Source organism: Chlorocebus sabaeus, chromosome 8 (genome assembly GCF_047675955.1).
Source record: "Chlorocebus sabaeus isolate Y175 chromosome 8, mChlSab1.0.hap1, whole genome shotgun sequence".
Lineage (NCBI taxonomy): Eukaryota > Metazoa > Chordata > Mammalia > Primates > Cercopithecidae > Chlorocebus > Chlorocebus sabaeus.
In genome coordinates this window covers 89,535,638-89,596,585 of record NC_132911.1, presented here as the reverse complement: position 1 = coordinate 89,596,585, position 60,948 = coordinate 89,535,638, and the positions used below count along the sequence as shown (strand labels likewise).

Genomic DNA, 60,948 nt, shown 5'->3' with positions numbered 1-60,948 from the left:
TGTGCACAACTAAAATGAACTGGTCATTTGAATCATTCAATTACCATCAAGCTGGTAATTTGCATGATTAATTTACCTTTAAACTGGTTGCTTAGGTGATTGAATGGTTAATTTATCCTTTGGAATCTTAGTTCAGCTTTTTACATGTAAAATATTTGTGTGTGTTTGTTTTCATTTTTTTGAGATGAAGTCTCATGCTGTCACTCAGGCTGGAGTGCAACGGTGCGATCTTGGGTGATCCACTCGCCTCTGCCTCCCAAAGTGCTAGGATCACAGGCCTCAGCCACTGTGCCCAGCTGTAAAATAATTTTAAAGTTATTCAGATGTTTAAACAACTACTATGGACAGCATCCCTTAGCCTAAAATGTGTTCTGTAAAGGTTTGTTACAAGTTTAGATTGAAGAAATAACTGCAGACTCATATTAGAAAGACTTTTATGACTGACCTTCTGAAGCCTACTTCTGTCAGCTCGTCATTCTCCATCCAGCTTTGTTCTGTTGCTGGCAAGGAACTGTGATCCTTTGGAGGAGAAGAGGCACTCTGGATTTTAGAATTTTCAGTTTTTCTGCTCTGGTTTCTCTCTATCTTTGTGGTTTTATCTATGTTTGGTATTTGATGTTGGTGACCTACAGCTGGGGTTTTGGTGTAGATGTCTTTTTCTTAATGTTGATGCTATTCCTTTTCCTGTTTTTGAGTTTACCTTCTAACAGTCAGGTCCCTCAGCTGTAGATCTTTTTAGTTTGCTGGAGGTCTACTCCAGACCCTATTTGCCTGGGTTGGTGAGAGTGTAAACTAGTTCAACCATTTTGGAAGACAGTCTGGCAATTCCTCAAGGATCTAGAGTCAGAAATACCAATTGATCCAGAGATCCCAATACTGGGTATATACCCAAAAGATTAGAAATCATGTTACTGTAAAGACACATGCATACGTATGTTTATTGTGGCACTATTCTCAATAGCAAATACTTGGAACCAACCCAAATGTCCATCAAAGATAAACTGGATTGAGAAAATGTGGCATATATACACCGTGGAATACTATGCAGCCATAAAAAAGGATAAGTTCAAGTCCTTTGCAGGGGCATGGATGCAGCTGGAAACCATCATTCTGAGCAAACTGTCACAAGGACAGAAAACCAGACACGCCATGTTCTCACTCATAGGTGGGAACCGAACAATGAGAACTCTTGGATACAAGGTGGGGAACATCACACACCGGGTCCTGTCATGGGGTGGAGGGCGGGGGAAGGGATAGCATTGGGAGAAATCCCTAACATAAATGATGAGATGATGGATGCAGCAGGCCAGCATGGCACATGTATACCTATGTAACAAGCCTGCACAATATGCACACGTGCCCTAGAACTTCAAGTATAATAAAAAATAAAAAATAATAATGGAGTAGTAATGTTTTTTGTACATTTGATTCAGGTTCCTTTGGACAATTTCCTCAGACAGATTATATAAATTTGAGATTCATCAATCAAAGCTTCATGGAACATTGGAAGTTCCATGACTGATTCAGACGTTGTAATCGGTTGGTCTGTGTGGAAGAATCCACTTTGACTCTCAGCATACATACTCCTGGGAAGTCAGGTAGTGCAGCCCACAGAGCAGGGGCTCTGCAGCCAGGCTGCCTGCACCTGACTTGTAGCTAGGATAGGTGGGGTAAACTGCTTAACACTTGTGCTTCAGATTCCTCATCTGTACAATGGGGATAAGAACGCTATCTCTCTCACAACGATTATGAGGACTAACTGGGTTAATAGGTGCAAAGTACCAGGTACATAATAAACGAACCACCAGTGCTCCTTACAATCACGAGTATTTGGTGCAGGCGAAGACGCGTGGTTTCTAGAGGTATAAAATTAAGCTTTATTTACCCACCCCTTGGGTTGTTCCAAGGGTTAATGATACAGTGTTCACGAATTCCCATTATAAGCTATTAAAAGAAGGAAACAGAGTTAACATGAATGGAGTACCTACTATGTGCGATTGTTTCAAGGCTTGCCATGGGTTGCTTCATTGATTCCTCACCGTGACAGTTATGATCACACTTTAAAAATAAAAACGTAGACGCACAAAGACGTCCTTTGTCCAAGATGCCAAAGCCAGTAAGTGGCGGAAGTTGAATTTGAACCCAGATGTGTAATTCCAGAGCCCAAGTGCTTCACCCACCTCAGCGTGGTGCCTCTACAGAAAAACAGGTAAGCGCACATGGAGGAGCAAATGCCTTTCCGTTGTTTTAAAATTCTTTTATTTTTACGATTGAAATTCCTAGAGACATTGATTCTGTGCCTGACCCCGGGGGTGGGGGAAAACTCGGGTGGGGGAGGGGAGGTTCAGAAAGCCCCAGAGAAGAGGAAGACGCCCAGGAGGGAAGACTGGCAGGAGGCTGGGGGGCCAGGGGGCTGGCTTTGTTCTCAGAGACCATGGAAGTCCAGGTGGGCTGAGGGAGGCTAGCGGTGGAAGGACAGAGGTCTGGGAGGGGCAGAGGGATGGGGCCAGGCGCGAGGGACCGCGGCAGGGACTCGGGGGCCTGGGAGTGGGGGCTCGGGGCTCCGGGAGGCGATTGGTGGAAGGATAGAGGTCTGGGAGGGGCAGAGGGATGGGGACAGTCGCGAGGGGCCGCGGCAGGGACTCCGGGGGACTGGGAGTCGGGGGTCGGGGTTGGTCTTGGCTTCTGCCCTCTGCTGCAAAACCGGCTGCTCCGGTTTCTGTGGGTTTGCGGCCAGGTGGACGGGGTTAGCTCTCGGGAGCGATCGCAGTTGTGGAAGAGGCCTGGGGCTGAGGACAGGCCAGGGCGGCGGGAGAGGCGGACGGGTGGCTTCGCTGGATCCCGGCGCGCTCTCGGACCTTCCACATCACCAGCTGCAGGCAGGCGTTTGCGTCCTGGCAGGAGTCGTGCCCGTCCTGGCTGTCCTGGATGATCTGTCCTAGGAAGTCGGCCGCGAGATTCCTTAGGGAGCGCTTGTAGGGGAAACCCCGGTAGTGCGGGAAGAGCACCGCCGTGTCCACCACGGTGCTGTGGATCAGCTTCAGGGCCAGCAGGTCGCTCTCCAGGCTGTGCCCGATGAGGATGGTTTGGGCGCTGAAAAAGCTCAGCAGGATGGCTTGGACTTTCGGCAACGTGATGCTGGTCTGGGCGACGTCGGCCTCGGTCACGCCGGAAAACCTGGTGTTGTAGTCCACGATCTCGTTGTCGGGCTTGACGAAGGTGTCGTACACCACCCGCATGTCGGCGTCCACCACGGTGACACGGGTCAGCTCTAGGCCGTGCGTGGTGTAGCACATCTCACAGTCCAAGGCGTAGATTCCGGGATAAGCGTCTCTGGAAAACTCTTTCTTGAAGGTCTTCACGAAGCCATCCAGGCTCTCCTTGCGGCCGTCCCGCACGTGCTGCTTTGCCACCTGGCAGCCCACGGAGCCAGGAGCGGCTGCACAGCAGGTGTACTGGGTAAGCCGGCCTCCGGCCACTTGGCTGGAGCGGACCCGCCCCCAGTGGTAGTAACACACCTGGTCGCGTACACAGCGGCCCGAAGGGGACACCAGGTACTCGGTGCCACAGCGGCAGCAGACCCTGCGGGAGGAGTCGCCGGGCCCCTCCCCCTGGGCAGTGAAGAGGACGGCGCCTCCGGGCCGCTCGGGGTGCGGGAAGGGGTAGCCGTTCTCCTTGAGCTGCTCCCGAGTGAGCAGGAAGTCCTGGAGGCGGCTGTACAGGGCGGCCCTGCTGAGGCCGGGCATGGAGCTGGGGGTCAGGCCCTTCAGTCTCTTGAGGGCGTTCAGGACCACATTCAGGTAGACGTTCTTGTTGGGGCTGCGGTCGTGGGCCACCTTCTCCTCCTTCCGCGCCTTCTCCTTCGCCTCCTGCTCGGAGGCGCAGAACTGGAGACACTCTTTGGTGAGCAGTTGGAGATAGCCTCGGCGGATGACGGTGGGGACTCGGCACCCAGACTTTCGGAGGAGGATGGGTTTCTTCAAACTCCGTAAGGATGGACGATGGACGATTGGCTTAGAGCTGTCGGTGGTGGAGGTCTTGTATGCCATCCCTGACCTGTTGTGCGTCTTCCATGGCTGTGTGCCGACCTTGGAGCCATTGGAGCGTTGGTGGCTGCTGGCCACCAGGGTTCTCTTGGCATCTGTGGGACCTGGGTCCAAGCAAGGGCTGGGAAAGTGGGCGATCCTCTTCCTCTCCCTGGGGGCTGAGATGCGGACTGCGGGGGGCCTCTCTGTCAGCCTTGGGGCGGCTGGCAGCCGGCAGGCCGATCCCCTCTGCGCAGGGAAGTACCACGCCTCCGTCACCATCTTGGGCCACTCTGGGGCCACCGCCGGACCGCTATTCTGAGGCTCCGCCTGGATCCCCACAAGCGCTGAGGCCTGGTTGTACATCTGGGGCACCCAGAGCCCGAAGTTCCGGGCAGGCTGACGAGAGGGCAGTAGGAGCTCTGGAGCCTCGAGGGCCAGCTCCTCGGCCACCTTCTTAGCTTCTGGATACCCGGGTGGGAACCAGCAGGGAGCTGTGGCTCTCAACATCTTGCCGCCTTCTGGAGCACCGGCCTGGCTCTGCTGCTCTCTGGACTCGCGGCTTCAATGAGTGCCGCGGCCGCCGCGCCTCGCCTTTATATAGGCACAGGGCAGAGTGGGTGGGACTTCCCCTTGGTTAGATTGGCACTTCAATCCAATGACACTAAACCTCAATAACGTTCCCCCACACCGCAGCTTGGGAACGCCTCAGAGGGTCTGCTGATGGAATCAACTGGAATTCCTGGTTGCTACCCTTGGGGCGAGGTTGCTTTTCCTGAGTTAGTTAACTGTCCCTGCCAAGTAGTCCCATCACGGCTACTGGTTCTGGGCTACAAAGGTGTAAACTGAGCTTCAGGGAGGTGGGTCAACTTGCTCTGGCACAGGTCAGAGTGGGTGGGACTTCTCCTTGATTAGATTGGCACTTCAATCCGATGACACTAAACCTCAATAACGTTCCCCCACACCGCAGCTTGGGAACGCCTCAGAGGGTCTGCTGATGGAATCAACTGGAATTCCTAGTTGCTACCCTTGGGGCGAGGTTGCTTTTCCTGAGTTAGTTAACTGTCCCTGCCAAGTAGTCCCATCACGGCTACTGGTTCTGGGCTACAAAGGTGTAAACTGAGCTTCAGGGAGGTGGGTCAACTTGCTCTGGCACAGGTCAGAGTGGGTGGGACTTCTCCTTGATCAGATTGGCACTTCAATCCAATGACACTAAACCTCAATAACGTTCCCCCACACCGCAGCTTGGGAACGCCTCAGAGGGTCTGCTGATGGAATCAACTGGAATTCCTGGTTGCTACCCTTGGGGCGGGGTTGCTTTTCCTGAGTTAGTTAACTGTCCCTGCCAAGTAGTCCCATCATGGCTACTGGTTCTTGGCTACATAGGAGTCAACTGAGCTTCAGGGAGGTGGGTCAACTTGCTCTGGCCCACACGGCACACCAGGGAGTCAGGATTGGGCCAGCAGTCTGCTGCACGCTGGAGGGCAGGACCTCTCTGGGCTGGCCTTTTCCTGCTCTGTGCACTCCTGCACTGTGGGCAATTTGAGGACAGGAAGTGGACGGCATCCGCTTCTCTCCAAGGACGTGGACAACGTTCAACACAGGGGGTCTTCAAAAGGTTCACAGAAAATGGACATTGTGAAAAAACTCTGCATGGATTTCAGTTGTTTTGCACTAAAACAAACTTATACTAACTTGTTATAACCTTTCTGAAGCAGATCCACTCTGAGGCACTAAGAAGGATGAGACACCCACTGAAAAGGACTCCTATCAGAGCAACACGAACTCCGCTAAAATGGCAGCAAAAACAAACATCAAATTTATGGTGAAGCTTGGGTGGAGGAATGAAGAATTCATTGATGTATTATGTAAAGCTTATAAGGACAGTCCCCCGAAGAAATCAGGTGTTTACGAAGGTACAGCTTGTTTTCAGAAGAGATGAGAAGATGTTGAAGATGAATCCTGCAGTGGCTATGAACACCATTGTGCCCAGATCAGCTTGCACCTGGGAGGCAGAGGATGTAGTGAGCCAACATCATGCCACTGCACTCCGGCCCGGGCGACGTGAGGGAAACTCTGTCCAAAAAAAAAAAAAAAAAGACATACATACCCAATACCCAAGAGAATGCTATTTAAAAAAAAAAAAAAAAAAAAAAGGGAAATGTGTCATTCGTAACACGAATGAGCCTAGACGATGTTATACTGAGTGAGATAAAGCAGAGGCCGGGCACGGTGGCTCATGCCTCTAATCCTAGTTCTTTGGGATGCCAAGACAGGTGGAGCACTTGAGCCCAGGAGTTGGCGATCAACCTGGGCAACATGGAGAAACCCCATCTCTAGAAAAAATACAACAATTAGCCGGGTGTGGTGTTGGACGCCTGTGGTATTAACTACTCAGGAGACTGAAGTGGGAGAATCTCTTTACCGTGGGAGGTGGAGGCCATGGTGAGCCATGTTTGTGTCACTGTACTCCAGCCTGGGTGACAGAGTGAGACCCCGTCTGAAAAGATGAATAAATACGTAATAAAGTTGTAAAGAGCAAGCACAGAAAGACAAATGCTGCATGATCTCACTTCTACGTGGAATCTAACAAAATTGAACTCTTGCTTGTAGAGAGCAGAATGGTGGTTACCCGAGGCAGGGGCCGGGGAGGGACTGGGGAGATGTTAGTCGAACAATACAAAATTGCAGATAGGAACAGTTCTAGAGATCTACTGAACAGCATGACAACTACAGTTAATAATTAAGCATTGCGTACTTGAAAACAGCTGTAAGTGTAGATTGTAAACATGTTCTCACCACAATAAAATATGTATGTGAGGAAATGAGTATGCTAATTAGCTCGATTTTGTCATTCCACAACGTACACATATATGAAACCTCATGTTGAAGGCCATAAACATATATAATCTTTATTTTCAACTTAAAATTAAAATTTAAATAAATTATGAAAATTAAAAGAAATAACGCACAATAAAAAAAAAAAAGGTTTTATTTATGAAATATCCGCAGAAGGAGTCTATGTTATAAAGGAAAAGAGAATCCCAGCAACGGTAAAATCAATCAGAAATGCCCTACTTCAGTGCTTTCGTCAATTTGTCTGACAGAGTGGAAATCCAGTTCTTCACTAAGTCATTGTTCTGGAACAGGGTGTGTTCGTATATAGGTGTGTGGGGGCTCACATATACAAATTAAATTGATGGTAATGTAGGCATTCAAATTATCAGTTTACTTTAGTTAGCTGCACATACACACACACACCACACACACACACACACACACACACACACACACACACACACAAACACACGTATAAAATCAGCCACTCCACCAAAACTAGCTACTTGGTGTCTCATCTCTCCTTGGAGATTCAAAATGGGAACATGGATTTAGACAGGCGTGATGGTTCCTTCTCTCCTGGAGCCCAGTTGGAAGTCGCTTGACTGATTCAGACGTTGTAATCGGTTGGTCTGTGTGGAAGAATCCACTTTGACTCTCAGCATACATACTCCTGGGAAGTCAGGTAGTGCAGCCCACAGAGCAGGGGCTCTGCAGCCAGGCTGCCTGCACCTGACTTGTAGCTAGGATAGGTGGGGTAAACTGCTTAACACTTGTGCTTCAGATTCCTCATCTGTACAATGGGGATAAGAACGCTATCTCTCTCACAACGATTATGAGGACTAACTGGGTTAATAGGTGCAAAGTACCAGGTACATAATAAACGAACCACCAGTGCTCCTTACAATCACGAGTATTTGGTGCAGGCGAAGACGCGTGGTTTCTAGAGGTATAAAATTAAGCTTTATTTACCCACCCCTTGGGTTGTTCCAAGGGTTAATGATACAGTGTTCACGAATTCCCATTATAAGCTATTAAAAGAAGGAAACAGAGTTAACATGAATGGAGTACCTACTATGTGCGATTGTTTCAAGGCTTGCCATGGGTTGCTTCATTGATTCCTCACCGTGACAGTTATGATCACACTTTAAAAATAAAAACGTAGACGCACAAAGACGTCCTTTGTCCAAGATGCCAAAGCCAGTAAGTGGCGGAAGTTGAATTTGAACCCAGATGTGTAATTCCAGAGCCCAAGTGCTTCACCCACCTCAGCGTGGTGCCTCTACAGAAAAACAGGTAAGCGCACATGGAGGAGCAAATGCCTTTCCGTTGTTTTAAAATTCTTTTATTTTTACGATTGAAATTCCTAGAGACATTGATTCTGTGCCTGACCCCGGGGGTGGGGGAAAACTCGGGTGGGGGAGGGGAGGTTCAGAAAGCCCCAGAGAAGAGGAAGACGCCCAGGAGGGAAGACTGGCAGGAGGCTGGGGGGCCCGGGGGCTGGCTTTGTTCTCAGAGACCATGGAAGTCCAGGTGGGCTGAGGGAGGCTAGCGGTGGAAGGACAGAGGTCTGGGAGGGGCAGAGGGATGGGGACAGTCGCGAGGGGCCGCGGCAGGGACTCCGGGGGACTGGGAGTCGGGGGTCGGGGTTGGTCTTGGCTTCTGCCCTCTGCTGCAAAACCGGCTGCTCCGGTTTCTGTGGGTTTGCGGCCAGGTGGACGGGGTTAGCTCTCGGGAGCGATCGCAGTTGTGGAAGAGGCCTGGGGCTGAGGACAGGCCAGGGCGGCGGGAGAGGCGGACGGGTGGCTTCGCTGGATCCCGGCGCGCTCTCGGACCTTCCACATCACCAGCTGCAGGCAGGCGTTTGCGTCCTGGCAGGAGTCGTGCCCGTCCTGGCTGTCCTGGATGATCTGTGCTAGGAAGTCGGCCGCGAGATTCCTTAGGGAGCGCTTGTAGGGGAAACCCCGGTAGTGCGGGAAGAGCACCGCCGTGTCCACCACGGTGCTGTGGATCAGCTTCAGGGCCAGCAGGTCGCTCTCCAGGCTGTGCCCGATGAGGATGGTTTGGGCGCTGAAAAAGCTCAGCAGGATGGCTTGGACTTTCGGCAACGTGATGCTGGTCTGGGCGACGTCGGCCTCGGTCACGCCGGAAAACCTGGTGTTGTAGTCCACGATCTCGTTGTCGGGCTTGACGAAGGTGTCGTACACCACCCGCATGTCGGCGTCCACCACGGTGACACGGGTCAGCTCTAGGCCGTGCGTGGTGTAGCACATCTCACAGTCCAAGGCGTAGATTCCGGGATAAGCGTCTCTGGAAAACTCTTTCTTGAAGGTCTTCACGAAGCCATCCAGGCTCTCCTTGCGGCCGTCCCGCACGTGCTGCTTTGCCACCTGGCAGCCCACGGAGCCAGGAGCGGCTGCACAGCAGGTGTACTGGGTAAGCCGGCCTCCGGCCACTTGGCTGGAGCGGACCCGCCCCCAGTGGTAGTAACACACCTGGTCGCGTACACAGCGGCCCGAAGGGGACACCAGGTACTCGGTGCCACAGCGGCAGCAGACCCTGCGGGAGGAGTCGCCGGGCCCCTCCCCCTGGGCAGTGAAGAGGACGGCGCCTCCGGGCCGCTCGGGGTGCGGGAAGGGGTAGCCGTTCTCCTTGAGCTGCTCCCGAGTGAGCAGGAAGTCCTGGAGGCGGCTGTACAGGGCGGCCCTGCTGAGGCCGGGCATGGAGCTGGGGGTCAGGCCCTTCAGTCTCTTGAGGGCGTTCAGGACCACATTCAGGTAGACGTTCTTGTTGGGGCTGCGGTCGTGGGCCACCTTCTCCTCCTTCCGCGCCTTCTCCTTCGCCTCCTGCTCGGAGGCGCAGAACTGGAGACACTCCTTGGTGAGCAGTTGGAGATAGCCTCGGCGGATGACGGTGGGGACTCGGCACCCAGACTTTCGGAGGAGGATGGGTTTCTTCAAACTCCGTAAGGATGGACGATGGACGATTGGCTTAGAGCTGTCGGTGGTGGAGGTCTTGTATGCCATCCCTGACCTGTTGTGCGTCTTCCATGGCTGTGTGCCGACCTTGGAGCCATTGGAGCGTTGGTGGCTGCTGGCCACCAGGGTTCTCTTGGCATCTGTGGGACCTGGGTCCAAGCAAGGGCTGGGAAAGTGGGCGATCCTCTTCCTCTCCCTGGGGGCTGAGATGCGGACTGCGGGGGGCCTCTCTGTCAGCCTTGGGGCGGCTGGCAGCCGGCAGGCCGATCCCCTCTGCGCAGGGAAGTACCACGCCTCCGTCACCATCTTGGGCCACTCTGGGGCCACCGCCGGACCGCTATTCTGAGGCTCCGCCTGGATCCCCACAAGCGCTGAGGCCTGGTTGTACATCTGGGGCACCCAGAGCCCGAAGTTCCGGGCAGGCTGACGAGAGGGCAGTAGGAGCTCTGGAGCCTCGAGGGCCAGCTCCTCGGCCACCTTCTTAGCTTCTGGATACCCGGGTGGGAACCAGCAGGGAGCTGTGGCTCTCAACATCTTGCCGCCTTCTGGAGCACCGGCCTGGCTCTGCTGCTCTCTGGACTCGCGGCTTCAATGAGTGCCGCGGCCGCCGCGCCTCGCCTTTATATAGGCACAGGGCAGAGTGGGTGGGACTTCCCCTTGGTTAGATTGGCACTTCAATCCAATGACACTAAACCTCAATAACGTTCCCCCACACCGCAGCTTGGGAACGCCTCAGAGGGTCTGCTGATGGAATCAACTGGAATTCCTGGTTGCTACCCTTGGGGCGAGGTTGCTTTTCCTGAGTTAGTTAACTGTCCCTGCCAAGTAGTCCCATCACGGCTACTGGTTCTGGGCTACAAAGGTGTAAACTGAGCTTCAGGGAGGTGGGTCAACTTGCTCTGGCACAGGTCAGAGTGGGTGGGACTTCTCCTTGATTAGATTGGCACTTCAATCCGATGACACTAAACCTCAATAACGTTCCCCCACACCGCAGCTTGGGAACGCCTCAGAGGGTCTGCTGATGGAATCAACTGGAATTCCTGGTTGCTACCCTTGGGGCGGGGTTGCTTTTCCTGAGTTAGTTAACTGTCCCTGCCAAGTAGTCCCATCACGGCTACTGGTTCTGGGCTACAAAGGTGTAAACTGAGCTTCAGGGAGGTGGGTCAACTTGCTCTGGCCCACATGGCACACCAGGGAGTCAGGATTGGGCCAGCAGTCTGCTGCACGCTGGAGGGCAGGACCTCTCTGGGCTGGCCTTTTCCTGCTCTGTGCACTCCTGCACTGTGGGCAATTTGAGGACAGGAAGTGGACGGCATCCGCTTCTCTCCAAGGACGTGGACAATGTTCAACACAGGGGGTCTTCAAAAGGTTCACAGAAAATGGACATTGTGAAAAAACTCTGCATGGATTTCAGTTGTTTTGCACTAAAACAAACTTATACTAACTTGTTATAACCTTTCTGAAGCAGATCCACTCTGAGGCACTAAGAAGGATGAGACACCCACTGAAAAGGACTCCTATCAGAGCAACACGAACTCCGCTAAAATGGCAGCAAAAACAAACATCAAATTTATGGTGAAGCTTGGGTGGAGGAATGAAGAATTCATTGATGTATTATGTAAAGCTTATAAGGACAGTCCCCCGAAGAAATCAGGTGTTTACGAAGGTACAGCTTGTTTTCAGAAGAGATGAGAAGATGTTGAAGATGAATCCTGCAGTTCCTATGAACACCATTGTGCCCAGATCAGCTTGCACCTGGGAGGCAGAGGATGTAGTGAGCCAACATCATGCCACTGCACTCCGGCCCGGGCGACGTGAGGGAAACTCTGTCCAAAAAAAAAAAAAAAGACATACATACCCAATACCCAAGAGAATGCTATTTAAAAAAAAAAAAAAAAAAAAAAGGGAAATGTGTCATTCGTAACACGAATGAGCCTAGACGATGTTATACTGAGTGAGATAAAGCAGAGGCCGGGCACGGTGGCTCATGCCTCTAATCCTAGTTCTTTGGGATGCCAAGACAGGTGGAGCACTTGAGCCCAGGAGTTGGCGATCAACCTGGGCAACATGGAGAAACCCCATCTCTAGAAAAAATACAACAATTAGCCGGGTGTGGTGTTGGACGCCTGTGGTATTAACTACTCAGGAGACTGAAGTGGGAGAATCTCTTTACCGTGGGAGGTGGAGGCCATGGTGAGCCATGTTTGTGTCACTGTACTCCAGCCTGGGTGACAGAGTGAGACCCCGTCTGAAAAGATGAATAAATACGTAATAAAGTTGTAAAGAGCAAGCACAGAAAGACAAATGCTGCATGATCTCACTTCTACGTGGAATCTAACAAAATTGAACTCTTGCTTGTAGAGAGCAGAATGGTGGTTACCCGAGGCAGGGGCCGGGGAGGGACTGGGGAGATGTTAGTCGAACAATACAAAATTGCAGATAGGAACAGTTCTAGAGATCTACTGAACAGCATGACAACTACAGTTAATAATTAAGCATTGCGTACTTGAAAACAGCTGTAAGTGTAGATTGTAAACATGTTCTCACCACAATAAAATATGTATGTGAGGAAATGAGTATGCTAATTAGCTCGATTTTGTCATTCCACAACGTACACATATATGAAACCTCATGTTGAAGGCCATAAACATATATAATCTTTATTTTCAACTTAAAATTAAAATTTAAATAAATTATGAAAATTAAAAGAAATAACGCACAATAAAAAAAAAAAAGGTTTTATTTATGAAATATCCGCAGAAGGAGTCTATGTTATAAAGGAAAAGAGAATCCCAGCAACGGTAAAATCAATCAGAAATGCCCTACTTCAGTGCTTTCGTCAATTTGTCTGACAGAGTGGAAATCCAGTTCTTCACTAAGTCATTGTTCTGGAACAGGGTGTGTTCGTATATAGGTGTGTGGGGGCTCACATATACAAATTAAATTGATGGTAATGTAGGCATTCAAATTATCAGTTTACTTTAGTTAGCTGCACATACACACACACACACCACACACACACACACACACACACACACACACACACAAACACACGTATAAAATCAGCCACTCCACCAAAACTAGCTACTTGGTGTCTCATCTCTCCTTGGAGATTCAAAATGGGAACATGGATTTAGACAGGCGTGATGGTTCCTTCTCTCCTGGAGCCCAGTTGGAAGTCGCTTGACTGATTCAGACGTTGTAATCGGTTGGTCTGTGTGGAAGAATCCACTTTGACTCTCAGCATACATACTCCTGGGAAGTCAGGTAGTGCAGCCCACAGAGCAGGGGCTCTGCAGCCAGGCTGCCTGCACCTGACTTGTAGCTAGGATAGGTGGGGTAAACTGCTTAACACTTGTGCTTCAGATTCCTCATCTGTACAATGGGGATAAGAACGCTATCTCTCTCACAACGATTATGAGGACTAACTGGGTTAATAGGTGCAAAGTACCAGGTACATAATAAACGAACCACCAGTGCTCCTTACAATCACGAGTATTTGGTGCAGGCGAAGACGCGTGGTTTCTAGAGGTATAAAATTAAGCTTTATTTACCCACCCCTTGGGTTGTTCCAAGGGTTAATGATACAGTGTTCACGAATTCCCATTATAAGCTATTAAAAGAAGGAAACAGAGTTAACATGAATGGAGTACCTACTATGTGCGATTGTTTCAAGGCTTGCCATGGGTTGCTTCATTGATTCCTCACCGTGACAGTTATGATCACACTTTAAAAATAAAAACGTAGACGCACAAAGACGTCCTTTGTCCAAGATGCCAAAGCCAGTAAGTGGCGGAAGTTGAATTTGAACCCAGATGTGTAATTCCAGAGCCCAAGTGCTTCACCCACCTCAGCGTGGTGCCTCTACAGAAAAACAGGTAAGCGCACATGGAGGAGCAAATGCCTTTCCGTTGTTTTAAAATTCTTTTATTTTTACGATTGAAATTCCTAGAGACATTGATTCTGTGCCTGACCCCGGGGGTGGGGGAAAACTCGGGTGGGGGAGGGGAGGTTCAGAAAGCCCCAGAGAAGAGGAAGACGCCCAGGAGGGAAGACTGGCAGGAGGCTGGGGGGCCAGGGGGCTGGCTTTGTTCTCAGAGACCATGGAAGTCCAGGTGGGCTGAGGGAGGCTAGCGGTGGAAGGACAGAGGTCTGGGAGGGGCAGAGGGATGGGGCCAGGCGCGAGGGACCGCGGCAGGGACTCGGGGGCCTGGGAGTGGGGGCTCGGGGCTCCGGGAGGCGATTGGTGGAAGGATAGAGGTCTGGGAGGGGCAGAGGGATGGGGACAGTCGCGAGGGGCCGCGGCAGGGACTCCGGGGGACTGGGAGTCGGGGGTCGGGGTTGGTCTTGGCTTCTGCCCTCTGCTGCAAAACCGGCTGCTCCGGTTTCTGTGGGTTTGCGGCCAGGTGGACGGGGTTAGCTCTCGGGAGCGATCGCAGTTGTGGAAGAGGCCTGGGGCTGAGGACAGGCCAGGGCGGCGGGAGAGGCGGACGGGTGGCTTCGCTGGATCCCGGCGCGCTCTCGGACCTTCCACATCACCAGCTGCAGGCAGGCGTTTGCGTCCTGGCAGGAGTCGTGCCCGTCCTGGCTGTCCTGGATGATCTGTCCTAGGAAGTCGGCCGCGAGATTCCTTAGGGAGCGCTTGTAGGGGAAACCCCGGTAGTGCGGGAAGAGCACCGCCGTGTCCACCACGGTGCTGTGGATCAGCTTCAGGGCCAGCAGGTCGCTCTCCAGGCTGTGCCCGATGAGGATGGTTTGGGCGCTGAAAAAGCTCAGCAGGATGGCTTGGACTTTCGGCAACGTGATGCTGGTCTGGGCGACGTCGGCCTCGGTCACGCCGGAAAACCTGGTGTTGTAGTCCACGATCTCGTTGTCGGGCTTGACGAAGGTGTCGTACACCACCCGCATGTCGGCGTCCACCACGGTGACACGGGTCAGCTCTAGGCCGTGCGTGGTGTAGCACATCTCACAGTCCAAGGCGTAGATTCCGGGATAAGCGTCTCTGGAAAACTCTTTCTTGAAGGTCTTCACGAAGCCATCCAGGCTCTCCTTGCGGCCGTCCCGCACGTGCTGCTTTGCCACCTGGCAGCCCACGGAGCCAGGAGCGGCTGCACAGCAGGTGTACTGGGTAAGCCGGCCTCCGGCCACTTGGCTGGAGCGGACCCGCCCCCAGTGGTAGTAACACACCTGGTCGCGTACACAGCGGCCCGAAGGGGACACCAGGTACTCGGTGCCACAGCGGCAGCAGACCCTGCGGGAGGAGTCGCCGGGCCCCTCCCCCTGGGCAGTGAAGAGGACGGCGCCTCCGGGCCGCTCGGGGTGCGGGAAGGGGTAGCCGTTCTCCTTGAGCTGCTCCCGAGTGAGCAGGAAGTCCTGGAGGCGGCTGTACAGGGCGGCCCTGCTGAGGCCGGGCATGGAGCTGGGGGTCAGGCCCTTCAGTCTCTTGAGGGCGTTCAGGACCACATTCAGGTAGACGTTCTTGTTGGGGCTGCGGTCGTGGGCCACCTTCTCCTCCTTCCGCGCCTTCTCCTTCGCCTCCTGCTCGGAGGCGCAGAACTGGAGACACTCTTTGGTGAGCAGTTGGAGATAGCCTCGGCGGATGACGGTGGGGACTCGGCACCCAGACTTTCGGAGGAGGATGGGTTTCTTCAAACTCCGTAAGGATGGACGATGGACGATTGGCTTAGAGCTGTCGGTGGTGGAGGTCTTGTATGCCATCCCTGACCTGTTGTGCGTCTTCCATGGCTGTGTGCCGACCTTGGAGCCATTGGAGCGTTGGTGGCTGCTGGCCACCAGGGTTCTCTTGGCATCTGTGGGACCTGGGTCCAAGCAAGGGCTGGGAAAGTGGGCGATCCTCTTCCTCTCCCTGGGGGCTGAGATGCGGACTGCGGGGGGCCTCTCTGTCAGCCTTGGGGCGGCTGGCAGCCGGCAGGCCGATCCCCTCTGCGCAGGGAAGTACCACGCCTCCGTCACCATCTTGGGCCACTCTGGGGCCACCGCCGGACCGCTATTCTGAGGCTCCGCCTGGATCCCCACAAGCGCTGAGGCCTGGTTGTACATCTGGGGCACCCAGAGCCCGAAGTTCCGGGCAGGCTGACGAGAGGGCAGTAGGAGCTCTGGAGCCTCGAGGGCCAGCTCCTCGGCCACCTTCTTAGCTTCTGGATACCCGGGTGGGAACCAGCAGGGAGCTGTGGCTCTCAACATCTTGCCGCCTTCTGGAGCACCGGCCTGGCTCTGCTGCTCTCTGGACTCGCGGCTTCAATGAGTGCCGCGGCCGCCGCGCCTCGCCTTTATATAGGCACAGGGCAGAGTGGGTGGGACTTCCCCTTGGTTAGATTGGCACTTCAATCCAATGACACTAAACCTCAATAACGTTCCCCCACACCGCAGCTTGGGAACGCCTCAGAGGGTCTGCTGGTGGAATCAACTGGAATTCCTGGTTGCTACCCTTGGGGCGAGGTTGCTTTTCCTGAGTTAGTTAACTGTCCCTGCCAAGTAGTCCCATCACGGCTACTGGTTCTGGGCTACAAAGGTGTAAACTGAGCTTCAGGGAGGTGGGTCAACTTGCTCTGGCACAGGTCAGAGTGGGTGGGACTTCTCCTTGATTAGATTGGCACTTCAATCCGATGACACTAAACCTCAATAACGTTCCCCCACACCGCAGCTTGGGAACGCCTCAGAGGGTCTGCTGATGGAATCAACTGGAATTCCTAGTTGCTACCCTTGGGGCGAGGTTGCTTTTCCTGAGTTAGTTAACTGTCCCTGCCAAGTAGTCCCATCACGGCTACTGGTTCTGGGCTACAAAGGTGTAAACTGAGCTTCAGGGAGGTGGGTCAACTTGCTCTGGCACAGGTCAGAGTGGGTGGGACTTCTCCTTGATCAGATTGGCACTTCAATCCAATGACACTAAACCTCAATAACGTTCCCCCACACCGCAGCTTGGGAACGCCTCAGAGGGTCTGCTGATGGAATCAACTGGAATTCCTGGTTGCTACCCTTGGGGCGGGGTTGCTTTTCCTGAGTTAGTTAACTGTCCCTGCCAAGTAGTCCCATCATGGCTACTGGTTCTTGGCTACATAGGAGTCAACTGAGCTTCAGGGAGGTGGGTCAACTTGCTCTGGCCCACACGGCACACCAGGGAGTCAGGATTGGGCCAGCAGTCTGCTGCACGCTGGAGGGCAGGACCTCTCTGGGCTGGCCTTTTCCTGCTCTGTGCACTCCTGCACTGTGGGCAATTTGAGGACAGGAAGTGGACGGCATCCGCTTCTCTCCAAGGACGTGGACAACGTTCAACACAGGGGGTCTTCAAAAGGTTCACAGAAAATGGACATTGTGAAAAAACTCTGCATGGATTTCAGTTGTTTTGCACTAAAACAAACTTATACTAACTTGTTATAACCTTTCTGAAGCAGATCCACTCTGAGGCACTAAGAAGGATGAGACACCCACTGAAAAGGACTCCTATCAGAGCAACACGAACTCCGCTAAAATGGCAGCAAAAACAAACATCAAATTTATGGTGAAGCTTGGGTGGAGGAATGAAGAATTCATTGATGTATTATGTAAAGCTTATAAGGACAGTCCCCCGAAGAAATCAGGTGTTTACGAAGGTACAGCTTGTTTTCAGAAGAGATGAGAAGATGTTGAAGATGAATCCTGCAGTTCCTATGAACACCATTGTGCCCAGATCAGCTTGCACCTGGGAGGCAGAGGATGTAGTGAGCCAACATCATGCCACTGCACTCCGGCCCGGGCGACGTGAGGGAAACTCTGTCCAAAAAAAAAAAAAAAGACATACATACCCAATACCCAAGAGAATGCTATTTAAAAAAAAAAAAAAAAAAAAAAAGGGAAATGTGTCATTCGTAACACGAATGAGCCTAGACGATGTTATACTGAGTGAGATAAAGCAGAGGCCGGGCACGGTGGCTCATGCCTCTAATCCTAGTTCTTTGGGATGCCAAGACAGGTGGAGCACTTGAGCCCAGGAGTTGGCGATCAACCTGGGCAACATGGAGAAACCCCATCTCTAGAAAAAATACAACAATTAGCCGGGTGTGGTGTTGGACGCCTGTGGTATTAACTACTCAGGAGACTGAAGTGGGAGAATCTCTTTACCGTGGGAGGTGGAGGCCATGGTGAGCCATGTTTGTGTCACTGTACTCCAGCCTGGGTGACAGAGTGAGACCCCGTCTGAAAAGATGAATAAATACGTAATAAAGTTGTAAAGAGCAAGCACAGAAAGACAAATGCTGCATGATCTCACTTCTACGTGGAATCTAACAAAATTGAACTCTTGCTTGTAGAGAGCAGAATGGTGGTTACCCGAGGCAGGGGCCGGGGAGGGACTGGGGAGATGTTAGTCGAACAATACAAAATTGCAGATAGGAACAGTTCTAGAGATCTACTGAACAGCATGACAACTACAGTTAATAATTAAGCATTGCGTACTTGAAAACAGCTGTAAGTGTAGATTGTAAACATGTTCTCACCACAATAAAATATGTATGTGAGGAAATGAGTATGCTAATTAGCTCGATTTTGTCATTCCACAACGTACACATATATGAAACCTCATGTTGAAGGCCATAAACATATATAATCTTTATTTTCAACTTAAAATTAAAATTTAAATAAATTATGAAAATTAAAAGAAATAACGCACAATAAAAAAAAAAAAGGTTTTATTTATGAAATATCCGCAGAAGGAGTCTATGTTATAAAGGAAAAGAGAATCCCAGCAACGGTAAAATCAATCAGAAATGCCCTACTTCAGTGCTTTCGTCAATTTGTCTGACAGAGTGGAAATCCAGTTCTTCACTAAGTCATTGTTCTGGAACAGGGTGTGTTCGTATATAGGTGTGTGGGGGCTCACATATACAAATTAAATTGATGGTAATGTAGGCATTCAAATTATCAGTTTACTTTAGTTAGCTGCACATACACACACACACACCACACACACACACACACACACACACACACACACACACAAACACACGTATAAAATCAGCCACTCCACCAAAACTAGCTACTTGGTGTCTCATCTCTCCTTGGAGATTCAAAATGGGAACATGGATTTAGACAGGCGTGATGGTTCCTTCTCTCCTGGAGCCCAGTTGGAAGTCGCTTGACTGATTCAGACGTTGTAATCGGTTGGTCTGTGTGGAAGAATCCACTTTGACTCTCAGCATACATACTCCTGGGAAGTCAGGTAGTGCAGCCCACAGAGCAGGGGCTCTGCAGCCAGGCTGCCTGCACCTGACTTGTAGCTAGGATAGGTGGGGTAAACTGCTTAACACTTGTGCTTCAGATTCCTCATCTGTACAATGGGGATAAGAACGCTATCTCTCTCACAACGATTATGAGGACTAACTGGGTTAATAGGTGCAAAGTACCAGGTACATAATAAACGAACCACCAGTGCTCCTTACAATCACGAGTATTTGGTGCAGGCGAAGACGCGTGGTTTCTAGAGGTATAAAATTAAGCTTTATTTACCCACCCCTTGGGTTGTTCCAAGGGTTAATGATACAGTGTTCACGAATTCCCATTATAAGCTATTAAAAGAAGGAAACAGAGTTAACATGAATGGAGTACCTACTATGTGCGATTGTTTCAAGGCTTGCCATGGGTTGCTTCATTGATTCCTCACCGTGACAGTTATGATCACACTTTAAAAATAAAAACGTAGACGCACAAAGACGTCCTTTGTCCAAGATGCCAAAGCCAGTAAGTGGCGGAAGTTGAATTTGAACCCAGATGTGTAATTCCAGAGCCCAAGTGCTTCACCCACCTCAGCGTGGTGCCTCTACAGAAAAACAGGTAAGCGCACATGGAGGAGCAAATGCCTTTCCGTTGTTTTAAAATTCTTTTATTTTTACGATTGAAATTCCTAGAGACATTGATTCTGTGCCTGACCCCGGGGGTGGGGGAAAACTCGGGTGGGGGAGGGGAGGTTCAGAAAGCCCCAGAGAAGAGGAAGACGCCCAGGAGGGAAGACTGGCAGGAGGCTGGGGGGCCAGGGGGCTGGCTTTGTTCTCAGAGACCATGGAAGTCCAGGTGGGCTGAGGGAGGCTAGCGGTGGAAGGACAGAGGTCTGGGAGGGGCAGAGGGATGGGGCCAGGCGCGAGGGACCGCGGCAGGGACTCGGGGGCCTGGGAGTGGGGGCTCGGGGCTCCGGGAGGCGATTGGTGGAAGGATAGAGGTCTGGGAGGGGCAGAGGGATGGGGACAGTCGCGAGGGGCCGCGGCAGGGACTCCGGGGGACTGGGAGTCGGGGGTCGGGGTTGGTCTTGGCTTCTGCCCTCTGCTGCAAAACCGGCTGCTCCGGTTTCTGTGGGTTTGCGGCCAGGTGGACGGGGTTAGCTCTCGGGAGCGATCGCAGTTGTGGAAGAGGCCTGGGGCTGAGGACAGGCCAGGGCGGCGGGAGAGGCGGACGGGTGGCTTCGCTGGATCCCGGCGCGCTCTCGGACCTTCCACATCACCAGCTGCAGGCAGGCGTTTGCGTCCTGGCAGGAGTCGTGCCCGTCCTGGCTGTCCTGGATGATCTGTCCTAGGAAGTCGGCCGCGAGATTCCTTAGGGAGCGCTTGTAGGGGAAACCCCGGTAGTGCGGGAAGAGCACCGCCGTGTCCACCACGGTGCTGTGGATCAGCTTCAGGGCCAGCAGGTCGCTCTCCAGGCTGTGCCCGATGAGGATGGTTTGGGCGCTGAAAAAGCTCAGCAGGATGGCTTGGACTTTCGGCAACGTGATGCTGGTCTGGGCGACGTCGGCCTCGGTCACGCCGGAAAACCTGGTGTTGTAGTCCACGATCTCGTTGTCGGGCTTGACGAAGGTGTCGTACACCACCCGCATGTCGGCGTCCACCACGGTGACACGGGTCAGCTCTAGGCCGTGCGTGGTGTAGCACATCTCACAGTCCAAGGCGTAGATTCCGGGATAAGCGTCTCTGGAAAACTCTTTCTTGAAGGTCTTCACGAAGCCATCCAGGCTCTCCTTGCGGCCGTCCCGCACGTGCTGCTTTGCCACCTGGCAGCCCACGGAGCCAGGAGCGGCTGCACAGCAGGTGTACTGGGTAAGCCGGCCTCCGGCCACTTGGCTGGAGCGGACCCGCCCCCAGTGGTAGTAACACACCTGGTCGCGTACACAGCGGCCCGAAGGGGACACCAGGTACTCGGTGCCACAGCGGCAGCAGACCCTGCGGGAGGAGTCGCCGGGCCCCTCCCCCTGGGCAGTGAAGAGGACGGCGCCTCCGGGCCGCTCGGGGTGCGGGAAGGGGTAGCCGTTCTCCTTGAGCTGCTCCCGAGTGAGCAGGAAGTCCTGGAGGCGGCTGTACAGGGCGGCCCTGCTGAGGCCGGGCATGGAGCTGGGGGTCAGGCCCTTCAGTCTCTTGAGGGCGTTCAGGACCACATTCAGGTAGACGTTCTTGTTGGGGCTGCGGTCGTGGGCCACCTTCTCCTCCTTCCGCGCCTTCTCCTTCGCCTCCTGCTCGGAGGCGCAGAACTGGAGACACTCTTTGGTGAGCAGTTGGAGATAGCCTCGGCGGATGACGGTGGGGACTCGGCACCCAGACTTTCGGAGGAGGATGGGTTTCTTCAAACTCCGTAAGGATGGACGATGGACGATTGGCTTAGAGCTGTCGGTGGTGGAGGTCTTGTATGCCATCCCTGACCTGTTGTGCGTCTTCCATGGCTGTGTGCCGACCTTGGAGCCATTGGAGCGTTGGTGGCTGCTGGCCACCAGGGTTCTCTTGGCATCTGTGGGACCTGGGTCCAAGCAAGGGCTGGGAAAGTGGGCGATCCTCTTCCTCTCCCTGGGGGCTGAGATGCGGACTGCGGGGGGCCTCTCTGTCAGCCTTGGGGCGGCTGGCAGCCGGCAGGCCGATCCCCTCTGCGCAGGGAAGTACCACGCCTCCGTCACCATCTTGGGCCACTCTGGGGCCACCGCCGGACCGCTATTCTGAGGCTCCGCCTGGATCCCCACAAGCGCTGAGGCCTGGTTGTACATCTGGGGCACCCAGAGCCCGAAGTTCCGGGCAGGCTGACGAGAGGGCAGTAGGAGCTCTGGAGCCTCGAGGGCCAGCTCCTCGGCCACCTTCTTAGCTTCTGGATACCCGGGTGGGAACCAGCAGGGAGCTGTGGCTCTCAACATCTTGCCGCCTTCTGGAGCACCGGCCTGGCTCTGCTGCTCTCTGGACTCGCGGCTTCAATGAGTGCCGCGGCCGCCGCGCCTCGCCTTTATATAGGCACAGGGCAGAGTGGGTGGGACTTCCCCTTGGTTAGATTGGCACTTCAATCCAATGACACTAAACCTCAATAACGTTCCCCCACACCGCAGCTTGGGAACGCCTCAGAGGGTCTGCTGATGGAATCAACTGGAATTCCTGGTTGCTACCCTTGGGGCGAGGTTGCTTTTCCTGAGTTAGTTAACTGTCCCTGCCAAGTAGTCCCATCACGGCTACTGGTTCTGGGCTACAAAGGTGTAAACTGAGCTTCAGGGAGGTGGGTCAACTTGCTCTGGCACAGGTCAGAGTGGGTGGGACTTCTCCTTGATTAGATTGGCACTTCAATCCGATGACACTAAACCTCAATAACGTTCCCCCACACCGCAGCTTGGGAACGCCTCAGAGGGTCTGCTGATGGAATCAACTGGAATTCCTAGTTGCTACCCTTGGGGCGAGGTTGCTTTTCCTGAGTTAGTTAACTGTCCCTGCCAAGTAGTCCCATCACGGCTACTGGTTCTGGGCTACAAAGGTGTAAACTGAGCTTCAGGGAGGTGGGTCAACTTGCTCTGGCACAGGTCAGAGTGGGTGGGACTTCTCCTTGATCAGATTGGCACTTCAATCCAATGACACTAAACCTCAATAACGTTCCCCCACACCGCAGCTTGGGAACGCCTCAGAGGGTCTGCTGATGGAATCAACTGGAATTCCTGGTTGCTACCCTTGGGGCGGGGTTGCTTTTCCTGAGTTAGTTAACTGTCCCTGCCAAGTAGTCCCATCATGGCTACTGGTTCTTGGCTACATAGGAGTCAACTGAGCTTCAGGGAGGTGGGTCAACTTGCTCTGGCCCACACGGCACACCAGGGAGTCAGGATTGGGCCAGCAGTCTGCTGCACGCTGGAGGGCAGGACCTCTCTGGGCTGGCCTTTTCCTGCTCTGTGCACTCCTGCACTGTGGGCAATTTGAGGACAGGAAGTGGACGGCATCCGCTTCTCTCCAAGGACGTGGACAACGTTCAACACAGGGGGTCTTCAAAAGGTTCACAGAAAATGGACATTGTGAAAAAACTCTGCATGGATTTCAGTTGTTTTGCACTAAAACAAACTTATACTAACTTGTTATAACCTTTCTGAAGCAGATCCACTCTGAGGCACTAAGAAGGATGAGACACCCACTGAAAAGGACTCCTATCAGAGCAACACGAACTCCGCTAAAATGGCAGCAAAAACAAACATCAAATTTATGGTGAAGCTTGGGTGGAGGAATGAAGAATTCATTGATGTATTATGTAAAGCTTATAAGGACAGTCCCCCGAAGAAATCAGGTGTTTACGAAGGTACAGCTTGTTTTCAGAAGAGATGAGAAGATGTTGAAGATGAATCCTGCAGTGGCTATGAACACCATTGTGCCCAGATCAGCTTGCACCTGGGAGGCAGAGGATGTAGTGAGCCAACATCATGCCACTGCACTCCGGCCCGGGCGACGTGAGGGAAACTCTGTCCAAAAAAAAAAAAAAAAAGACATACATACCCAATACCCAAGAGAATGCTATTTAAAAAAAAAAAAAAAAAAAAAAAAGGGAAATGTGTCATTCGTAACACGAATGAGCCTAGACGATGTTATACTGAGTGAGATAAAGCAGAGGCCGGGCACGGTGGCTCATGCCTCTAATCCTAGTTCTTTGGGATGCCAAGACAGGTGGAGCACTTGAGCCCAGGAGTTGGCGATCAACCTGGGCAACATGGAGAAACCCCATCTCTAGAAAAAATACAACAATTAGCCGGGTGTGGTGTTGGACGCCTGTGGTATTAACTACTCAGGAGACTGAAGTGGGAGAATCTCTTTACCGTGGGAGGTGGAGGCCATGGTGAGCCATGTTTGTGTCACTGTACTCCAGCCTGGGTGACAGAGTGAGACCCCGTCTGAAAAGATGAATAAATACGTAATAAAGTTGTAAAGAGCAAGCACAGAAAGACAAATGCTGCATGATCTCACTTCTACGTGGAATCTAACAAAATTGAACTCTTGCTTGTAGAGAGCAGAATGGTGGTTACCCGAGGCAGGGGCCGGGGAGGGACTGGGGAGATGTTAGTCGAACAATACAAAATTGCAGATAGGAACAGTTCTAGAGATCTACTGAACAGCATGACAACTACAGTTAATAATTAAGCATTGCGTACTTGAAAACAGCTGTAAGTGTAGATTGTAAACATGTTCTCACCACAATAAAATATGTATGTGAGGAAATGAGTATGCTAATTAGCTCGATTTTGTCATTCCACAACGTACACATATATGAAACCTCATGTTGAAGGCCATAAACATATATAATCTTTATTTTCAACTTAAAATTAAAATTTAAATAAATTATGAAAATTAAAAGAAATAACGCACAATAAAAAAAAAAAAGGTTTTATTTATGAAATATCCGCAGAAGGAGTCTATGTTATAAAGGAAAAGAGAATCCCAGCAACGGTAAAATCAATCAGAAATGCCCTACTTCAGTGCTTTCGTCAATTTGTCTGACAGAGTGGAAATCCAGTTCTTCACTAAGTCATTGTTCTGGAACAGGGTGTGTTCGTATATAGGTGTGTGGGGGCTCACATATACAAATTAAATTGATGGTAATGTAGGCATTCAAATTATCAGTTTACTTTAGTTAGCTGCACATACACACACACACACCACACACACACACACACACACACACACACACACACACACACACAAACACACGTATAAAATCAGCCACTCCACCAAAACTAGCTACTTGGTGTCTCATCTCTCCTTGGAGATTCAAAATGGGAACATGGATTTAGACAGGCGTGATGGTTCCTTCTCTCCTGGAGCCCAGTTGGAAGTCGCTTGACTGATTCAGACGTTGTAATCGGTTGGTCTGTGTGGAAGAATCCACTTTGACTCTCAGCATACATACTCCTGGGAAGTCAGGTAGTGCAGCCCACAGAGCAGGGGCTCTGCAGCCAGGCTGCCTGCACCTGACTTGTAGCTAGGATAGGTGGGGTAAACTGCTTAACACTTGTGCTTCAGATTCCTCATCTGTACAATGGGGATAAGAACGCTATCTCTCTCACAACGATTATGAGGACTAACTGGGTTAATAGGTGCAAAGTACCAGGTACATAATAAACGAACCACCAGTGCTCCTTACAATCACGAGTATTTGGTGCAGGCGAAGACGCGTGGTTTCTAGAGGTATAAAATTAAGCTTTATTTACCCACCCCTTGGGTTGTTCCAAGGGTTAATGATACAGTGTTCACGAATTCCCATTATAAGCTATTAAAAGAAGGAAACAGAGTTAACATGAATGGAGTACCTACTATGTGCGATTGTTTCAAGGCTTGCCATGGGTTGCTTCATTGATTCCTCACCGTGACAGTTATGATCACACTTTAAAAATAAAAACGTAGACGCACAAAGACGTCCTTTGTCCAAGATGCCAAAGCCAGTAAGTGGCGGAAGTTGAATTTGAACCCAGATGTGTAATTCCAGAGCCCAAGTGCTTCACCCACCTCAGCGTGGTGCCTCTACAGAAAAACAGGTAAGCGCACATGGAGGAGCAAATGCCTTTCCGTTGTTTTAAAATTCTTTTATTTTTACGATTGAAATTCCTAGAGACATTGATTCTGTGCCTGACCCCGGGGGTGGGGGAAAACTCGGGTGGGGGAGGGGAGGTTCAGAAAGCCCCAGAGAAGAGGAAGACGCCCAGGAGGGAAGACTGGCAGGAGGCTGGGGGGCCAGGGGGCTGGCTTTGTTCTCAGAGACCATGGAAGTCCAGGTGGGCTGAGGGAGGCTAGCGGTGGAAGGACAGAGGTCTGGGAGGGGCAGAGGGATGGGGCCAGGCGCGAGGGACCGCGGCAGGGACTCGGGGGCCTGGGAGTGGGGGCTCGGGGCTCCGGGAGGCGATTGGTGGAAGGATAGAGGTCTGGGAGGGGCAGAGGGATGGGGACAGTCGCGAGGGGCCGCGGCAGGGACTCCGGGGGACTGGGAGTCGGGGGTCGGGGTTGGTCTTGGCTTCTGCCCTCTGCTGCAAAACCGGCTGCTCCGGTTTCTGTCGGATTGCGGCCAGGTGGACGGGGTTAGCTCTCGGGAGCGATCGCAGTTGTGGAAGAGGCCTGGGGCTGAGGACAGGCCAGGGCGGCGGGAGAGGCGGACGGGTGGCTTCGCTGGATCCCGGCGCGCTCTCGGACCTTCCACATCACCAGCTGCAGGCAGGCGTTTGCGTCCTGGCAGGAGTCGTGCCCGTCCTGGCTGTCCTGGATGATCTGTCCTAGGAAGTCGGCCGCGAGATTCCTTAGGGAGCGCTTGTAGGGGAAACCCCGGTAGTGCGGGAAGAGCACCGCCGTGTCCACCACGGTGCTGTGGATCAGCTTCAGGGCCAGCAGGTCGCTCTCCAGGCTGTGCCCGATGAGGATGGTTTGGGCGCTGAAAAAGCTCAGCAGGATGGCTTGGACTTTCGGCAACGTGATGCTGGTCTGGGCGACGTCGGCCTCGGTCACGCCGGAAAACCTGGTGTTGTAGTCCACGATCTCGTTGTCGGGCTTGACGAAGGTGTCGTACACCACCCGCATGTCGGCGTCCACCACGGTGACACGGGTCAGCTCTAGGCCGTGCGTGGTGTAGCACATCTCACAGTCCAAGGCGTAGATTCCGGGATAAGCGTCTCTGGAAAACTCTTTCTTGAAGGTCTTCACGAAGCCATCCAGGCTCTCCTTGCGGCCGTCCCGCACGTGCTGCTTTGCCACCTGGCAGCCCACGGAGCCAGGAGCGGCTGCACAGCAGGTGTACTGGGTAAGCCGGCCTCCGGCCACTTGGCTGGAGCGGACCCGCCCCCAGTGGTAGTAACACACCTGGTCGCGTACACAGCGGCCCGAAGGGGACACCAGGTACTCGGTGCCACAGCGGCAGCAGACCCTGCGGGAGGAGTCGCCGGGCCCCTCCCCCTGGGCAGTGAAGAGGACGGCGCCTCCGGGCCGCTCGGGGTGCGGGAAGGGGTAGCCGTTCTCCTTGAGCTGCTCCCGAGTGAGCAGGAAGTCCTGGAGGCGGCTGTACAGGGCGGCCCTGCTGAGGCCGGGCATGGAGCTGGGGGTCAGGCCCTTCAGTCTCTTGAGGGCGTTCAGGACCACATTCAGGTAGACGTTCTTGTTGGGGCTGCGGTCGTGGGCCACCTTCTCCTCCTTCCGCGCCTTCTCCTTCGCCTCCTGCTCGGAGGCGCAGAACTGGAGACACTCTTTGGTGAGCAGTTGGAGATAGCCTCGGCGGATGACGGTGGGGACTCGGCACCCAGACTTTCGGAGGAGGATGGGTTTCTTCAAACTCCGTAAGGATGGACGATGGACGATTGGCTTAGAGCTGTCGGTGGTGGAGGTCTTGTATGCCATCCCTGACCTGTTGTGCGTCTTCCATGGCTGTGTGCCGACCTTGGAGCCATTGGAGCGTTGGTGGCTGCTGGCCACCAGGGTTCTCTTGGCATCTGTGGGACCTGGGTCCAAGCAAGGGCTGGGAAAGTGGGCGATCCTCTTCCTCTCCCTGGGGGCTGAGATGCGGACTGCGGGGGGCCTCTCTGTCAGCCTTGGGGCGGCTGGCAGCCGGCAGGCCGATCCCCTCTGCGCAGGGAAGTACCACGCCTCCGTCACCATCTTGGGCCACTCTGGGGCCACCGCCGGACCGCTATTCTGAGGCTCCGCCTGGATCCCCACAAGCGCTGAGGCCTGGTTGTACATCTGGGGCACCCAGAGCCCGAAGTTCCGGGCAGGCTGACGAGAGGGCAGTAGGAGCTCTGGAGCCTCGAGGGCCAGCTCCTCGGCCACCTTCTTAGCTTCTGGATACCCGGGTGGGAACCAGCAGGGAGCTGTGGCTCTCAACATCTTGCCGCCTTCTGGAGCACCGGCCTGGCTCTGCTGCTCTCTGGACTCGCGGCTTCAATGAGTGCCGCGGCCGCCGCGCCTCGCCTTTATATAGGCACAGGGCAGAGTGGGTGGGACTTCCCCTTGGTTAGATTGGCACTTCAATCCAATGACACTAAACCTCAATAACGTTCCCCCACACCGCAGCTTGGGAACGCCTCAGAGGGTCTGCTGATGGAATCAACTGGAATTCCTGGTTGCTACCCTTGGGGCGAGGTTGCTTTTCCTGAGTTAGTTAACTGTCCCTGCCAAGTAGTCCCATCACGGCTACTGGTTCTGGGCTACAAAGGTGTAAACTGAGCTTCAGGGAGGTGGGTCAACTTGCTCTGGCACAGGTCAGAGTGGGTGGGACTTCTCCTTGATTAGATTGGCACTTCAATCCGATGACACTAAACCTCAATAACGTTCCCCCACACCGCAGCTTGGGAACGCCTCAGAGGGTCTGCTGATGGAATCAACTGGAATTCCTAGTTGCTACCCTTGGGGCGAGGTTGCTTTTCCTGAGTTAGTTAACTGTCCCTGCCAAGTAGTCCCATCACGGCTACTGGTTCTGGGCTACAAAGGTGTAAACTGAGCTTCAGGGAGGTGGGTCAACTTGCTCTGGCACAGGTCAGAGTGGGTGGGACTTCTCCTTGATCAGATTGGCACTTCAATCCAATGACACTAAACCTCAATAACGTTCCCCCACACCGCAGCTTGGGAACGCCTCAGAGGGTCTGCTGATGGAATCAACTGGAATTCCTGGTTGCTACCCTTGGGGCGGGGTTGCTTTTCCTGAGTTAGTTAACTGTCCCTGCCAAGTAGTCCCATCATGGCTACTGGTTCTTGGCTACATAGGAGTCAACTGAGCTTCAGGGAGGTGGGTCAACTTGCTCTGGCCCACACGGCACACCAGGGAGTCAGGATTGGGCCAGCAGTCTGCTGCACGCTGGAGGGCAGGACCTCTCTGGGCTGGCCTTTTCCTGCTCTGTGCACTCCTGCACTGTGGGCAATTTGAGGACAGGAAGTGGACGGCATCCGCTTCTCTCCAAGGACGTGGACAACGTTCAACACAGGGGGTCTTCAAAAGGTTCACAGAAAATGGACATTGTGAAAAAACTCTGCATGGATTTCAGTTGTTTTGCACTAAAACAAACTTATACTAACTTGTTATAACCTTTCTGAAGCAGATCCACTCTGAGGCACTAAGAAGGATGAGACACCCACTGAAAAGGACTCCTATCAGAGCAACACGAACTCCGCTAAAATGGCAGCAAAAACAAACATCAAATTTATGGTGAAGCTTGGGTGGAGGAATGAAGAATTCATTGATGTATTATGTAAAGCTTATAAGGACAGTCCCCCGAAGAAATCAGGTGTTTACGAAGGTACAGCTTGTTTTCAGAAGAGATGAGAAGATGTTGAAGATGAATCCTGCAGTGGCTATGAACACCATTGTGCCCAGATCAGCTTGCACCTGGGAGGCAGAGGATGTAGTGAGCCAACATCATGCCACTGCACTCCGGCCCGGGCGACGTGAGGGAAACTCTGTCCAAAAAAAAAAAAAAAAAGACATACATACCCAATACCCAAGAGAATGCTATTTAAAAAAAAAAAAAAAAAAAAAAAAGGGAAATGTGTCATTCGTAACACGAATGAGCCTAGACGATGTTATACTGAGTGAGATAAAGCAGAGGCCGGGCACGGTGGCTCATGCCTCTAATCCTAGTTCTTTGGGATGCCAAGACAGGTGGAGCACTTGAGCCCAGGAGTTGGCGATCAACCTGGGCAACATGGAGAAACCCCATCTCTAGAAAAAATACAACAATTAGCCGGGTGTGGTGTTGGACGCCTGTGGTATTAACTACTCAGGAGACTGAAGTGGGAGAATCTCTTTACCGTGGGAGGTGGAGGCCATGGTGAGCCATGTTTGTGTCACTGTACTCCAGCCTGGGTGACAGAGTGAGACCCCGTCTGAAAAGATGAATAAATACGTAATAAAGTTGTAAAGAGCAAGCACAGAAAGACAAATGCTGCATGATCTCACTTCTACGTGGAATCTAACAAAATTGAACTCTTGCTTGTAGAGAGCAGAATGGTGGTTACCCGAGGCAGGGGCCGGGGAGGGACTGGGGAGATGTTAGTCGAACAATACAAAATTGCAGATAGGAACAGTTCTAGAGATCTACTGAACAGCATGACAACTACAGTTAATAATTAAGCATTGCGTACTTGAAAACAGCTGTAAGTGTAGATTGTAAACATGTTCTCACCACAATAAAATATGTATGTGAGGAAATGAGTATGCTAATTAGCTCGATTTTGTCATTCCACAACGTACACATATATGAAACCTCATGTTGAAGGCCATAAACATATATAATCTTTATTTTCAACTTAAAATTAAAATTTAAATAAATTATGAAAATTAAAAGAAATAACGCACAATAAAAAAAAAAAAAGGTTTTATTTATGAAATATCCGCAGAAGGAGTCTATGTTATAAAGGAAAAGAGAATCCCAGCAACGGTAAAATCAATCAGAAATGCCCTACTTCAGTGCTTTCGTCAATTTGTCTGACAGAGTGGAAATCCAGTTCTTCACTAAGTCATTGTTCTGGAACAGGGTGTGTTCGTATATAGGTGTGTGGGGGCTCACATATACAAATTAAATTGATGGTAATGTAGGCATTCAAATTATCAGTTTACTTTAGTTAGCTGCACATACACACACACACACCACACACACACACACACACACACACACACACACACACAAACACACGTATAAAATCAGCCACTCCACCAAAACTAGCTACTTGGTGTCTCATCTCTCCTTGGAGATTCAAAATGGGAACATGGATTTAGACAGGCGTGATGGTTCCTTCTCTCCTGGAGCCCAGTTGGAAGTCGCTTGACTGATTCAGACGTTGTAATCGGTTGGTCTGTGTGGAAGAATCCACTTTGACTCTCAGCATACATACTCCTGGGAAGTCAGGTAGTGCAGCCCACAGAGCAGGGGCTCTGCAGCCAGGCTGCCTGCACCTGACTTGTAGCTAGGATAGGTGGGGTAAACTGCTTAACACTTGTGCTTCAGATTCCTCATCTGTACAATGGGGATAAGAACGCTATCTCTCTCACAACGATTATGAGGACTAACTGGGTTAATAGGTGCAAAGTACCAGGTACATAATAAACGAACCACCAGTGCTCCTTACAATCACGAGTATTTGGTGCAGGCGAAGACGCGTGGTTTCTAGAGGTATAAAATTAAGCTTTATTTACCCACCCCTTGGGTTGTTCCAAGGGTTAATGATACAGTGTTCACGAATTCCCATTATAAGCTATTAAAAGAAGGAAACAGAGTTAACATGAATGGAGTACCTACTATGTGCGATTGTTTCAAGGCTTGCCATGGGTTGCTTCATTGATTCCTCACCGTGACAGTTATGATCACACTTTAAAAATAAAAACGTAGACGCACAAAGACGTCCTTTGTCCAAGATGCCAAAGCCAGTAAGTGGCGGAAGTTGAATTTGAACCCAGATGTGTAATTCCAGAGCCCAAGTGCTTCACCCACCTCAGCGTGGTGCCTCTACAGAAAAACAGGTAAGCGCACATGGAGGAGCAAATGCCTTTCCGTTGTTTTAAAATTCTTTTATTTTTACGATTGAAATTCCTAGAGACATTGATTCTGTGCCTGACCCCGGGGGTGGGGGAAAACTCGGGTGGGGGAGGGGAGGTTCAGAAAGCCCCAGAGAAGAGGAAGACGCCCAGGAGGGAAGACTGGCAGGAGGCTGGGGGGCCAGGGGGCTGGCTTTGTTCTCAGAGACCATGGAAGTCCAGGTGGGCTGAGGGAGGCTAGCGGTGGAAGGACAGAGGTCTGGGAGGGGCAGAGGGATGGGGCCAGGCGCGAGGGACCGCGGCAGGGACTCGGGGGCCTGGGAGTGGGGGCTCGGGGCTCCGGGAGGCGATTGGTGGAAGGATAGAGGTCTGGGAGGGGCAGAGGGATGGGGACAGTCGCGAGGGGCCGCGGCAGGGACTCCGGGGGACTGGGAGTCGGGGGTCGGGGTTGGTCTTGGCTTCTGCCCTCTGCTGCAAAACCGGCTGCTCCGGTTTCTGTGGGTTTGCGGCCAGGTGGACGGGGTTAGCTCTCGGGAGCGATCGCAGTTGTGGAAGAGGCCTGGGGCTGAGGACAGGCCAGGGCGGCGGGAGAGGCGGACGGGTGGCTTCGCTGGATCCCGGCGCGCTCTCGGACCTTCCACATCACCAGCTGCAGGCAGGCGTTTGCGTCCTGGCAGGAGTCGTGCCCGTCCTGGCTGTCCTGGATGATCTGTCCTAGGAAGTCGGCCGCGAGATTCCTTAGGGAGCGCTTGTAGGGGAAACCCCGGTAGTGCGGGAAGAGCACCGCCGTGTCCACCACGGTGCTGTGGATCAGCTTCAGGGCCAGCAGGTCGCTCTCCAGGCTGTGCCCGATGAGGATGGTTTGGGCGCTGAAAAAGCTCAGCAGGATGGCTTGGACTTTCGGCAACGTGATGCTGGTCTGGGCGACGTCGGCCTCGGTCACGCCGGAAAACCTGGTGTTGTAGTCCACGATCTCGTTGTCGGGCTTGACGAAGGTGTCGTACACCACCCGCATGTCGGCGTCCACCACGGTGACACGGGTCAGCTCTAGGCCGTGCGTGGTGTAGCACATCTCACAGTCCAAGGCGTAGATTCCGGGATAAGCGTCTCTGGAAAACTCTTTCTTGAAGGTCTTCACGAAGCCATCCAGGCTCTCCTTGCGGCCGTCCCGCACGTGCTGCTTTGCCACCTGGCAGCCCACGGAGCCAGGAGCGGCTGCACAGCAGGTGTACTGGGTAAGCCGGCCTCCGGCCACTTGGCTGGAGCGGACCCGCCCCCAGTGGTAGTAACACACCTGGTCGCGTACACAGCGGCCCGAAGGGGACACCAGGTACTCGGTGCCACAGCGGCAGCAGACCCTGCGGGAGGAGTCGCCGGGCCCCTCCCCCTGGGCAGTGAAGAGGACGGCGCCTCCGGGCCGCTCGGGGTGCGGGAAGGGGTAGCCGTTCTCCTTGAGCTGCTCCCGAGTGAGCAGGAAGTCCTGGAGGCGGCTGTACAGGGCGGCCCTGCTGAGGCCGGGCATGGAGCTGGGGGTCAGGCCCTTCAGTCTCTTGAGGGCGTTCAGGACCACATTCAGGTAGACGTTCTTGTTGGGGCTGCGGTCGTGGGCCACCTTCTCCTCCTTCCGCGCCTTCTCCTTCGCCTCCTGCTCGGAGGCGCAGAACTGGAGACACTCTTTGGTGAGCAGTTGGAGATAGCCTCGGCGGATGACGGTGGGGACTCGGCACCCAGACTTTCGGAGGAGGATGGGTTTCTTCAAACTCCGTAAGGATGGACGATGGACGATTGGCTTAGAGCTGTCGGTGGTGGAGGTCTTGTATGCCATCCCTGACCTGTTGTGCGTCTTCCATGGCTGTGTGCCGACCTTGGAGCCATTGGAGCGTTGGTGGCTGCTGGCCACCAGGGTTCTCTTGGCATCTGTGGGACCTGGGTCCAAGCAAGGGCTGGGAAAGTGGGCGATCCTCTTCCTCTCCCTGGGGGCTGAGATGCGGACTGCGGGGGGCCTCTCTGTCAGCCTTGGGGCGGCTGGCAGCCGGCAGGCCGATCCCCTCTGCGCAGGGAAGTACCACGCCTCCGTCACCATCTTGGGCCACTCTGGGGCCACCGCCGGACCGCTATTCTGAGGCTCCGCCTGGATCCCCACAAGCGCTGAGGCCTGGTTGTACATCTGGGGCACCCAGAGCCCGAAGTTCCGGGCAGGCTGACGAGAGGGCAGTAGGAGCTCTGGAGCCTCGAGGGCCAGCTCCTCGGCCACCTTCTTAGCTTCTGGATACCCGGGTGGGAACCAGCAGGGAGCTGTGGCTCTCAACATCTTGCCGCCTTCTGGAGCACCGGCCTGGCTCTGCTGCTCTCTGGACTCGCGGCTTCAATGAGTGCCGCGGCCGCCGCGCCTCGCCTTTATATAGGCACAGGGCAGAGTGGGTGGGACTTCCCCTTGGTTAGATTGGCACTTCAATCCAATGACACTAAACCTCAATAACGTTCCCCCACACCGCAGCTTGGGAACGCCTCAGAGGGTCTGCTGATGGAATCAACTGGAATTCCTGGTTGCTACCCTTGGGGCGAGGTTGCTTTTCCTGAGTTAGTTAACTGTCCCTGCCAAGTAGTCCCATCACGGCTACTGGTTCTGGGCTACAAAGGTGTAAACTGAGCTTCAGGGAGGTGGGTCAACTTGCTCTGGCACAGGTCAGAGTGGGTGGGACTTCTCCTTGATTAGATTGGCACTTCAATCCGATGACACTAAACCTCAATAACGTTCCCCCACACCGCAGCTTGGGAACGCCTCAGAGGGTCTGCTGATGGAATCAACTGGAATTCCTAGTTGCTACCCTTGGGGCGAGGTTGCTTTTCCTGAGTTAGTTAACTGTCCCTGCCAAGTAGTCCCATCACGGCTACTGGTTCTGGGCTACAAAGGTGTAAACTGAGCTTCAGGGAGGTGGGTCAACTTGCTCTGGCACAGGTCAGAGTGGGTGGGACTTCTCCTTGATCAGATTGGCACTTCAATCCAATGACACTAAACCTCAATAACGTTCCCCCACACCGCAGCTTGGGAACGCCTCAGAGGGTCTGCTGATGGAATCAACTGGAATTCCTGGTTGCTACCCTTGGGGCGGGGTTGCTTTTCCTGAGTTAGTTAACTGTCCCTGCCAAGTAGTCCCATCATGGCTACTGGTTCTTGGCTACATAGGAGTCAACTGAGCTTCAGGGAGGTGGGTCAACTTGCTCTGGCCCACACGGCACACCAGGGAGTCAGGATTGGGCCAGCAGTCTGCTGCACGCTGGAGGGCAGGACCTCTCTGGGCTGGCCTTTTCCTGCTCTGTGCACTCCTGCACTGTGGGCAATTTGAGGACAGGAAGTGGACGGCATCCGCTTCTCTCCAAGGACGTGGACAACGTTCAACACAGGGGGTCTTCAAAAGGTTCACAGAAAATGGACATTGTGAAAAAACTCTGCATGGATTTCAGTTGTTTTGCACTAAAACAAACTTATACTAACTTGTTATAACCTTTCTGAAGCAGATCCACTCTGAGGCACTAAGAAGGATGAGACACCCACTGAAAAGGACTCCTATCAGAGCAACACGAACTCCGCTAAAATGGCAGCAAAAACAAACATCAAATTTATGGTGAAGCTTGGGTGGAGGAATGAAGAATTCATTGATGTATTATGTAAAGCTTATAAGGACAGTCCCCCGAAGAAATCAGGTGTTTACGAAGGTACAGCTTGTTTTCAGAAGAGATGAGAAGATGTTGAAGATGAATCCTGCAGTGGCTATGAACACCATTGTGCCCAGATCAGCTTGCACCTGGGAGGCAGAGGATGTAGTGAGCCAACATCATGCCACTGCACTCCGGCCCGGGCGACGTGAGGGAAACTCTGTCCAAAAAAAAAAAAAAAAAGACATACATACCCAATACCCAAGAGAATGCTATTTAAAAAAAAAAAAAAAAAAAAAAGGGAAATGTGTCATTCGTAACACGAATGAGCCTAGACGATGTTATACTGAGTGAGATAAAGCAGAGGCCGGGCACGGTGGCTCATGCCTCTAATCCTAGTTCTTTGGGATGCCAAGACAGGTGGAGCACTTGAGCCCAGGAGTTGGCGATCAACCTGGGCAACATGGAGAAACCCCATCTCTAGAAAAAATACAACAATTAGCCGGGTGTGGTGTTGGACGCCTGTGGTATTAACTACTCAGGAGACTGAAGTGGGAGAATCTCTTTACCGTGGGAGGTGGAGGCCATGGTGAGCCATGTTTGTGTCACTGTACTCCAGCCTGGGTGACAGAGTGAGACCCCGTCTGAAAAGATGAATAAATACGTAATAAAGTTGTAAAGAGCAAGCACAGAAAGACAAATGCTGCATGATCTCACTTCTACGTGGAATCTAACAAAATTGAACTCTTGCTTGTAGAGAGCAGAATGGTGGTTACCCGAGGCAGGGGCCGGGGAGGGACTGGGGAGATGTTAGTCGAACAATACAAAATTGCAGATAGGAACAGTTCTAGAGATCTACTGAACAGCATGACAACTACAGTTAATAATTAAGCATTGCGTACTTGAAAACAGCTGTAAGTGTAGATTGTAAACATGTTCTCACCACAATAAAATATGTATGTGAGGAAATGAGTATGCTAATTAGCTCGATTTTGTCATTCCACAACGTACACATATATGAAACCTCATGTTGAAGGCCATAAACATATATAATCTTTATTTTCAACTTAAAATTAAAATTTAAATAAATTATGAAAATTAAAAGAAATAACGCACAATAAAAAAAAAAAAGGTTTTATTTATGAAATATCCGCAGAAGGAGTCTATGTTATAAAGGAAAAGAGAATCCCAGCAACGGTAAAATCAATCAGAAATGCCCTACTTCAGTGCTTTCGTCAATTTGTCTGACAGAGTGGAAATCCAGTTCTTCACTAAGTCATTGTTCTGGAACAGGGTGTGTTCGTATATAGGTGTGTGGGGGCTCACATATACAAATTAAATTGATGGTAATGTAGGCATTCAAATTATCAGTTTACTTTAGTTAGCTGCACATACACACACACACCACACACACACACACACACACACACACACACACACACACACAAACACACGTATAAAATCAGCCACTCCACCAAAACTAGCTACTTGGTGTCTCATCTCTCCTTGGAGATTCAAAATGGGAACATGGATTTAGACAGGCGTGATGGTTCCTTCTCTCCTGGAGCCCAGTTGGAAGTCGCTTGACTGATTCAGACGTTGTAATCGGTTGGTCTGTGTGGAAGAATCCACTTTGACTCTCAGCATACATACTCCTGGGAAGTCAGGTAGTGCAGCCCACAGAGCAGGGGCTCTGCAGCCAGGCTGCCTGCACCTGACTTGTAGCTAGGATAGGTGGGGTAAACTGCTTAACACTTGTGCTTCAGATTCCTCATCTGTACAATGGGGATAAGAACGCTATCTCTCTCACAACGATTATGAGGACTAACTGGGTTAATAGGTGCAAAGTACCAGGTACATAATAAACGAACCACCAGTGCTCCTTACAATCACGAGTATTTGGTGCAGGCGAAGACGCGTGGTTTCTAGAGGTATAAAATTAAGCTTTATTTACCCACCCCTTGGGTTGTTCCAAGGGTTAATGATACAGTGTTCACGAATTCCCATTATAAGCTATTAAAAGAAGGAAACAGAGTTAACATGAATGGAGTACCTACTATGTGCGATTGTTTCAAGGCTTGCCATGGGTTGCTTCATTGATTCCTCACCGTGACAGTTATGATCACACTTTAAAAATAAAAACGTAGACGCACAAAGACGTCCTTTGTCCAAGATGCCAAAGCCAGTAAGTGGCGGAAGTTGAATTTGAACCCAGATGTGTAATTCCAGAGCCCAAGTGCTTCACCCACCTCAGCGTGGTGCCTCTACAGAAAAACAGGTAAGCGCACATGGAGGAGCAAATGCCTTTCCGTTGTTTTAAAATTCTTTTATTTTTACGATTGAAATTCCTAGAGACATTGATTCTGTGCCTGACCCCGGGGGTGGGGGAAAACTCGGGTGGGGGAGGGGAGGTTCAGAAAGCCCCAGAGAAGAGGAAGACGCCCAGGAGGGAAGACTGGCAGGAGGCTGGGGGGCCCGGGGGCTGGCTTTGTTCTCAGAGACCATGGAAGTCCAGGTGGGCTGAGGGAGGCTAGCGGTGGAAGGACAGAGGTCTGGGAGGGGCAGAGGGATGGGGACAGTCGCGAGGGGCCGCGGCAGGGACTCCGGGGGACTGGGAGTCGGGGGTCGGGGTTGGTCTTGGCTTCTGCCCTCTGCTGCAAAACCGGCTGCTCCGGTTTCTGTGGGTTTGCGGCCAGGTGGACGGGGTTAGCTCTCGGGAGCGATCGCAGTTGTGGAAGAGGCCTGGGGCTGAGGACAGGCCAGGGCGGCGGGAGAGGCGGACGGGTGGCTTCGCTGGATCCCGGCGCGCTCTCGGACCTTCCACATCACCAGCTGCAGGCAGGCGTTTGCGTCCTGGCAGGAGTCGTGCCCGTCCTGGCTGTCCTGGATGATCTGTGCTAGGAAGTCGGCCGCGAGATTCCTTAGGGAGCGCTTGTAGGGGAAACCCCGGTAGTGCGGGAAGAGCACCGCCGTGTCCACCACGGTGCTGTGGATCAGCTTCAGGGCCAGCAGGTCGCTCTCCAGGCTGTGCCCGATGAGGATGGTTTGGGCGCTGAAAAAGCTCAGCAGGATGGCTTGGACTTTCGGCAACGTGATGCTGGTCTGGGCGACGTCGGCCTCGGTCACGCCGGAAAACCTGGTGTTGTAGTCCACGATCTCGTTGTCGGGCTTGACGAAGGTGTCGTACACCACCCGCATGTCGGCGTCCACCACGGTGACACGGGTCAGCTCTAGGCCGTGCGTGGTGTAGCACATCTCACAGTCCAAGGCGTAGATTCCGGGATAAGCGTCTCTGGAAAACTCTTTCTTGAAGGTCTTCACGAAGCCATCCAGGCTCTCCTTGCGGCCGTCCCGCACGTGCTGCTTTGCCACCTGGCAGCCCACGGAGCCAGGAGCGGCTGCACAGCAGGTGTACTGGGTAAGCCGGCCTCCGGCCACTTGGCTGGAGCGGACCCGCCCCCAGTGGTAGTAACACACCTGGTCGCGTACACAGCGGCCCGAAGGGGACACCAGGTACTCGGTGCCACAGCGGCAGCAGACCCTGCGGGAGGAGTCGCCGGGCCCCTCCCCCTGGGCAGTGAAGAGGACGGCGCCTCCGGGCCGCTCGGGGTGCGGGAAGGGGTAGCCGTTCTCCTTGAGCTGCTCCCGAGTGAGCAGGAAGTCCTGGAGGCGGCTGTACAGGGCGGCCCTGCTGAGGCCGGGCATGGAGCTGGGGGTCAGGCCCTTCAGTCTCTTGAGGGCGTTCAGGACCACATTCAGGTAGACGTTCTTGTTGGGGCTGCGGTCGTGGGCCACCTTCTCCTCCTTCCGCGCCTTCTCCTTCGCCTCCTGCTCGGAGGCGCAGAACTGGAGACACTCCTTGGTGAGCAGTTGGAGATAGCCTCGGCGGATGACGGTGGGGACTCGGCACCCAGACTTTCGGAGGAGGATGGGTTTCTTCAAACTCCGTAAGGATGGACGATGGACGATTGGCTTAGAGCTGTCGGTGGTGGAGGTCTTGTATGCCATCCCTGACCTGTTGTGCGTCTTCCATGGCTGTGTGCCGACCTTGGAGCCATTGGAGCGTTGGTGGCTGCTGGCCACCAGGGTTCTCTTGGCATCTGTGGGACCTGGGTCCAAGCAAGGGCTGGGAAAGTGGGCGATCCTCTTCCTCTCCCTGGGGGCTGAGATGCGGACTGCGGGGGGCCTCTCTGTCAGCCTTGGGGCGGCTGGCAGCCGGCAGGCCGATCCCCTCTGCGCAGGGAAGTACCACGCCTCCGTCACCATCTTGGGCCACTCTGGGGCCACCGCCGGACCGCTATTCTGAGGCTCCGCCTGGATCCCCACAAGCGCTGAGGCCTGGTTGTACATCTGGGGCACCCAGAGCCCGAAGTTCCGGGCAGGCTGACGAGAGGGCAGTAGGAGCTCTGGAGCCTCGAGGGCCAGCTCCTCGGCCACCTTCTTAGCTTCTGGATACCCGGGTGGGAACCAGCAGGGAGCTGTGGCTCTCAACATCTTGCCGCCTTCTGGAGCACCGGCCTGGCTCTGCTGCTCTCTGGACTCGCGGCTTCAATGAGTGCCGCGGCCGCCGCGCCTCGCCTTTATATAGGCACAGGGCAGAGTGGGTGGGACTTCCCCTTGGTTAGATTGGCACTTCAATCCAATGACACTAAACCTCAATAACGTTCCCCCACACCGCAGCTTGGGAACGCCTCAGAGGGTCTGCTGATGGAATCAACTGGAATTCCTGGTTGCTACCCTTGGGGCGAGGTTGCTTTTCCTGAGTTAGTTAACTGTCCCTGCCAAGTAGTCCCATCACGGCTACTGGTTCTGGGCTACAAAGGTGTAAACTGAGCTTCAGGGAGGTGGGTCAACTTGCTCTGGCACAGGTCAGAGTGGGTGGGACTTCTCCTTGATTAGATTGGCACTTCAATCCGATGACACTAAACCTCAATAACGTTCCCCCACACCGCAGCTTGGGAACGCCTCAGAGGGTCTGCTGATGGAATCAACTGGAATTCCTGGTTGCTACCCTTGGGGCGGGGTTGCTTTTCCTGAGTTAGTTAACTGTCCCTGCCAAGTAGTCCCATCACGGCTACTGGTTCTGGGCTACAAAGGTGTAAACTGAGCTTCAGGGAGGTGGGTCAACTTGCTCTGGCCCACATGGCACACCAGGGAGTCAGGATTGGGCCAGCAGTCTGCTGCACGCTGGAGGGCAGGACCTCTCTGGGCTGGCCTTTTCCTGCTCTGTGCACTCCTGCACTGTGGGCAATTTGAGGACAGGAAGTGGACGGCATCCGCTTCTCTCCAAGGACGTGGACAATGTTCAACACAGGGGGTCTTCAAAAGGTTCACAGAAAATGGACATTGTGAAAAAACTCTGCATGGATTTCAGTTGTTTTGCACTAAAACAAACTTATACTAACTTGTTATAACCTTTCTGAAGCAGATCCACTCTGAGGCACTAAGAAGGATGAGACACCCACTGAAAAGGACTCCTATCAGAGCAACACGAACTCCGCTAAAATGGCAGCAAAAACAAACATCAAATTTATGGTGAAGCTTGGGTGGAGGAATGAAGAATTCATTGATGTATTATGTAAAGCTTATAAGGACAGTCCCCCGAAGAAATCAGGTGTTTACGAAGGTACAGCTTGTTTTCAGAAGAGATGAGAAGATGTTGAAGATGAATCCTGCAGTTCCTATGAACACCATTGTGCCCAGATCAGCTTGCACCTGGGAGGCAGAGGATGTAGTGAGCCAACATCATGCCACTGCACTCCGGCCCGGGCGACGTGAGGGAAACTCTGTCCAAAAAAAAAAAAAAAGACATACATACCCAATACCCAAGAGAATGCTATTTAAAAAAAAAAAAAAAAAAAAAAGGGAAATGTGTCATTCGTAACACGAATGAGCCTAGACGATGTTATACTGAGTGAGATAAAGCAGAGGCCGGGCACGGTGGCTCATGCCTCTAATCCTAGTTCTTTGGGATGCCAAGACAGGTGGAGCACTTGAGCCCAGGAGTTGGCGATCAACCTGGGCAACATGGAGAAACCCCATCTCTAGAAAAAATACAACAATTAGCCGGGTGTGGTGTTGGACGCCTGTGGTATTAACTACTCAGGAGACTGAAGTGGGAGAATCTCTTTACCGTGGGAGGTGGAGGCCATGGTGAGCCATGTTTGTGTCACTGTACTCCAGCCTGGGTGACAGAGTGAGACCCCGTCTGAAAAGATGAATAAATACGTAATAAAGTTGTAAAGAGCAAGCACAGAAAGACAAATGCTGCATGATCTCACTTCTACGTGGAATCTAACAAAATTGAACTCTTGCTTGTAGAGAGCAGAATGGTGGTTACCCGAGGCAGGGGCCGGGGAGGGACTGGGGAGATGTTAGTCGAACAATACAAAATTGCAGATAGGAACAGTTCTAGAGATCTACTGAACAGCATGACAACTACAGTTAATAATTAAGCATTGCGTACTTGAAAACAGCTGTAAGTGTAGATTGTAAACATGTTCTCACCACAATAAAATATGTATGTGAGGAAATGAGTATGCTAATTAGCTCGATTTTGTCATTCCACAACGTACACATATATGAAACCTCATGTTGAAGGCCATAAACATATATAATCTTTATTTTCAACTTAAAATTAAAATTTAAATAAATTATGAAAATTAAAAGAAATAACGCACAATAAAAAAAAAAAAAGGTTTTATTTATGAAATATCCGCAGAAGGAGTCTATGTTATAAAGGAAAAGAGAATCCCAGCAACGGTAAAATCAATCAGAAATGCCCTACTTCAGTGCTTTCGTCAATTTGTCTGACAGAGTGGAAATCCAGTTCTTCACTAAGTCATTGTTCTGGAACAGGGTGTGTTCGTATATAGGTGTGTGGGGGCTCACATATACAAATTAAATTGATGGTAATGTAGGCATTCAAATTATCAGTTTACTTTAGTTAGCTGCACATACACACACACACACCACACACACACACACACACACACACACACACACACAAACACACGTATAAAATCAGCCACTCCACCAAAACTAGCTACTTGGTGTCTCATCTCTCCTTGGAGATTCAAAATGGGAACATGGATTTAGACAGGCGTGATGGTTCCTTCTCTCCTGGAGCCCAGTTGGAAGTCGCTTGACTGATTCAGACGTTGTAATCGGTTGGTCTGTGTGGAAGAATCCACTTTGACTCTCAGCATACATACTCCTGGGAAGTCAGGTAGTGCAGCCCACAGAGCAGGGGCTCTGCAGCCAGGCTGCCTGCACCTGACTTGTAGCTAGGATAGGTGGGGTAAACTGCTTAACACTTGTGCTTCAGATTCCTCATCTGTACAATGGGGATAAGAACGCTATCTCTCTCACAACGATTATGAGGACTAACTGGGTTAATAGGTGCAAAGTACCAGGTACATAATAAACGAACCACCAGTGCTCCTTACAATCACGAGTATTTGGTGCAGGCGAAGACGCGTGGTTTCTAGAGGTATAAAATTAAGCTTTATTTACCCACCCCTTGGGTTGTTCCAAGGGTTAATGATACAGTGTTCACGAATTCCCATTATAAGCTATTAAAAGAAGGAAACAGAGTTAACATGAATGGAGTACCTACTATGTGCGATTGTTTCAAGGCTTGCCATGGGTTGCTTCATTGATTCCTCACCGTGACAGTTATGATCACACTTTAAAAATAAAAACGTAGACGCACAAAGACGTCCTTTGTCCAAGATGCCAAAGCCAGTAAGTGGCGGAAGTTGAATTTGAACCCAGATGTGTAATTCCAGAGCCCAAGTGCTTCACCCACCTCAGCGTGGTGCCTCTACAGAAAAACAGGTAAGCGCACATGGAGGAGCAAATGCCTTTCCGTTGTTTTAAAATTCTTTTATTTTTACGATTGAAATTCCTAGAGACATTGATTCTGTGCCTGACCCCGGGGGTGGGGGAAAACTCGGGTGGGGGAGGGGAGGTTCAGAAAGCCCCAGAGAAGAGGAAGACGCCCAGGAGGGAAGACTGGCAGGAGGCTGGGGGGCCAGGGGGCTGGCTTTGTTCTCAGAGACCATGGAAGTCCAGGTGGGCTGAGGGAGGCTAGCGGTGGAAGGACAGAGGTCTGGGAGGGGCAGAGGGATGGGGCCAGGCGCGAGGGACCGCGGCAGGGACTCGGGGGCCTGGGAGTGGGGGCTCGGGGCTCCGGGAGGCGATTGGTGGAAGGATAGAGGTCTGGGAGGGGCAGAGGGATGGGGACAGTCGCGAGGGGCCGCGGCAGGGACTCCGGGGGACTGGGAGTCGGGGGTCGGGGTTGGTCTTGGCTTCTGCCCTCTGCTGCAAAACCGGCTGCTCCGGTTTCTGTGGGTTTGCGGCCAGGTGGACGGGGTTAGCTCTCGGGAGCGATCGCAGTTGTGGAAGAGGCCTGGGGCTGAGGACAGGCCAGGGCGGCGGGAGAGGCGGACGGGTGGCTTCGCTGGATCCCGGCGCGCTCTCGGACCTTCCACATCACCAGCTGCAGGCAGGCGTTTGCGTCCTGGCAGGAGTCGTGCCCGTCCTGGCTGTCCTGGATGATCTGTCCTAGGAAGTCGGCCGCGAGATTCCTTAGGGAGCGCTTGTAGGGGAAACCCCGGTAGTGCGGGAAGAGCACCGCCGTGTCCACCACGGTGCTGTGGATCAGCTTCAGGGCCAGCAGGTCGCTCTCCAGGCTGTGCCCGATGAGGATGGTTTGGGCGCTGAAAAAGCTCAGCAGGATGGCTTGGACTTTCGGCAACGTGATGCTGGTCTGGGCGACGTCGGCCTCGGTCACGCCGGAAAACCTGGTGTTGTAGTCCACGATCTCGTTGTCGGGCTTGACGAAGGTGTCGTACACCACCCGCATGTCGGCGTCCACCACGGTGACACGGGTCAGCTCTAGGCCGTGCGTGGTGTAGCACATCTCACAGTCCAAGGCGTAGATTCCGGGATAAGCGTCTCTGGAAAACTCTTTCTTGAAGGTCTTCACGAAGCCATCCAGGCTCTCCTTGCGGCCGTCCCGCACGTGCTGCTTTGCCACCTGGCAGCCCACGGAGCCAGGAGCGGCTGCACAGCAGGTGTACTGGGTAAGCCGGCCTCCGGCCACTTGGCTGGAGCGGACCCGCCCCCAGTGGTAGTAACACACCTGGTCGCGTACACAGCGGCCCGAAGGGGACACCAGGTACTCGGTGCCACAGCGGCAGCAGACCCTGCGGGAGGAGTCGCCGGGCCCCTCCCCCTGGGCAGTGAAGAGGACGGCGCCTCCGGGCCGCTCGGGGTGCGGGAAGGGGTAGCCGTTCTCCTTGAGCTGCTCCCGAGTGAGCAGGAAGTCCTGGAGGCGGCTGTACAGGGCGGCCCTGCTGAGGCCGGGCATGGAGCTGGGGGTCAGGCCCTTCAGTCTCTTGAGGGCGTTCAGGACCACATTCAGGTAGACGTTCTTGTTGGGGCTGCGGTCGTGGGCCACCTTCTCCTCCTTCCGCGCCTTCTCCTTCGCCTCCTGCTCGGAGGCGCAGAACTGGAGACACTCTTTGGTGAGCAGTTGGAGATAGCCTCGGCGGATGACGGTGGGGACTCGGCACCCAGACTTTCGGAGGAGGATGGGTTTCTTCAAACTCCGTAAGGATGGACGATGGACGATTGGCTTAGAGCTGTCGGTGGTGGAGGTCTTGTATGCCATCCCTGACCTGTTGTGCGTCTTCCATGGCTGTGTGCCGACCTTGGAGCCATTGGAGCGTTGGTGGCTGCTGGCCACCAGGGTTCTCTTGGCATCTGTGGGACCTGGGTCCAAGCAAGGGCTGGGAAAGTGGGCGATCCTCTTCCTCTCCCTGGGGGCTGAGATGCGGACTGCGGGGGGCCTCTCTGTCAGCCTTGGGGCGGCTGGCAGCCGGCAGGCCGATCCCCTCTGCGCAGGGAAGTACCACGCCTCCGTCACCATCTTGGGCCACTCTGGGGCCACCGCCGGACCGCTATTCTGAGGCTCCGCCTGGATCCCCACAAGCGCTGAGGCCTGGTTGTACATCTGGGGCACCCAGAGCCCGAAGTTCCGGGCAGGCTGACGAGAGGGCAGTAGGAGCTCTGGAGCCTCGAGGGCCAGCTCCTCGGCCACCTTCTTAGCTTCTGGATACCCGGGTGGGAACCAGCAGGGAGCTGTGGCTCTCAACATCTTGCCGCCTTCTGGAGCACCGGCCTGGCTCTGCTGCTCTCTGGACTCGCGGCTTCAATGAGTGCCGCGGCCGCCGCGCCTCGCCTTTATATAGGCACAGGGCAGAGTGGGTGGGACTTCCCCTTGGTTAGATTGGCACTTCAATCCAATGACACTAAACCTCAATAACGTTCCCCCACACCGCAGCTTGGGAACGCCTCAGAGGGTCTGCTGGTGGAATCAACTGGAATTCCTGGTTGCTACCCTTGGGGCGAGGTTGCTTTTCCTGAGTTAGTTAACTGTCCCTGCCAAGTAGTCCCATCACGGCTACTGGTTCTGGGCTACAAAGGTGTAAACTGAGCTTCAGGGAGGTGGGTCAACTTGCTCTGGCACAGGTCAGAGTGGGTGGGACTTCTCCTTGATTAGATTGGCACTTCAATCCGATGACACTAAACCTCAATAACGTTCCCCCACACCGCAGCTTGGGAACGCCTCAGAGGGTCTGCTGATGGAATCAACTGGAATTCCTGGTTGCTACCCTTGGGGCGGGGTTGCTTTTCCTGAGTTAGTTAACTGTCCCTGCCAAGTAGTCCCATCACGGCTACTGGTTCTGGGCTACAAAGGTGTAAACTGAGCTTCAGGGAGGTGGGTCAACTTGCTCTGGCCCTTACGGCACACCAGGGAGTCAGGATTGGGCCAGCAGTCTGCTGCACGCTGGAGGGCAGGACCTCTCTGGGCTGGCCTTTTCCTGCTCTGTGCACTCCTGCACTGTGGGCAATATGAGGACAGGAAGTGGACGGCATCCGCTTCTCTCCAAGGACGTGGACAACGTTCAACACAGGGGGTCTTCAAAAGGTTCACAGAAAATGGACATTGTGAAAAGACTCTGCATGGATTTCAGTTGTTTTGCAATAAAACAAACTTATACTAACTTGTTATAACCTTTCTGAAGCAGATCCACTCTGAGGCACTAAGAAGGATGAGACACCCACTGAAAAGGACTCCTATCAGAGCAACACGAACTCCGCTAAAATGGCAGCAAAACAAACATCAAATTTATGGTGAAGCTTGGGTGGAAGAATGTAGAATTCATTGATGTTTTATGAAAAGCTTCTAAGGACAATCCCCCAATGAAATCAGCTTTTTATATATGTATAGCTTGTTTTAATGAGCAGAGTTTTCAGTGAAAATTTCATACCGTAGGAGTCACGATCTTGAGTCATGTCTTTGACGAATTTTTACTGAAAAATGGAACCTTGCTTTTCCAATATTATCCTGAAGACAAACCATCATCAAGGTGATGGCTTCCAAGAGGTGGCTGTGTTCCCCTCAAAGGATACGTGGGCCATTTGTAAGCCGCCATCTTGGGACCAGTGTTTTTGGACACTCAATGTATTTTTCTTGTTGACTTCCTGAAGGGCCAAACATCTGCTTATTAGGACAATGTTTTGAGAAACTTAGACACAGCTTTAGCAGAAAAATGCTGGGAAAATCTCAGTAGAGTCCTTTTTCACCACATCAATGCTCTGCTCATTCTTCTCATTAAACAGGGGCAGTTTTGTCAGTTTCAATGAGCTATCATTAGGAATTCAGCTTACAACCTGATTTTACTCCTTCTAACTTCTTTTTGTTTCCTAATTATAAAAAGTCTCTTTGCCTTACTTGGAAGGATGAGAGATGGGATCGTCCTGTTCTCTCGCAGGACAGAGTGGTTAGACTTGAGTTTCCTTTCTCCCTACTCTTCTCTTCCTTGAGGGAGCTGCTGTGCCAGACAGACCTTGTCCTCTGTCTTGACACTAACAGATTCTTTTAAGATTCTCATCGGCATTCCTCCATGGGGTTAAAGTCGATGGACTTATTTCTTCAGGGTTCAATGGTCCACATCCTTACCCACACCTTTGCCAGTGCAGGGTGGGGTACAGGAGTGGGAAAGTTGGTGGCTCAGAGCCCACGTCTTCAGCTTGGGGGTATCCTGGGAGGAACCCTTGTCCACTGAGCAGGTCTTCATCTCCACCAACTTCTCCAGTGGGACATTTCCGGCACCCCTTCTTGTTCAGCAGTTTATGGGGGCCAGGTGAACCTCTGCTAGTAACCAGCCTTAAGCCCTTTCTCCGTTTCACTTATTTTTACAGCTGCCTAGGTAACTTTCGAACCTCATTATCCAGAACAGCAAAGGGAAAAGGGGTGAGAAGAATGGCAGTCTGCGTTTGCAGCATAGTGCCGCCTTAGAGGACTTGTTCAGTCTTCGGTTGTGTGAATCTTCACCTGGCTGATTTGCGGGAATCCCTCCACAAATTCCCGAAATTTTGTAGGTTTTGCCTTCGAATATTCATTTTTACAATGTTGAGTGCTTTAAGTGACTTTAAATGACTAAGCATGAAGACTGCTATGCTGGAAAGTGATGATATGGGTGGTAGGGACTCCTCTGAATAGACGAGTAGAGTTTTACTATTATAACTAGGAGGCTAATAAAAAAGGAACTGAACATTATCCACAATAAAAGAAGCACAGACTCACAAAACCCCATACCAACTACACTAAAATGGAAATCATTCTATTTGGAAATACAACTTAATTGGAAAACATTAAGTAATCTCATCAAACATTTTTTTTAGTGGGTGGCAGGGCTATGGAGGGAAAGCAGCAATGATTCTGGCACCTACTTAACTTTATTCCATTAAATTCACCCAACAAGCCTTCAGAGAAGATAGTACTGCTTTGATATTACAAAGGGAAAAATAGGTATGGCATCTCTTAAAAGCATGATATTCTAGGATTGGAATAACTTTAAATCCACAGATAAATTTCTGAGGGATTTTTACCATAAGGTATCTTCCACCTTACTGTAAACAACATCTTAAATTTGTCTGCAATGCTAATGGATTACGAGCATGCAACAGGAAAAAGCACAGTATGAGAAGCTCTTGCTTAACAACTCATTGTGACCACTAGTGAAAAGTGTGGGGTCTCGTCACTTTTCCCTCCGTGTTTTGCCTGTTGGTTTCTCCACACTGTCAGGAGCATTTCACCAACTCACTGTGGCTCAGTGCCCCCTACGCAGCCTGTTGCGGAAATCAGTGAGTATTGAAGACCTGCCTCTGGTGTGTCAGGAAGTTGTGCCTTCTGGCCACTCTGATTTGCGATCTTCTCTCTCAGTGTACAGCCACCTACACTTGGGTAATCAACATTGCCAGCATGATAAGAATGTCCCTTCATCACTATTGCCGCTAGTCTTTCCCACTCCTGTGCCCTGTTTCTTCTTTATTTGAACCTAAGAATGAGTAAATATAATATTTTCAAACATCTCTCCCCCTTCACTGTTACTTCCAACATTCCACCATCCTAATTCCATCAGAAGCATTTAGTCTCTCCATCCTAAGGTGGTGAAATCCCTGTAGGCATTTATAAGTATACCTGGACATAAGAAATAGGACACACCATTTTATTAACTAAATATATGATTGCTAGGTTTGTATTTATGCTTTGTTTATTTTATTTTATAAATATGTATCACTCGCATGGTTCAAAATGCAGTAGGCACAGAAAGTATATATGATAGAAACAGATCCTCCTTCCCTGCACTCAGCAACCGAGTTTTTCCTCACACGGGCACTCAAAGGTTTCATTGTCCCAAATATCAGCCTAAGCGCAGTTTACGTTTAGTAAGCGATAACTATAAATAGTCCCACATCCAAAGGGAGAGGAATTAGGTTTCACCTTTTCAAGGAAAGACCATCAAGGATTTTTCCATGTACTTTAAAACCATCCCACGTATACAACCATTTTTATTGACACAAATTTAGTAGAAAAAAAAAGACTCCACTTCTTAATTTGTTTTATTTAACAATAAGTCTTGAAGATCATTCCAAGTTAACATTTTGAAATTTTGCTTTATTTTGTTTTGGCTGCATAGTATTCCTCTGTAAGGATGAACGTACTATAATTTACTTAGCCAGCCTCTTACTGATGTGCAATTAAGTAGTTTTTAAATCACTTACTCTTAAAAATATTGTTTCTCACACATAAATATTTCCATGAAATAAATTTGTTGAAGTAGGATTGTTGGATCAAATAATCCATCCATTTGTGATTTTGAAAAATTTGTACTGTATTTGTGATATTGTAAAATTTGCCATCATAGACAACATTCTAATTTACACCACCACCAGCATAGGGAAGGGGTATGGAAAAGCACCATTTAGAAGACACATTTTCTCTTCATTTCAGTTGAAAGGATCTGAAATTGCAGCCATTCTCTTCTTCCATAATGACAATGGAGGGGAAAACATGAGATGACAAATTACCTTCAAGTATCTTTCTGTCATAAGCAGCTCCCAGAGCTAGAAATACCCAAGGCAATTATTTTAAAGAAGCACAGATGTAAATTCTCCTGTGCTGGAGGCAAGCCTGCCACTAACATTTGCAGATAAAACACATCACCAACTTCTACATTCTGCCCTTCTTCAGCATGAAAGGTTTCCTCTGTGGCAAAGATGGAATATGCAATCACGTGTTGATTCATGCATTTAACAGATGTCTATGTATTTCCTACCTACCATGTGTCTGGTGATGTACACCCTCAGGCAGCTTATCGTGAAATTACAATATCTAGAGACCAAGGCTAAAGTGAAGCCAAACCCCAGCACAGATGATGGAAGGAGAGCCCTGCTGTGGAAAGGAGAGTCATTCTAGTTCAAAAGGAGAGGAAACACAGCAATTCTGTCTGGCAAACAAAAGCTGTTTTTACTGTTTCACTTTTTCAGTTTTTGTCCTTGTAATCTCACAGCACAGTTGTTCAGAGTATGGGTTTTGGATTAAAATTGCTCTTCTATACATCTTAAGACTTCTGTTTCCTCATCTGTGAAACGCCAGTGATAGTCGGAATTCTCTCATGGGTTACAGCGAAGATTAAACAGAGCAACATAAGCTCAATTCTTAGATTAGAGATTTGCAGATACGAAACTAGCTAAAAGCGTTAGCTTTTAAATATTAAAATAATATTACTACATTTAACGTTATATTTTTATACCATTGTTAATATAATATTTAACATTTTCATGTGATTCAGCATTACAACCTAGCTTCTTATTGGCTGTATTTGTTAGCCAATGCTGCATAAAATATTTCCTCAAAACCTAGGCTGTTGGCTGAAGGATGCCCTCATTCTTTGGCGACTTGGGCTTCTGCAGCATGGCAGCTTGTTTCATCAAGGTGAGCAAGAAGAGAAGGCAAGACAAACAGTGCCAGCAAGACACAAGTCTTAGCCTTTTATAATTTAATCTTAGAAGTACCATCACTTCTGCCACATTCTGTTTATCAGAAACAAGTTACTAGGTGCAGCCCACACACAAAAGCAGAGGATTCCACATGGGAATGAATACAGAAGAACTTTACGATCATGTAAGATGTTACCATTTGGTGAAACTGGGTTAAGGGCATGCAAGTAGTCATTTTAAAAGCATGTTCCCCCACACCCCAGCCCCGCTGCCAGCACTTTGGGAGGCGAAGGTGGGCGGATCGCTTGAGGTCAGGAGTTTGAGACCATCCTGGCCAATGTGGTGAAACCCCGTCTCTACTAAAACTGCAAACATTAGCCCAGCATGATGGAATAACAACTGTAACAACATTGCAGCATTATTTAAATTGCATTTCCATTCTCAGGAGCATTATGATTTGATTAATTGCCAGCATGATGGGGGTGAGCCGTTCCTGGGAGAGAAAAGAAAGCATTTTATGAAAACCTGAAAATTATTTCAATCTAGGTAAATAAATGACAACATAAATAAATCACCTTCAATTGACTACTTGGCATTCTTTTACCTTTCGGAAATTTGCTAAGGAGACAGCATCCATTTATTCAGTGAAGTAAAATAGGATTAATCAATTAATAGTTTTGATATAGTGATGACCTGTGTTGAATACAATTAAATTCCTACCATATTTTTACATCAAAATAACGTTTCAAATGGCTCTAATATTGAAATGCAGACAGATAAATACATTCACCAAACTACAAAGAAAAATTGTTTTTCTACCTTTGAAGTGGAGAATCCATTTCTGTGTGAGCAAACTCAGAACTTAAAAAAATTTTTAAATGAGTTTTAATATGTAAAAATTAAAATTTTCCACTAGACACAGTGCCTCACACCTGGAATCCTAGCACTTTGGGAGGCCCAGCCAGGTGGATCACTTGAGGCCAGGAGTTCAAGAGAACCCTGCCCAATGTGGTTGTATTTCATCTCTACTAAAAATATCAAAGAAAACAAAAACAAAAACAAAAAACAGGTAACTGGGCCTTGTATGGTGGTGGGTAACTGTAATCCCAGCTACTCAGGAGCTTGAGCCTGGCAGGCAGAGGTTGTATCGGCCGAGATCATACCACTGCACTCCAGCCTAGACAGGAGAGTGAGACTCTGTCTAAAAAAGTAAAAAAATAAAAAAAATTAAAATTTTCTGCAGGACCAAAAACAAAGTAAAAATAAGGGCATAATGTTAAACGATACACAAGCTAAAAATATGTTTGCAACATATCTTATTGTAAAGTTGATAATTTCCTGAATATAGAAACATTTCTATAAGTTATAAAAGGAATAAAAAGAAAATGCTCAGAGAATATTTAAAAGTGATTTTGAAGAAAATGTATGTGACCTTCAAAGGTGAAAAACTTCTGTCTCACTCACAGTAAAATAAATACATATTAAAATTATAAAGAGGTACTATTTTTCACCTATTAGTTTACAAAATTCCCATAAGTACAAAAAAGTTAGTACTCCTAAATTGCTGGTAGGACAATAAATTGACATAACATTTTGAAAGGACAGTTTGTCAATATCTATGTCAATTTTAAATACACATTCCCATCAGTTCAATACTTCATCTTCTACGAATTTATACCTCTCACATATATATGCACAAAGAAGTATATTCAAAGATATTCACTGAAATATTATTAAAAACACAAAATCATAATGTATCATTACAATAGAATATTATTTGGCCACTGGTTGGGCATGGTGGCTCATGCTTGTAATCCCAGCACTTTGGGAGACTGAGGCAGGCAGATTACCTGAGGTCAGGAGTTTGAGACCAGCCTGGCCGACATGGTGAAACCCTGTCTCTACTAAAAATACAAAAACTAGCCGAGCGTGGTGGTGTGCACCTGTAATCCAAGCTACTCAAGAGGCTGAGGCAGGAGAATCGCTTGAACTTGGGAGGCAGAGGTTGCAGTGAGCCGAGATCAAGCCATTGCACTCCAGCCTGGGCGACAGAGCAAGACTCCATCTCAAAAATAAAAATAAAAAGGACACAGACAGACACATATTCATGCACACACAGAAACATCTGTATATGTATAGACTCTCTCTCTGGGATGATGCACAAAAAATGGATAACAATGGTTGTCTCTGAAGAGGCAACATTAAAGAAAATCCTTAAAGAAGGTCCCTTAAAGAAGACCAGGGGCTTTAAGGGACAAGGTGAGAGGTGGGTTTGCTTTTCACCATCTAGTTGTTTTATGCTTTTTTTCAATATTTGTATGCATTTTCCATACAAAATAAATATTTTAAACATTTCAAAAATTTTAAAAATGTGTTACCAAGAGGCACAGTCAATACCATGGTAAACCCAACCCCAATATCAAAATAGCTTACATCTTACTTTAGGCACCCTTCAAAGAATGGTGATTTAGACAGAGTCTCATATTGGACTTTCTTGGACATTGGTGGCGAATAAAAACATATTTTCATTATTTCTAGCTAATGTCTGCTGAACCAAATGAAACTAATAAAATCAGAAAATTTAGTGAGATCACTTAATTGTTTTTATAAAATTTAATTTTGCTACATTGTTTTAAAATAATTAATTATTTCAGTTAACCTCTATTGTACACATGTGGGGCAGACTGCTAGACGATAAAAGAGATTAAAGTACAGTGCTTATCACACAAAGAATTTCTTAGGTCATACAGGAAAAATGAATTTATGTGCCTATGGTAGTGTTTATTACATTGTGCATTTGGTCTCTTTGGTTCATATTCTCCTTAAGGTTAATTCCCACTTGCTTGAATAACAAAATCAGTGATGACAGTAATAAATTATAACCTAAAGAATACAATAAAAATATATAAATCTACACTGATAGAAATGAATAATTGTCTAAATAATGGAAAAGGGTTGACCCTTTCTCATAATTGTATTCCCATTAAGAAATGTAGATAGAATGATGGAACTAGAAAATCCCCATTTGGCAAACACCATAGTAGAATTGTTGCAGACACAAATGAAGAGTGAACAGTAAAATTAGTGAGTGACACTATGGTAAGAAACAGGACATTTGCATAATCTCAAAGTATCTCTCAACAACATACTTAATAACTACAAAGGGCAACATAGTAACTTTACATTGGCGGACAGCTCCATAGCCAAATGATTAAGTTTAATGTCACCAGCAAGAAGACCTATCCATATTATGTACCCTTTTACAACTTCGTTTCTGTGATAATACTGCCAAAAATGCATAACCTTAATCTAGTCATAAAAAGCATCAGACAAACCAAAATTCTACAAAATAGTTGACCAGTATCCTTTAAAAAAAGTCAATGTCATGAAAGAAAAAGAAAGACAGCAACTGTCATAGATTGGAAGCAACTAAAGAGACATGACAACTAAATGCAATGTGGGGATTTTGGTTTAGCTCTTGGAATAGAAACAGGACATTAGTGTGAAAACAGGAATTTCTAATAAAGTCTATAGATTAGTCAGTAGTGTTGTATTTAGTTAATAATATAAATTTCTAATTTCCTGGTTTCAGTGATTATATTATGATTATGTAAGATGTTACCATTTGGTGAAACTGACTGAAAGATATACAAGAACTCTCTGTACTATCTTTTTTATTTTTTATTTTATTTATTTATTTTTTTGAGATGGAGTTTTGCTCTTGTTGACCAGGCTGGAGTGCAATGGCGCAATCTCAGCTCACTGCAACCTCTACCTCCCGGGTTCAAGAGATTCTCCTGCCTTAGCCCCCAGAATAGCTGGGATTACAGGCATGAACCACCATGCCCAGCTAATTTTGTATTTTCAGTAGAGACGGGGTTTCTCCATGTTGGTCAGGCTGGTCTCGAACTCCCAACCTCAGGTGATCTGCCCACCTCAGCCTCCCAAAGTGCTGAGATTATAGGCATGAGCCACAGCGCCCAGCCCTCTGTACTATTTCTGAAACTTCTGGGTAAGCCTAAAATTTCAAACTTAATTTAAAAAAATAACAGGGAACACAAATCCTTAACGGAAGTTTTGATCAACTCAAAAGACTTTAATAAATGTCACAGCAACTTGGTTGCCGCTATCATGGGAGAAAATCTAGCTTCAGTTACTTGAGGCAAATAGGCCAAGCTCAATTTAAAGAAAAATGGAAACCTTTCTTGACTCCTTTTTTTGTGTCATATTTGATGTATCAGACAGAATGTTTTACCAAATAACCATCTAAACCTTGAGATCTACCCATAAGGAAACGCTCTCAAGTAATGAGAAAGGACAAATTTTGACAGAACAAAAAAATGTTTACTTTTTCCATATTTCCAGATTTGTGTATCTCCCTTTGGTCTACATGTGGCTAAAATCTCATTACAATTCCAGGTCAGTTTACAATGGCATGAAAGAGCTGGTCTAGGAAAACAAGGGATAAGATTCACAAGTAGTGTGAAACAATGACTTCTCAGTAGTTCTCATCCAGGATAAAATACAATATTAAGAGACTCATTAAAAAAAAAAAAAGACTCATTATCAAAAAAAGACTCATTATCAAAAAAAGACTCATTCTTTTTGTATGGCACTGTGAGCCCTTCTAGGATCCAGGAGCTTTGGGAGAATAGGACAGAAAATAAAGCCTATTTCCAACTACAGATTGTTTATTATCTAATTTGGAATTAAAAAAAAAACCCACACAAAATGACTTAAAAATTAAATACAAAACAACATATTATGGTTCCACTTCAATTAAATGAGATCCAGCTAGTCAAAACCCTTAATTAACTTTGTTTTCTTTCCAGTTTCCCCTTAACTCAAGGGGAGGTGAGCAAGGGGGCTGCCATGCATAGTCCAAAGTATTCAGGCCCTGCTGGATCTGCCTCTGCCTGCACCAGCCTTCTGACCTCTCCTTTCACTCCCCTCCCAGCTGGCCCTGATCAACCCCACTGGCCTCCTTGGTCTTCTTCAGGGAGCACCAAGAAGCTCCAGGAGTTCGAGAAGCCTGCATCCGCACCTCTTCCGAAATTGCTTCTTCCGCCCTTATTCATATGCTTCCTTCTACTTACTTCAGGTTTCTGATTGAAGGTCACTGGGATGTTCTCTGAGTATCCAATGCCAATCAGCTGGCTGTCCCTCACCCCACAGTCCCTATTCTCCTTAGTCAGCTTTATTTTTCTCCATAGCTCTTACCACCATTTAGTACACTGTACATTTAGGTGCATTCATTTATTGTCTGTCCTCTACCTCTCATAAAAGTGAATCCTATGAGAGCAGGAACACCATCTGTTTGTTTGTTTTTTCACTTTTGTATCCCAGGGCCTAAAAAGTCCTTGCATATTAGTAGGTGTCATTATTTGTTGAATGAATAAATGGACATGCTTCATCATCTATTTATCCCAATGTCTTACAACCTCTGTAATTCCCGGTATCTGTGAAAATAATCTGTTCCTCCACTAAGGCACTTAATGCATTCTGCTCCCCTTAGCATTATTTTATATGAGTGTTATATTCCCCTGTTGGACTCTAAGGTTTCCTAAGACTGAGCCTATTCATCATTAAGGGCCTAGCACATAGTAAACATTGAAAGAATGAATATATTTGCCCTTAATGATCTAGTGCCTTAAAGCATGGCAGGAACCCAAATCTCCAAAATAAGAGTCAATCTTTTATTATATTTTGTCTTCTAGTGCTATAAAATATGTTATATCTTAGAAATATTTCAACAAGGTAACAACTAAAAGGGTATTTTGTTGAGCTGTCATTTCATACAAAATCCAATTAGCCAGTACAATGCTTTTTCTAACTTAGCTGAGATAAAGGTTCATTGGAAAAAAAGAAATGAATCTTACTTTCATTAAACCAGGGAAATGAAACAAAACATACAAATGAGTGCCAAAAACATTAAAGATATTCAATTGACATTAGAAATCAACTTTTCTGGGTGCAGAAGGAAAAATTACTTCATCTGGCATATTAATGTTTGTGCCCTCTGACTTTTAGCCTCCTGTAAAATTTGTGACCACATTTTCCCTGATTTATGTTAGTCCTGGTCTCCAAAAATTCAGTAGGAGTGTAATAGGTGTGATCATTGGCTGCTTGAACCAGGCCTCTGTGGGCCCAAAATGGATGGAGCCAGTAGAGTCAGACCAGAGCTTAGAGAGGCCCAGGAGAGAAAAGTCTGGATAGGCAGATGATGTTCAGTATGTTTGGCGGAATCTGACCAAAGGAAATAGGACAGGACTTGGGGAATGTCATGTCAGAAGTCCAGATGAAGGTGGGTGTCTCAGCATTTACTATTGAGCTGGGCAGAGCACAGATGCAAGGAGTACAGATTTAGCATTCAAGAACAGGACTCTTGTCCTTGGGAGGATTGTTTCAAACTTTAAACTACAGCAAGATAATCCTCAATCAGAGAGAAAATTACTCCATGTCTTGGTAATTCACTTAATGCCCCAGGGATAAAGGAACAGAGCAGTTGGAAATTTGGTCACAAACAGTAGCAAACCAAGAGCCAATTCCCTAGTAATTGCACCTAAGATCAGATTTGACTTGCTGACTCAAGGTCTGTAACTAAGAAGAATCATTGGTCTCAGTGGATAGAGGCATGCTAATCCAGAGGACAAGCTGGATGGCCCAGCTGGGGAGGTGGAAACCTGTCCTTGCAGGAGAGAGCAGAGGTGCACCAGACTGCAAGGGAGGTCTTCCCACCTCGTCCCCATGGACTGCCAGCTTTCTTGCCGAAGGAATTAGTTTCAGCCTAGAGGCATTTCATTTACCTTGTATACTAAAAACCTTTGTCATTACCTCTGGGAGAAAGAAAACAGGATAGAAGGCTGAATATTGGAATTCTCTTTCCTAGCGTTTCGTGTTTTGTTTTTAATGCGCAGGCATTGGAGTCAATATGGAGAAGCCACTAATTCAGGATATGAAAGATTTGGGGTGTAATTATTTCAATAGACTGTGCATTTAGGTAATTACACAAGTTTCTGCTTTCTTTAAGTATTGTCCACACGGACTATGTAAAGTCATCTGCTATGAGAAAAGTGCCCCTTCTCTCACAGAAAGGTGATTACAGAGGCCTGGAAATAAACTCTGTATCAATGTGAGAGTAGAGGAAGAAAAAGGAAAAAACGGAGTTACTGAGATAGAAAAAAATACAAGATTTTAGGTTTGTAATTTTTATGGTAAGGGAACTATTATGAGAAAATATAGCTATTTCAAAATGTGAACATAGCTAGAATTCTGCCCTGGATTCAGGAGCAATTAAAGTATGAGTGTTAGAGTATGTTGACACTAAAAATTCAAGAATAGAGGACAAAAGGGGTAAAGGTGAAGGAAACCTTTAGGGAAAAAAAGAAAAAAAGAAGTCAGGAAAAAATAAAGGTGATCCCAGGAGGCTGGATTGAAGAGCCAAGACCAAATGCAGCCTAACGATGAGACCATTGCACCAGCCAGGATGATTCTAAGCTGGAGAGTGAGCAGATCGCCCTTAAGCAAGTCTGTTTGGTAGCCTGAGCTCAACTCCCAGAGCAACATAATAGGGTACCTTCTGCATGACCCAATGCAAGGGTTAGTGACAGCCCCTCACAGTGTAGTATCCCTAAGTATTTGGGTGCTGATTTACAGTGAACCAAAGTAGGGTATAGATAATATACACCCTCGTAATGAGAGAAAGACTGAATAGTAGGTGTTTTCTGCTTAAAATTACAAGCAAGAATTTTCTTATTTGTTTCCTCTTGTCTATGTTTCTTTCTGTCTTTTTCAAAGTGCCTTTGAAAAAGACATAAGTAATTATTCATAGAAAATTCTCTCATAAAAGCAAATTCCTTGAGGCAGACACTGAATGTTTTACTTATTTCTTTTATAGTCCCATGTCTACTTCAGTGCTGGGCAACACAGGGGGACTTAAAAAAATTACTAATTGACCTTTATTAAGGAAACTGAAGTTTTATGTGTCCAAGCTGTGGTGATCTCGGGGTTAGTTATGAGAGCCAACTTGTATCTCCTACCTGAACTCAAATTACCAGACCCATAATCTTCTTGGATTCATGCACTATTACAATTTGAAATTTAAATGATTCCTTTTATGGTTTTAAATGAACAGATTAGTTTTATTCGTGTGAGTTCAATGTGAGTTCTTATGCAATGAAAGTTCTTTTTAGCTTATTATGACTGTACTAAGAAAAAGAATTAGACCTTAGTGTTTAAAGAATTTTAAAAATGTACCTCCAAACCATAAAACATTTGTTTTTTTAAGTTTTCAATGCTTTAATCTCATTTTCTCCTCTCATCATACACAGAATATTCTGATTATTTTGTTAGTCCTGTTCTCTGTACCACCAATTCCCCAACTATTTGGTTTACCTCTTTCATTTAAATATTTCTTCTTTTCTAATGTATTCTGTTGATTTAACTAAAAATATTTATGGAATTTAACTAAGAATAGTTAGTTAAATAGTCCTTCTTTTCTAATCTTTTCTGTTAATTTAACTACGAATATTTACTAATTTAGCTACGAGTATTTACTGCAAGGTGATTAGCAAATCACCATGTGATTTTTTTTTTTCTCTTTGCTATGCCATCCTTTTTCACCCTCAAAATTAGTCTTTGGTGCATCAATTAGTCATTATTATTAACTATTACTTTACAAAAACAAGTCCTGCTTTTCTCTAAAGATCTGACACACTTAAAGTATAACCATTAATTTCCTGATTCATGGAGCCGTGTTTTATGTCCTGTTTCTTCACAAGCATGAACATGTTTTGAAACAGAGGCTCCATGGAATCTCTCTTTATAAGGTGTTATGAACCAGTTGTATTTTCTTTGACTCGTATCTGACTCATTAAGAAACTCATTAAGTTTCTTTACCTTTAAAAATCCCTCTGTTAATCAAGTTAGTACCATTCTAATTCTAAAATCATATGTTGCCATTTAAAAAGGTATTTTAGGAAAAAAGTAAGTAGATACAATTCTTAAATTTATTTATGTAAATGGATGCAAAAAATGTGAGAAAAAGAAATGAAGAATCATGGGCTGCTTGTTCTCACTAGATGATTTCCCCGAACCACAAAAATATTGGTTTCTCAGTCCAGTGAATTTTCACCATTCTGATATTGGTCTCATTTCGTATTTTAAAGCAGGGGCTCCATTGTCATTATAACAGACATTATTTTGTACATATTTAGCATTAATTAGCTTCCAAACCCTTAGACATTATTCCATAATTTTTGTTTGAAAATTTGAGTAAATTATGTGTGTGTGTGTGTGTGTGTCTGTGTATGTGTGTGTGAATTGAATGATAAATTTAAATACTTGGAATAAATTAATATTTGATTTTTGATATAGATTAAAATAGCACATTTGATACAATTAAGAATTTTTATAAGGTTAGCTGTAAACAGTTATAAATAAGTAATTATCCTCTTCATCAAATATACAGCTTAATTACTTAAATTTTTCCAGTTTTGAGACGGTTCTGCTGCTAATAGGTGGAATTCAATCCATTTGCTGGTGAAAACTTTGTACAAATTTTAAGAATATAATAAAAGACAGGAGCTTTTTCCAACTTTATGTTACAGCTGTTTCAAGGTGGTTTACTGCAGTGCTTTGCAGTCCTGTCTAAATCTTTTCTCCCATCTTCAAAGTTGTGTAACCTTAAACACATTGTTTAATCCCTTTGTGATTCAGTTTTTACCTTTTTAAAGCAGGATGACAATAGGTCTACCTCACAGGGTCATTGAGGGTATTGTAGGAGTCAGTAATGATCCTCTATGTGTGATACTCAACAAAGACTCAGTGCTTGTTGGGTGGCACATTCCCTTCCAAACCAGAACTTACGTTGTATTTCCTAACAAACTTCCAACCAACAAAAATATCCCTAAATTATTTATTTATTTATTTATTTGTGAGACTGCCTCACTCTGTTGCCCAGGCTGGAGTGCAGTGGTGTGATCAATTAAGCTCACTTAATTGAGCTTAATGAGCTCAATTAATCTCACTGCAGTCTCTTGACTTTTGGGCTCAGGTGATCCTCCCACCTCAGCCTCTAGAGTAGCTGAGCCTAGAGGTGTTCCCACCAAACTGGCTAATTTTTCTATATTTTTGTGGAGATGAAGCTTCACATGTTGCCCAGGCTAGTCTCAAACTCCTAGGCTCAAACAATCCTCCCACCTGGGCCTCCCAAAATGCTGGGATTACAGGCTCTAGCCACCGTCCCCAGCCTAAATTTTTACACTTTTGTAAAACCATCAGGACCTCAATACAGAACTTCAATGTCGTAGTCATCTTTGTTCTTTTAAACCAACACTTGCTAT

The 60,948-nt window shown here is 49.2% G+C and overlaps 2 protein-coding genes and 6 pseudogenes across 2 annotated transcripts; all 8 read right to left on the bottom strand.

The window, feature by feature from the left end:
- Positions 1–1,543: 1,543 nt before the first annotated feature.
- Positions 1,544–4,720, bottom strand: LOC119624764 (exonuclease GOR-like; annotated as a pseudogene).
- Positions 4,721–8,498: 3,778 nt separating this feature from the next.
- On the bottom strand, positions 8,499–10,909 carry LOC140712221 (exonuclease GOR-like). Its single transcript, XM_073018185.1, has one exon. The coding sequence runs from the start codon at positions 10,373–10,375 to the stop codon at positions 8,588–8,590; it is 1,788 nt and encodes a 595-aa protein (XP_072874286.1). The 5' UTR covers positions 10,376–10,909; the 3' UTR covers positions 8,499–8,587.
- Positions 10,910–11,738: 829 nt separating this feature from the next.
- LOC140712220 (exonuclease GOR-like) lies at positions 11,739–16,228 on the bottom strand (annotated as a pseudogene).
- A 72-nt stretch (positions 16,229–16,300) lies between these two features.
- Positions 16,301–23,570, bottom strand: LOC140712217 (exonuclease GOR-like; annotated as a pseudogene).
- Positions 23,571–23,632: 62 nt separating this feature from the next.
- Positions 23,633–29,526, bottom strand: LOC140712218 (exonuclease GOR-like; annotated as a pseudogene).
- A 62-nt stretch (positions 29,527–29,588) lies between these two features.
- On the bottom strand, positions 29,589–35,477 carry LOC140712219 (exonuclease GOR-like; annotated as a pseudogene).
- A 2,385-nt stretch (positions 35,478–37,862) lies between these two features.
- On the bottom strand, positions 37,863–40,273 carry LOC103247807 (exonuclease GOR-like). Its single transcript, XM_073018184.1, has one exon. The coding sequence runs from the start codon at positions 39,737–39,739 to the stop codon at positions 37,952–37,954; it is 1,788 nt and encodes a 595-aa protein (XP_072874285.1). The 5' UTR covers positions 39,740–40,273; the 3' UTR covers positions 37,863–37,951.
- An 829-nt stretch (positions 40,274–41,102) lies between these two features.
- On the bottom strand, positions 41,103–45,593 carry LOC140712321 (exonuclease GOR-like; annotated as a pseudogene).
- Positions 45,594–60,948: the final 15,355 nt, after the last annotated feature.

Excerpts from the sequence above, each read along its gene's own strand:
- LOC103247807 (XM_073018184.1), bottom strand. The coding sequence starts at position 39,739 with ATGTTGAGAGCCACAGCTCCCTGCTGGTTCCCACCCGGGTATCCAGAA.
- LOC140712221 (XM_073018185.1), bottom strand. The coding sequence starts at position 10,375 with ATGTTGAGAGCCACAGCTCCCTGCTGGTTCCCACCCGGGTATCCAGAA.